Genomic DNA, 72,089 nt, shown 5'->3' with positions numbered 1-72,089 from the left:
CTTAGCTGACCGGTCATAATTCTCTCTACGTCCCACGGCCTGAGAAAGGCTCAGCAATACAGGTGGTGGTTCTGTAACTCCCTCGAGGCTTGCACTATCTTCTCACTGAGTATGAGGACAGTATCCCTCATCAGAACTGCTGGAACACCACCCCTGTTAACTTGCTGTTGCCAAAGATTGTTGAGTCTCTTATCCAAAGATGGTTGGACTCCAAGAAGATCTAGCCTCCAGCATCTCCTTCTACCAAGATGTTCATCCTCACGACCTCCTCTGCACCATGGGCCTGCATCCTTTGTGAGTTTCTTGAGGTCCTCCTGCAACTCCTGTGTCTTTGCCCTGTGGGTCCTCTTGAGTGTGTTCTTTGGCTCCAATGAGCTCCCCTGATAGCTGTGGCCTGCTCTGACTCGCCTGCACCTTCTTCACTTTCCTAGTCTGTTACTGCTGCAAAAGCTTGTTGGTGCTCCCGACGATCACCGACCTCCTTGTTCTCGACTACCAACGTGGGACAGCTCATCAAGGATCCTGGTCTTCCATAGTGTCGCCTGGTTCTCACAGCTGTGGCAACAAGGTCACCATCAACTCTCCTGTATCTTCATTCATCGATGGTTATTGGTCTCCCGTGCTTCCTGGTCACTCCTATGTGGCATAGACTCTGTCCCCTCTGCTCGCAGGTACTCCTCTTCTAGAATTCACCCTTTAATTCCACCGGACTCCTTCGCCTTCTTTGCCAGAGGCATAATAATTGAAGTCCTCCATTGTGGTCTATGGTGGTTTCCGATATCAGTACACAAGTATACACCCGGCTTCCCTGGTGTAGGTATTCTAGTTCCTGGGGTATCCACGGGTGGTGCGACTTTCCAACTTTCCATATTCCACAGGGTTTCTTCAGGTTCTTCTGGAAAGGCTCATTCTTCTTGAACAGTGCAACAGCGATCTCTCAATTGACTTGTATTGAGCAGAAGGTCGTGTTTCAACTCTGCACTAGGCCTCCGTGGGGTTCTGTAATACTTACTTTGGGTGGTTCCTTGGGTGCCCGGCTCTTCTAAGTCTTCTGGGTCCAGTCTCGCCTTCGGAACCATGTTCGCATTCCACTTTAGAAGTATATGGTTTGGTCTCCCTCTGGAGACCACTGTGCATTTCTGTTACTTACCTGTTCTATTATTGAGGTATTATGAGTATTGTGATTGTATCTCCGGGCAGGAGATATTTCAAGGTGTTTATAATCAATAGATATTTTTATAATATTAGGCTGAGCTGAGCACTTGCTTGGGAATGCACTATGCACTTTAATTTGCACCATCAATAAAAAGAAAAATTATCTCCACGAAGTGGTCCGTACCTGCTTTCTTTGGATCCTATCGGATTGTTCCAGGACTTGTGGCTGTTAGATATTTTTATAACTACACCACGTGGTTCTTTTTCACTTAACCTACTCTACAAAATTAGTACTGGTTACAAAAGCTGCTTTACACTCCTACTGGAATAAGCATGAAGGCTGCTCTCAAAAGATACCACTTAGAGAGCTTTCCATGGTTGTCTAAGACAACTAAAATCACCATAAGGGTTGTCTGCATTAAATCAGGGTGCTTCACTTGAATATGTGTGCACCATATACTAAACCAGCCTCCTACATAAGGGTGTGCAGAATCAACTGCGGTGAGAGATTTTCATGCAATGTAACTTGAATCAAAACTATATTCACTTTAGGGCTTATACAAGTTAAGATGCATATAGAGAGGCACCATCGGGATAGCCTCCTGGCTTGGCTTCTCTGCTGAGACACAGATAGTGAACCGATAATTTCCATCAAATAAAAGACGACATCAAGTAGTCACTGGTTAAAGGGTAACCCATGAAATGTAGGGGATACGAGACATTACAGCAAAAGGGGAGCCATAACATTTGGTATCCCTATAGTAACCGATGTTGAAAAGCAAAAGGAAGTGTGCTATTTGGCATAGAAATACTTTTCTCACCCATCCAACATAAGACCATGTCCGATTAAATCCTGGTACGTATTAACCCGAAAAACACAGGGGACATCAAATATTATAGAGGGCATAGCCCATTATATATGGTATCCACTAAAGGAAGCGGATGTAAAATGTTGTGGAATGATGTATAAAATGTGAAAAGCTACTGTAGTCTGCTATCAAATAAATGTCAACTTCAACTGTTTAATGGCATAATGGTAGCCCATGAAATGTGGTGGATACGCGATATTACAGCAATGCGTGAGCCATAATATTTAGTATCCCCATATTAACCGATGTTCGAAAGAAAAAGGAAGGGTGCTATTTGGCATAGAAATACGGTGCTCTCCCATCCAACATAAGACCATGTCAAATTGAATCCTGGTACGTTTTAATCAGAGAAACGCAGGGGATACCAAATAATATAGAGGGCATAGCCCATTATTTATGGTATCCCCTAAAGGAAGCGGATGTAAAATGTTGTGGAATGATGTATAAAATGTGAAAAGCTACTGTAGTCTGCTATCAAATAAATGTCAACTTCAACTGTTTAATGGCAGAATGGTATCCCATGAAATGTGGGGGATACGCGATACTACAGCAATGCGTGAGCCATAATATTTAGTTTCCCCAAATTAACCGATGTTCGAAAGAAAAAGGAAGGGTGCTATTTGGCATACAAATCCTGTGCTCTCCCATCCAACATAAGACCATGTCAAATTGAATCCTGGTACGTTTCAACCCGTGAAACACAGGGGATACCAAATATTATAGAGGGGCATGGCCCAATATATATGGTATCCCCTAAAGGAAGCGGATGTAAAATGTTGTGGAATGATGTATAAACTGTGAAAAGCTACTGTAGTCTGCTCTCAAATGAATCTCCACCTAAACTGGTCAATGGCTGAATGGTAGCCCATGAAATCTAGGGGATACGAGATATTACAGCAATGAGTGAATCATAATATTTAGTATCCCCATATTCACCGATGTTGGAAAGCAAACGGAAGGGTGGTATTTGGCATAGAAATACTGTGCTCACCCATCCAACAAAAGACCATGTCAAATTAAATCCTGGTACGTTTTAACCCGAGAAACACAGGGTATACCAAATATTATAGGTGGTATATCCCATTAGATATAGTATCCCCTGAAGGAACCGGTTGTAAAATCTTGTGGAATGATGTATAAAATGTGAAAAGCTACTATAGTCTGCTATCAAATAAATGTCAACTTCAACTGTTTAACGGCAGAATGGTAGCCCATGAAATGTGGGGGATACGCGATATTACAGCAATGCGTGAGCCATAATATTTAGTATCCCCCATATTAACCGATGTTGGAACGAAAAAGGAAGGGTGCTCTTTGGCATAGAAATACTGTGCTCTCCCATCCAACATAAGAACATGTCAAATTGAATCCTGGTACGTTTTAACCAGAGAAACACAGGGGATGCCAAATATTATAGAGGGCATAGCCCATTATATATGGTATCCCCTAAAGGAAGCGGATGTAAAATGTTGTGGAATGATGTATAAACTGTGAAAAGCTACTGTAGTCTGCTATCAAATGAATCTCCACCTAAACTGGTCAATGGCTGAATGGTAGCCCATGAAATCTAGGTGATACGAGATATTACAGCAATGCGTGAATCATAATATTTAGTATCCCCATATTAACCGATGTTCGAAAGAAAAAGGAAGGGTGCTATTTGGCATAGAAATGCTGTGCTCTCCCATCCAACATAAGACCATGTCAAATTGAATCCTGGTACGTTTCAACCCGTGAAACACAGGGAATACCAAATATTATAGAGGGCATAGCCCATTATATATGGTATCCCCTAAAGGAAGCGGATGTAAAATGTTGTGGAATGATGTATAAACTGTGAAAAGCTACTGTAGTCTGCTATCAAATGAATCTCCACCTAAACTGGTCAATGGCTGAATGGTAGCCCATGAAATCTAGGGGATATGAGATATTACAGCAATGCGTGAATCATAATATTTAGTATCCCCATATTCATCAATGTAGGAAAGCAAACGGAAGGGTGCTATTTGGCACAGAAATACTGTGCTCACCCATCCAACAAAAGACCATGTCAAATTAAATCCTTGTACGTTTTAACCCGAGAAACACAGGGTATACCAAATATTATAGGTGGTATATCCCATTAGATATAGTATCCGCTGAAGGAACCGGGTGTAAAATCTTGTGGAATGATGTATAAAATGTGAAAAGCTACTATAGTCTGCTATCAAATAAATGTCAACTTCAACTGTTTAACGGCAGAATGGTAGCCCATGAAATGTGGGGGATACGCGATATTACAGCAATGCGTGAGCCATAATATTGAGTATCCCCCATATTAACTGATGCTGGAAAGAAAAAGGAAGGCTGCTCTTTGGCATAGAAATACTCTGCTCTCCCATCCAACATAAGACCATGTCAAATAGAATCCTGGTACGTTTTAACCTAAGAAACACAGAGGATACCAAATATTATAGAGGGCATAGCCCATTATATATGGTATCCCCTAAAGGAAGCGGATGTAAAATGTTGTGGAATGATGTATAAACTGTGAAAAGCTACTGTAGTCTGCTATCAAACGAATCTCCACCTAAACTGGTCAATGGCTGAATGGTAGCCCATGAAATCTAGGTGATGCGCGATATTACAGCAATGCGTGAATAATAATATTTAGTATCCCCATATTCACCGATGTTGGAAAGCAAATGGAAGGGTGCTATTTGGCATAGAAATACTGTGCTCACCCATCCAACATAAGACCATGTCAAATTAAATCCTGGTACGTTTTAACCCGAGAAACACAGGGGATACCAAATATTATAGAGGGCATAGCCCATTATATATGGTATCCCCTAAAGGAAGCGGATGTAAAATGTTGTGGAATGATGTATAAAATGTGAAAAGATACTGTAGTCTGCTATCAAATAAATGCCAACTTCAACTGTTTAACGGCAGAATGGTAACCATGAAATTTGGGGAATATGCGATATTACAGCAATGCGTGAGCCATAATATTTAGTATCCCCATATTAACCGATGTTCGAAAGAAAAAGGAAGGGTGCTATTTGGCATAGAAATACTGTGCTCACCAATCCAACAAAAGACCATGTGAATTGAAATCCTGTTAAGTTCTAACCCGAGAAACACAGGGTTTACCAAATATTATAGGTGGTATATCCCATTAGATCTAGTATCCCCTGAAGGAACCGGTTGTAAAATCTTGTGGAATGATGCATAAAATGTGAAAAGCTACTGTAGTCTGCTATGAAATAAATGTCAACTTCAACTGTTTAATGGCAGAATGGTACGGTAGCCCATGAAATGTGGGGGATACGCGATATTACAGCAATGCGTGAGCCATAATATTTAGTATCCCCATATTAACCAATGTTGTAAAGCAAAAGGAAGGGTGCCATTTGGCATAGAAATACTGTGCTCACCCATCCAACAAAAGACCATGTCAAATTAAATCCTGTTAAGTTCTAACCCGAGAAACACAGGGGATACCAAATATTATAGAGGGCATAGCCCATTATATATGGTATCCCCTAAGGAAGCGGATGAAAATGTTGTGGAATGATGTATAAACTGTGAAAACCTACTGTAGTCTGCTATCAAAATAATCTCCACCTAAACTGGTCAATGGCTGAATGGTAGCCCATGAAATCTAGGGGATACGAGATATTACAGCAATGCGTGAATCATAATATTTAGTATCCCCATATTAACCGATGTTGGAAAGCAAACAGAAGGGTGCTATTTGGCATAGAAATACTGTGCTCACCCATCCAACAAAAGACCATGTCACATTAAATCCTGGTACGTTTTAACCCGAGAAACACAGGGGATACCAAATATTACAGAGGGCATAGCCCATTATATATGGTATCCCCTAAAGGAAGCGGATGTAAAATATTGTGGAATGATGTATAAAATGTGAAAAGCTACTGTAGTCTGCTATCAAATAAATGTCAACTTCAACTGTTTAATGGCAGAATGGTATCCCATGAAATGTGGGGGATATGCGATATCACAGCAATGCATGAGCCATAATATTTAGTATCCCCATATTAACCAATGTTGTAAAGCAAAGGGAAGGGTGCTATTTGTCATAGAAATACTGTGCTCACCCATCCAACAAAAGACCATGTCAAATTAAATCCTGTTAAGTTCTAACCCGAGAAACACAGGGGATACCAAACATTATAGGTGGTATATCCCATTATATATGGTATCCTCAAAAGAACCAGTTGTAAAATGTTGTGGACTGATGTATAAAATATGAAAATCTACTGTAGTCGGCTAGCAAATAAATGTCAACTTCGACTGTTTAACGGCAGAATGGTAGCCCATGAAATGTAAGGGATACGAGATATTACAGCAATGCGTGAGCCATAATATTTAGTATCCCCATATTAACCTATGTTCGAAAGAAAAAGGAAGCGTGCTATTTGGCATAGAAATACTGTGCTCACCCATCCAACAAAAGACCATGTGAATTTAAATCCTGTTAAGTTCTAACCTGAGAAACACAGGGTTTACCAAATATTATAGGTGGTATATCCCATTAGATATAGTATCCCCTGAAGGAACCGGTTGTAAAATCTTGTGGAATGATGCATAAAATGTGAAAAGCTACTGTAGTCTGCTATGAAATAAATGTCAACTTCAACTTTTTAATGGCAGAATGGTAGCCCATGAAATGTGGGGGATACACGATATTACAGCAATGCGTGAGCCATAATATTTAGTATCCCCATATTAACCAATGTTGTAAAGCAAAAGGAAGGGTGCCATTTGGCATAGTAATACTATGCTCACCCATCCAACAAAAGACCATGTCAAATTAAATCCTGTTAAGTTCTAACCCAAGAAACACAGGGGATACCAAATATTATAGAGGGCATAGCCCTTTATATATGGTATCCCCTAAGGAAGCGTATGTAAAATGTTGTGTAATGATGTATAAACTGTGAAAACCTACTGTAGTCTGCTATCAAAATAATCTCCACCTAAACTGGTCAATGGCTGAATGGTAGCCCATGAAATCTAGGGGATACGAGATATTACAGCAATGCGTGAATCATAATATTTAGTATCCCCATATTAACCGATGTTGGAAAGCAAACGGAAGGGTGCTATTTGGCATAGAAATACTGTGCTCACCCATCCAACAAAAGACCATGTCAAATTAAATCCTGGTACGTTTTAACCCGAGAAACACAGGGGATACCAAATATTACAGAGGGCATAGCCCATTATATATGGTATCCCCTAAAGGAAGCGGATGTAAAATATTGTGGAATGATGTATAAAATGTGAAAAGCTACTGTAGTCTGCTATCAAATAAATGTCAACTTCAACTGTTTAATGGCAGAATGGTATCCCATGAAATGTGGGGGATACGCGATATTACAGCAATGCATGAGCCATAATATTTAGTATCCCCATATTAACCAATGTTGTAAAGCAAACGGAAGGGTGCTATTTGTCATAGAAATACTGTGCTCACCCATCCAACAAAAGACCATGTCAAATTAAATCCTGTTAAGTTCTAACCCGAGAAACACAGGGGATACCAAACATTATAGGTGGTATATCCCATTATATATGGTGTCCTCAAAAGAACCAGTTGTAAAATGTTGTGGAATGATGTATAAAATATGAAAAGCTACTGTAGTCTGCTAGCAAATAAATGTCAACTTCGACTGTTTAATGGCAGAATGGTAGCCCATGAAATGTAAGGGATACGAGATATTACAGCAATGCGTGAGCCATAATGTTTTGTATCCCCATAGTAACCGATGATGGAAAGCAAAAGGAAGAGTGCTATTTGGCATAGAAATACTGTGCTCACCCATCCAACAAAAGACCATGTCAAATTAAATCCTGGTACGTTTTAACCCGAGAAACACAGGGTATACCAAATATTATAGGTGGGATATCCCATTAGATATAGTGTCCCCTGAAGGAACCGGTTGTAAAATCTTGTGGAATGATGTATAAAATGAGAAAAGCTACTATAGTCTGCTATCAAATAAATGTCAACTTCAACTGTTTAATGGCAGAATGGTAGCCCATGAAATGTGGGGGATACGCGATATTACAGCAATGCGTGAGCCATAATATTTAGTATCCCCCATATTAACCGATGTTGGAAAGAAAAAGGAAGGGTGCTCTTTGGCATAGAAATACTGTGCTCTCCCATCCAACATAAGACCATGTCAAATAGAATCCTGGTACGTTTTAACCTAAGAAACACAGAGGATACCAAATATTATAGAAGGCATAGCCCATTATATATGGTATCCCCTAAAGGAAGCGGATGTAAAATGTTGTGGAATGATGTATAAACTGTGAAAAGCTACTGTAGTCTGCTATCAAACGAATCTCCACCTAAACTGGTCAATGGCTGAATGGTAGCCCATGAAATCTAGGTGATGCGCGATATTAAAGCAATGCGTGAATAATAATATTTAGCATCCCCGTATTCACCGATGTTGGAAAGCAAATGGAAGGGTGCTATTTGGCATAGAAATACTGTGCTCACCCATCCAACATAAGACCATGTCAAATTAAATCCTGGTACGTTTTAACCCGAGAAACACAGGGGATACCAAATATTATAGAGGGCATAGCCCATTATATATGGTATCCCCTAAAGGAAGCGGATGTAAAATGTTGTGGAATGATGTATAAAATGTGAAAAGATACTGTAGTCTGCTATCAAATAAATGCCAACTTCAACTGTTTAACGGCAGAATGGTAACCATGAAATGTGGGGAATACGCGATATTACAGCAATGCGTGAGCCATAATATTTAGTATCCCCATATTAACCGATGTTCGAAAGAAAAAGGAAGTGTGCTATTTGGCATAGAAATACTGTGCTCACCCATCCAACAAAAGACCATGTGAATTTAAATCCTGTTAATTTCTAACCTGAGAAACACAGGGTTTACCAAATATTATAGGTGGTATATCCCATTAGATATAGTATCCCCTGAAGGAACCGGTTGTAAAATCTTGTGGAATGATGCATAAAATGTGAAAAGCTACTGTAGTCTGCTATGAAATAAATGTCAACTTCAACTGTTTAATGGCTGAATGGTAGCCCATGAAATGTAAGGGATACGAGATATTACAGCAATGCGTGAGCCATAATGTTTTATATCCCCCATAGTAACCGATGATGGAAAGCAAAAGGAAGAGTGCTATTTAGCATAGAAATACTTTGCTCACCCATCCAACATAAGACCATGTCAAATTGAATCCTGTTAAGTTTTAACCCGAGAAACACAGGGGATACCAAATATTATAGAGGGCATAGCGGTATCCCCTAAAGGAAGCGGATGTAAAATGTTGTGTTATGATGTATAAATTGTAGTCTGCTATCAAATGAATCTCCACCTAAACTGGTCAATGGCTGAATGGTAGCCCATCAAATCGAGGGGATACGAAATATTACAGCAATGCGTGAATCATAAAATTTGGTATCTCCATAGTAACCGATGTTGAAAAGCAAAAGGAAGGGTGGTATTTGCCATAGGAATACTGTGCTCACCCATCCAACAAAAGACCATGTCAAATTGAATCCTGGTAAGTTCTAACCCAAGAAACCCAGGGGATACCAAATATTATAGGTGGTATATCCCATTAAATATTGTATCCTCAAAAGAACCAGTTGTAACATGTTGTGGAATTATGTATAAAATATGAAAAGCTACTGTAGTCTGCTATCAAATAAATGTCAACTTTGACTATTTAATGGCAGAATGGTAGCCCATGAAATGTAAGGGATACGTGATATTACAGCAATGCGTGAGCCATAATGTTTTGTATCCCGCATAGTAACCGATGATGGAAAGCAAAAGAAGGGGTGCTATTTAGCATAGAAATACTTTGCTAACCCATCCAACATAAGACCATGTCAAATTGAATCCTGGTAAGTTTTAACCTAAGAAACACAGGGGATACCAAATATTATATATGGCATAGCCCAGTATATATGGCATCCTCTTAAGAAAGCAGATGTAAAATGTTGTGGAATGATGTATAAACTGTGAAAAGCTACTGGAGTCTGCTATCAAGTGAATCTCCACCTAAACTGGCCAATGGCTGAATGGTAGCCCAGGAAATCTAGGGGATACAAGATATTTCAGCAATGAGTGAGCCATAATATTTGGTATCCCCATAGTAACCGATGTTGAAAAGAAAAAGGAAGGGTGCTATTTGGCATGGAAATACTGTGCTCACCCATCCAACATACAACCATGTCAAATTTAATCGTGGTAAGTTCTAAGCCAGGAAACACAGGGGATACGAAATATTAAGGATGGCATCGCCCATTATATATGGTATCCCCTAAAGTAACCGGATGTGAAATGTTGTGGAATGCTGTGTAAAATGTTAAAAGCTACTGTAGTCTGCTATAACCCTGGGTGTTATTCTACGCTTCGCCCACGTAGTGTACGTAGCTCTGCCCGCTTTGCTGTTTTCGAAGTAGGCGAAGCAGGCAGCGCTACGCACATGCCAGGGCGAAGCATAGCTGCCTGCCACCCGCCACCCGCCTCCCGCCCGCCCGCCTTTTAAAATAATATCATGCATGATAAAATGATTAAATGTAAAGACTTACCTGCAGCGCAGCGTCTCCGGTGCTCCCTCTCCCTCGTTTCCAACTTCTTGTGACAAATGCGTATGCGCGGGCGTCCGCGCATGCACATTTGTCACAAGATGTTGGAAACGAGGAAGAGGGAGCCCCGGAGATGCCGCGCTGCAGGTAAGTCTTTACATTTAAATATTTTATCATGCATGATTTTATTTTAAAAGGAGGGCGGGCAGGAGGCGGGCGGGCGGCGCGTAGTGGGGCTACGCAGAGCGCGCGAGTGTGCGTAGATTCGGGCACACTACACGCTGCTCCACGTAGCCCCACTATGCCCACTACGGCCAGGCTTAGTCTGCTATCAAATAAATGACCACCTCAACTGGTCAATGGCTGACAGGTAGCCTTTGAAATGTAGGGGATACAAGATATTACAGCAATGCGTGAGCCATAATATTTGGTATCCCCATAGTAACCGATGTTGGAAAGCAAAAGAAAGGGTGCTATTTGCCATAGAAATACTGTGCTCACCCATCCAACATAAGACCATGTCAAATTAAATAATGTTAAGTTCTAACCCAAGAAACACAGGGGATACCAAATATTATAGGTGGTATATCCCATTATATATAGTATCCTCTGAAGGAACCAGTTGTAAAAACTTGTGGAATGATGTATAAAATGTGAAATGCTACTGTAGTCTGCTATCAAATAAATGACCACCTCAACTGGTCAATGGCTGACATGTAGCACATGAAATGTAGGGGATACAAGATATTACAGCAATGCGTGAGCCATAATATTTGGTATACCCATAGTAACCGATCCTACCATTGTATTTGGTAATCCCCTAAGGGAACCTTTTGTAAAATCTTGTGGAAGGTTGTAAACAATGAGAAAAGCTAATGCAGTGTGCTAACAAATAAACTGCAACTTCAACTGGTATATGTCTTAAGGGTAGCCTATGAAACGCAGGGGATACAATATATTACAGCAACAGGTGAGCCTTAATATTTGGTATTCTCTTGGTAAACAATGTTGGAAAACAATAGGAAGGGTGCTATTTGGCATAGAAATACTGTGCTCACCCATCCAACATAAAACAATATTGAATTTAACCATGGTAAGTTCTAACCCGAGATACACAGGGGATACCAAATATTATAGCCGGTGTAAGCCATCACATGTGGTATCCCCTAAGGAACCCTGATGTAAAATGTTGTAGTTATGTAAAAAAATCTGAAAAGATACTGTAGTAAAGTGTCAAGTAAATGGCTACTTTAACTGGTCAATGGCTGAAGGATAGCCCAAATGTAGTGGCACAAGGTATTACAGCAATGTGTGAGCCATAATATGTGGTATCCCCATAGTAACTGATGTTGGAAAGCAAAAGGAAAGTTGCGTTTTGGCATAGAAATACTGTGTTTATTCATCCAACATAAGACCATGTCAAATTGAATCCTGGTACGTTCTAACCAGAGAAACACAGGAGATATCAAATATTATAGCTGGCATAGCCCAATATATATTGTATCCCCTAAGGGAACCGGTTGTGAAATCTTGTTGAATGATGTATAAAGTGTGAAAAGCTAATGTAGTCTGCTATCAAATAAAATGCAACTGCAACTGGTCAATGGCTAAAAGATGACCCATGAAACATAGGGGATACGAGATATTACAACAATGCATGAACCATAATATTTTGTAAATTCCCATAGTAAGATATGTTAGAAATCTCAAGAAAGGGTGCCAGTTGGCAGAAAAATACACTGGTTACCAATCCAACATAAGACCATGTCCAATGTAATTCAGGTATGTTTTAACCCTAAAATCCTAGGTGATACTAAATATTATAGTCTGTATGAAATATATATTTGGTATCCCCAAAATTAACTTGTTATGAAAGCTTGTGAAATACATTCGAAAGTACTAAAAGATACTGTAATTTGGTGTCAAATAAATGACAATTTCAACGTGTCAATTGTTAAAAGAAAATCCATGAAAAGCAAGAGATATATCATATTATAGCAAAAAATGAGATGCATGTTATCCACATCGAAAGAGACTCTGGAATACACATGAAAATGCTGCGATATGGCAGAAAAACACTCAGTTCACCAAGGACATGTCAAATTGTGTCCTGGTAAGCTTTAACTCTAATAGCATATGGAATAGCAAGTATTTTTAGTCCGTGTTGGCCATTATATGTGTTATGTCCAAAGGAACCAGATTTTACAGCTTGTGGAATGCAATTAAAAGTGTTTAAAGGTACTGTAATCTGCTGTCAAATAAAAGGCAATTTTAACTTGTCAATGGTCAAAATGTCAGCTTTAAAAACTAGAGGATAGCAGATATTACATAACTGCATGTTCCATAATATATAGTTCACCATTTAAAGAGAGAGTGGAAAACATAAACAAGTGTGCGATGTGTCAGGAAAGCATTGTGTTTACCACACCATTATAAGACCATGTAAAATTGTATCCTGGTACGTTTTAACCCAAGGAACATTGGTTACGAAATATTATAACCATTATGGGTCATTACACTTGGTATCCCCTAATGGAACCAGAAGTGAAAGCTTGTGGAAAAGTGCTATAAGATACTGTAATCTCCTATTGAATAAAAAGCCATTTTAGCTGGTAAATAACTAAAAAGTAAGCCTTGTAATGTATGGGATACAAGATATAGCAATAAATGAGCCATAATATTTGGCGTCCCAGTAGAAGAAGAGGTTGGAAAACACAAAGAAGGGTCTGACTTGGGGGGAAAATACTGTAGTCAGCAGGCCGACATAAAACTGTTTCAAATCTTATCTTTTTTTTTTTTTTTTTTTTTTAAATTTTATTGAGCAGATTCAAGAAATACAAGAAAGCAATAATGATCGAGACTTTGGGGTGGCAGGACGAATAAATAATAAATACTAGGCAGCTAAATAACGCAGTCAACATAAATAGAAATCCAATTACATTTCTGAAAGCGAAAAAAGCGGAAAAAGAAAAGAAAGCCATTTTTAAGGATAAAATTAACATTGAAGCGAAGTTCTCCTGAAATACAATAGAACATTTAAAGTGAGCAAAACCTTCAAATATACGTATATACTTATGTTTTAACAGGAGAATCAAATTAGTCCCTCAGTGGTTCATACCAATTAGCTATTGGTAACCAAACTTGTTCCCCGTAAAGTCGAGATTTTTTCCCTCTGGCTCCATAGATAGCTATTTCCTGCTTATATATTGCCAATAGTCTATTTAGCCATCCCTGGAAAGTTGGTGCTTCGGAATCTTTCCATCTTGTTGATAAAATTATTCTATAGACCGCAGTGCCTATGTAAATAGCAGGAATTTCTAGGTTGGTGAGACCGAGAGAATCATCATATCCTAACAAAAACAAAGTGGTTGATGTTTTTATCTCGTGCCCAAAAATTTCGGCCCAATACTTAATGATGGCATTTTTAAGCTGTTCTAGTTTAGGGCAATCCGAAAACATATGTATAAGGTCAGCAGGACCTAGAGTACATCTGGGACACTTATCATGTTCTGTCTTACCCCAGGAGAACAGTTTGAAGGGGGTATAATATAAATTAAATGTAGTTTTATAAACTTGGGCCTTTTTATTAGAGGCGAGGAGGACTTTAGAAGACAGGTAAAGAATCATATCTATATCTACATTAACATTGTTCAATTTATTAGCCCAGCTGGTTTCTATATATTCAAGGTCGTCGGGGTGATTTCTTATGAAGATGTCATATAGATAACTTATTCTGGTACGGTGTTTGCCTAAAAGGTCTAGAAGTGGTATGGGTTTCAGTTCTATGTCGGATTTAATTTGTCTAAGACTTGTATAAATTTGAATAAATTTTAAATAGTCTGTGGGTTGAATATGATATTTCACATATAATTCATCAAATGTTGTTTTGCCCTCACTATCCAAGAAATCCCCAATAGTTATGATGCCCAGCTTCGCCCACCGCCTTGTTATATTATCATTGAGGAATTGCGGTATGACTGCACTATCCCATAACGGTGTGTATGTAGTGAATTTTGAAATTGAGAGCATTTTAGTGATTCTATTCCAAATTTTCCGGGCATCTATAAAGGTCTTAAATTTGATTTTTTTAAAATAAGAAGGTTCTACTTGTCTCAGTAGCAGACCTCTTGCTTTACTGCCCAGCATCAACTCTTAGATTGATGGTATATATTGATCATGATTGTTGTTGTTACTGTTAGTGCCTGGTATAAGCAGAACCATCATCTGTTGTAGGAAAGCGGCCCATAAATAATAAGTTAAATTTGGAATGGCTAAGCCACCTCTGGAAGATGATAATGTTAGTTTTGCTAGGGCTCGCCTTGTCTTCCCATAGCTCCAGATAAAAGATGATATCGCACGATCTAATGTTTTGATTGTGTCAATACTGGCAAGAAGGGGAATTGCTCTAAATAAATATAAAATCTTTGGGAATACCACCATTTTAACGTAGTTACCTCTACCAATTATAGAAAGATGAAGGTTATTTATTCTAAGTAAGTCTGTTTTTATTTTTTTAATTAGGGGGTCATAATTTATTGCATTAATGTCGCTGATTTTTGGCGAAATATTCACTCCAAGATATTTTGCTGTATTAACTCTATAGGTGCTAATAAAGGGAGTATTGGCAGTAGATAGCACCATTGTTTTATCTTGGTTCAATGAGTATCCAGAATATAGACCAAAAGTACGGGTGATTTCTTCAATATTAGTTATAGCCTCGGTGGGATTAGTTGTTAAAACCGCAACGTCATCGGCGTAGGCAAGAACTTTAGTGTCATATATGCCAGCATTGATGGGTCTGATCAATGGTGATGTTAATAATTTGAGAATTAAGGGATTGATATATAAGGCGAACAATAATGGAGAGCACGGGCAGCCTTGTCGTGTACCCCTTTGGATATTAATAATTGCAGACTCACATCCGCCCGTCATTACTTTTGCCTTGGGATCAGCATAAAGGGCTTTAATAGATTTTATAAAGACCGGGCCGAAGTTGTTAATGGCTAATATTTCCCAAAGAAACTGCCAAGAGACCCGGTCAAAGGCTTTCTCAGCATCAAGCAAGATCAACGACATCTGGTCCCCCCCTGCTCCCACGATGTCAAAAAGGGAGATCACTCTACGCGTATGATCTGTAGTGCTCTTACCGGGTATGAAACCATGCTGCCAGGGAGAGACCAGACGTTCGACGATCCTGCTCAAGCGATTAGCAAAGATTTTAGCGTATATTTTTGAATCTGAATTAATCAGGGATATTGGTCGATATGATGTTGTTAATTCTGGTGGCTTGTCTTTTTTAATAAAGATGACAATATTCGTTTGTTTCCAGGATTCAGGAGATTTACCAAGCCATTGTATCCCCAGAAAAAGATCATGCATAAATGGGATGATTAAGTTGCCCAATATTTTATAAAGGTCAGTAGGTATTTTGTCTGGCCCCGCCGCCTTTCCTGCTGCTAATTCGGCTAAGGCGAGTTCTACTTCAGTTCTGGATATGTCTTTATCAAGCTCGTCTTTGGTACCATCATCAATGCTGTTAGTCAGATTAGTCTCTTCCAACCAGTTCTCTAAGAAATCCTTGGTATCCACGGCTGAACCCTGATCTTCATTTTGATACAGTTTTTGATAATAATCATGAAAACATTTAGTGATGTCCTCTTGAGTGGTATATTCCACTCCCCCGTATTTGATACTCTGGATGGAATTACGAGACTGTGATTGCCGAGTTCTAAGGGCAAGGAATCTCCCTACATTCTCGCCGGTCTCATAGATCTTACTCCGATTCGCTTGGAGAATTTCGGCCGCCTTACGAGTTAGGTCGTTGTTAATCTCGGCTTTGAGCACTAGGATTTTACTTAGAGTGTCCTCGGCCGGAATCCCCAAGTGTAACTGACTAGCATGTAAGTACTCTAATTCTATGAGTCTATTAGTCAAATGAATTTGCAATTTTTCCTGCTCTTTTTTTCGACTGGCGACAAAGGTAGCGGTCTCTCCCCTTAATGCAGCCTTGAAGCAGTCCCAAACATTGAACCGAGATGCACTATATTGATTAATATCAAAGAATTCTTCAGTCCATTGCCTAATGTGAGCGATGTATGCTTGATTGACAAGACGTTTGCGGTCAAATGTCCATTGTGGAAAGGCCCTCTTAAAGTTGGGGACATCACATATTAAACAAAGTGCGTTGTGATCCGATATTGTCTTTGGGGATCTAACAATAGAGGCATTAGAAGCGATATCGGTGGTTGTGTATATATAATCTATACGTACATATTTCCTATGAGGATAGGAAAAATATGTATATCCGGGATCTCCGCCATTCTTTAATGAACATATGTCACGAAGATTATGACTATGAATCAAATTTTGTAATGCCCTGAACACTCTTGGTTTTCGACCCGAATAAGTATGTTGGTTTTGATTATATTGTAGTTGGTCGCTTGATAAATTAAGATCGCCACATAAGATTAGAGGGCCAGTCCATAATGCTAATTCTAAGTCTAGCTCAATAAATAATGTAGGGTCGTCAATGTTGGGGCCATGAATAGAACATATGACAATTCCTATATTAAGTTGGACAATGGCCCATCTACCATAAATGTCAGCCTTTTTACGTGTTGGAATGCCAAGTCCTGTTCTTGCAAAAATAGTGACCCCCCTAGTTTTAGAGGTTTGTGTGGTTGCAACCAATAGGTTAAAGCCCGGGATGTTCAAATTATCAATCTCACCAATCGGAATATGGGTTTCCTGTATACATATAATATCCCAGGAGTTTTGATTCACTAATTGATTAAATTGAGCCCTCTTTCCTTTGTCATTAAGTCCTGCCACGTTCCAACAACCTAGTTTTAGCTTCCCATTTTATTGTTTTATTTTTTAGACAGTGCACATGAAGCGTGAATAGTAGTTTAATGTTCATCAATATACTTATAGTATTCTCAGATCTGCTCATTTTACAACACGTTTTTTCCCCCCCCCCTTCCCCCCCACCCCTCCCAACAAAGCACCCACCCAGCACCCCACCCAGCACCCCAAAAGAAGGCAACAAGACTCCATAAGAGTCTATAGTGATGGTTTAGCAATATCTGACCGACACCGGAAAACCATCCGACCCAGAGTAAAAAAAAACAGAAAAGGAACAAACAAGCAGAAAAGGGAGAGAAAAAAAAAACAAAAAAAAAAACAAAGCAGAGCAAGGCCACACAAAAATCAGAAGGAGAGGAGTGACCAGAGATTGTTTGTCCTTCTCTCTACAGTGTGTAGAACGATTAGATAGTCATTAAACACCGTGAATCGCCATCGCTCTAAGTTTTGCATACTAATTGAGAAAGATAGTCTGATAATTCTGATGAGATAAGGCGTTTATAAAGTGGTTTAAGCATTTACTTTAAGCTGTCAAGGTACTCTTTAGCCTTAATCTCGGATGTGAAAAACTTAATTTGCCCACCATTGATCACTTTTAACTTAGCCGGGTTGTTAAGATATACCGTTACATTCTTCTCTTGGAAAGGCTTAATTAGCTGTCTTAATCTCCATCTGCGTTCAACTGTGTAATGACAGAAGTCAGGGCGCACGAAATAGGAGATGGTATCTTTGCTGCGAGGTTTATCCGGCTTAACTTTGTCGGAGATGGCTTGTCGAAGCATGAAGTTTCCGAAATAAACTAAAATCGCTCGTGGGTATTTCCCAGCTACAGCCGTAGATTTTGGGATTAAGGGAACTCTGTGCGCTCGCTGTACCTCGTAGTTCCAGTCCCAGGCAGTAAGTTCAGGTAGTGTATCGCGCAGCAGTTGTATGATGAAGGATCGACAATCTTCGCCCTCGATTTTCTCTGGAACACCAAGAACGCGAAGGTTATTCCTGCGAAGTCTATTTTCGTAGTCCTCCAATTTCCATCTAGTATCTTTAAGTTCTGCCTCATGTGCCTCAAGTCGATCATTTACTCTGGTAACGTCGGTTTCATTCTGAACGATCCGCTCCTCTATGTCGTGCAGCCTTTCTGTAAAAGCGCCCATCGTTTTTGATAATTTTCGGACAACCCCTTGGACCTTCTGCACAGCTACTCTTGCTTTGCGACTATCTCTTGAGGTCTCTTCACGATGGGAAGCAATGGCCTGTAACACTGTTTCCATGACTTGAGACAATGTTGCACCAGTTACACCAGAGACATCAGTTTGTGGACCAACTTGCTGACTGTTTACAGTTTGATTTAAATTTGATGCCTGTGGCGTAGCAATGATGTTCTGATTTTGACTAGAATTCAAGACAGTTGGAGTGTAATCCCAGGTTAGTTCGTTTGCTCCATGACAGCCAGCTTTCACCTTTTTAAATACAGTCCGTTTTTTATCACGCGGTTCCCTTGAAGGATTAAAGTCAGAATCTGTACTGGTGTACGAGTCAGAATCGTTCTCAACCTCATCAACCTCGTCCTCTGTGTCGCCGGATAAACTGAAGTCTTCAGATAATGAGTAGAAGTCGGTTATATCTTTATCTTTATCTTTATCCGCCTCAGTTATCTCAGTATGATCAGTATGATGGTCACTTGTCTCGCCATTGACTATTTTGGCTATTTTAGGTTCTCCGTTCTGATTTAACATTAGTTCAGCAGTCTCTTCCCTCTCAGTTGTTGGCCGGACCGTAGTATAGGGTGATTGCGTTACAGGATCTATTGGAACTCCCCTGACCGGCTCTAACGGCTCTAACGGACAATTGCTGCCACTGCCACTGCCAACATAAGGATAAGGACTATCCGGTCCTGTGACCGGAGCGAAGGTAGCTAGAGTCTGTGACTGAGTGGCTAATGTCCCCAGAGTCTCACAATTAAATGCAGAGATATCTTGACCATTGGCGATGTTAGTAATCATAGGAGCAGAAGCAGGAAGAATCGCTTGACTTACCAGGGTGTTCGCAGCATCCGACCCCTCAGAAGCTAGCAGTGCATCTTGTCCTCCATTGCCACCTTTATTATGCTCTGGTGTATCAAAGTCAGGAATCTCCCTCATCTGTTTAGGGCTGTCAGTATTCTCGATATTATCAGTATCAATATCAATATTGATTTCGACAGCTGTTAAGGCAGCCAGTCCGGCAGTTATAATATCGTTAGCATCTACCTCCTTCAGCTCCTTTGACTGGCCACGCCGGGTCTGCCTGTGTTAGAGTCTCTGGTTGGCAGCACGCATCATTGTCAGGACAGTAGGAGCACCTACAGAGGCGGAAGCAGACGAAGATGCAGTAGACTTTTTGTTAAGGACCTCAGAGCCATGGGACGAGACTCTTGCAATTGGACCCCCCGTATACTCCTCTCGGGACGTCCCGCGTCTGTTGCTCATTTCCTGCTCACGAAGAGCCAGACGGGTCGTTCTTGCTTTGGCGGCTGCAGAACTAAGAGCCGCGTTCTTAGGAGGCATGGTATCAGCGCCGTGCTTAACCCGCAGTTCGAGCTCAGAGCCGCTGCCGCTACCGCTACAGCTGCCGCAACTCTGATGTGAACGCTCAGGGAGAGGACGAGTGCCGAGGGGGAGGCGACTACCAACCAGCGAACGCAGGACGGCGTGTCCGATGATGGAAGCAAGAAGCGAGAGCGGCGTCCTCGAGATTGAGATCGCGAATTGCACAGGTAGAGTCAGGGGCTTGATAGGCATCTCTTCCTAGAGCCCTCTTTAGCTATTGCAATGCTTTTTCAATTGATCCGGGGAAGCATTGTATATCTCTCAGGAAGATAACGTAGAGAATATCCAGTTGCTTGTTTGTTACGAACCGGGCCGGTCAGGAGCTGCTACCGGCGTCTAGCTCGACGCCGCCATCTTGCCCTCAAATCTTATCAAGGTAAGTGTTAACTCTTGAAACGTAGGTGATACAAAATATTATAGCAGAATACAGGTACATATATCCTCCACATGAACTAAATGTGAGGGTGCATTAAAAATGTCAAATGTAGATAGACCTGCTGTAATCTCCTGCCAAATAAAATGAATTTTCAAATAGTCAATGGCTAAAAGGTAACCCTTGAATAGAAGGGAATGCGAGATACTATAGCAATGTAAAATCCGTAATATTTGGTATTCCGATAAAAGAGATTGGAAATTACTAGGAAGGGTGTGATGTGACAGAGAAATACTGCGCTCAATTAGCCAACAAGTGAAGATCATGTAATATTCTATGCCGGAAAATGTTAACACTTGGTACATAGGGCTATCATATTTAGCCAGTATGGCACATTATTTTTGGGTACACTGTTTACTTAGCTAATATGGCCATGTTGTGTTATCTACCAATTTGTAATTTTTGCAAAATGTCAAATACACAATGCTATAGTGCAAAGCAGGTGTGTGCTCTAACCAGTGGCAAACCAGACTTTGCTGCCATTAACTAACACAACACCATAAGCAAACCAAATAGACAGTGCATCCAACTCCAAAGTCCAACAAAAGAACTAGATAGACTAAGGTTTTTTTCGAATTGAATTTGTTTTTATTTGAAAATATTTCCCTCAATTTTGTATGCACTTCTATTGGCTCTTTAAGGAGTCATCTAGTACATTGGTGCATGTAACAATCCGGAGGTGTACTAGTGTACCTGACTGTAGCAATTCTCTGTTTGACTGAGGCTTGCGCTGCAAGTGGCGGGAAGTACTGATTCTCTTCAAATTGCTACTTGATAATCGTGTTACACTAGAAAAAAAATATTGTTTGCTTATGTTTGATATTTTGTAACAGGCAAGACCTGGTAGCTGAAAACAAATGTGTGCAAAATGCTTAACCCTCATTTGTAACAACAAGGCCTCATTTTCCTTTAATAAGTATTGAAAAATTAGGTGCTTTTGAAGGATTTATTCGCATACTTGCTGTTTTAGGTTTATAGTCCAAAAGTCAACATACAGAATTGTATGCATTTACTTTGTTGGTCTTGCCTACACAGAAAAGCGCTGTGAATTTGAATCTTTCGTTTTCTAAGAGTGGGCTTAGAGCTCGCTCATTGCTTACCATTTTTTGGCTTCATTATCATTCTCATTTGTTTGCTTTTTACTGGTAAAATGCCGTAGGCCTCCTTTTTTTGTCCCTCCACTTGAGCATAGGTACATTACTTGTATCCTTCCACTGCTAATGTTTAGTAAGCATTACTTTTTTTGCCTTTAAGCACTATTCCAGAGTGCATATTGTTCAGCTGGCTCCCTCATGTACTTCTCCCCCTCAGGGTTCCTCCCTCATCCATGTTGTGAAGCCACAGTCCCTCCTTCCATTTGTACTTCCTTTTGTTCTTGTCTGTGTTTTTGCTTGCAACACCCACCTTCCCTCCATCCATTGTTGCCCATGTTGTTGCTTCCTCCACCCATTCTCCTTTCTTCCTTCTAATGTTGCCAGTGTTTTTGCTCGCTTGCCCCCACACTCCCTCATTTCATTGTTGTACGCGTTAATGCTTGTTTCTACCTGTCCACCATGCTTCCATTGTTGCACTTGTTGCTTGCAACATCCAAACTCCATCCTCATTCTATTGTTGCCTATGATGTTGCTTGCTTCCATCCACACTCCCTACTTCCATTGTTGCACCACTTAAAGTTGATTTCCCCCACCAACTCTCATTTCTTCTGTTTTGTTCTGTGTAGTTGCTTTCAACGCCTAGCCACGTCTATTTGCTGCCTGCGTTGTTGCTTGCCTCCACCTATAGTAACTTCTTCAGTTGTTGCTTGTGTTGTTGCTTGAAACCCCACCCCCCTCACTCCTTCCATTTTTCTTGTGTTGTTGCTTTCCCCACTTACCCATCTCAGTTGTTGCCTGTATTGTTCTATACCTTACCCACCCTCCCTCCTGTTGTTGTCCATGTTGTTGCCAGTGTTTGCATGCACCAACCATGCTTTATCCATGTGCTTGAGGAGAGAACCTCCCTTCCATCATCCATTGTACATAGTGCCCACCTAATTCAGTCACTCACCCATGTTGCCTCCATAGCAGCTTATGTGCAGCTCGTGTGTGACATTTCCATGTTTTAAGTGTACTTATGAGTGACATTCAACAACCAAATATGAGATTTTGGGCAGTGAAGAGCTCTACAACAATCTTGAAACAGCTGCTAAGTACCTCAAATGGAAGGTCACTATCACAACCACTCTCCACTATAAAAACATGAGAAAATCCTGGACCGGCCACTCCTTACCAGGGGTGCCTTGACTCTTGCAGCACCATGGACAAATTATGGCATTACTGTCTCTGAAAAGGGTAGAATTGCCTGGCCATTATGTAACTTGGCTGCATAAACACATCTTTTATCACAACATCAAAATTGGATTTGAAATCTGCATTAATCATTGATTTAGAGAACCACAACATGACATACAAGCATGATCACTCCAAACATCACAGTGACAGGCAGGTCACTTTGTATTTCTCTTAATAGTTACCCTGCCTGCAACTTACCCACTTTCTCTGCTGGCCCTCTGTGGACTGATGCTCATGCTATACCTGTGTGTGGACTCATACTGGCTGTCTTTTGACATTCAAATAGTGCAGAGATGCTGCTCTCTTGTCTGCCGTCATGCTCTACTGCTCAGTGCTGCTGGTGCCAATTTGGAGTAAGAGTAGATGGAGACCTTGCGCTCTCTTTCATGGGCATACACGGGGACAAACTCCCTGCTCATTGAAAGTCTGCCACACCATGCAGCCGCAACAGATTTTTAAAACATGGCAGCGTGGCACGTCATTACCATGACCGGTCACAAACAGACAGCCATCCTGTGCCCTCCCTTGTTGTTTTTCTCCTGCGGGCAGGTGGGCCACGCATAGGCTCTATCCACTGGCAGCGATGCCTTCCTCGGGGCCGGCAGAGTGATTTTGAAAAAGCATTTTGGTGCCAATCTGTCAGAGTGCCAACACAGTAGCGCATAAGGTAGTCCAAGTACAGCACTGCCAAATTAGTCTGAGGGTCTGTAGCGCTGCATGGTCTGAGAGGTGCAGGCACCCCTACTCACTCTATACTAGTGGGGGAGCATATGCCATGCTGTAACACAAAAACATAGTTTTGCCCACCAGTTGCCGGGTCACTTGCCAATCATCATCCAATCACTGACTTGTTTGTGGACTTGAGTTAAATGGCACTAACGGTGATGTGCAGGTGGCGCAGGATTTTCGAAATACAAGGCAAGTCGCCGCCCCCTGGATGGATCATCACTCTCAGTTTCAGCCTGGGCATGGGGCGGTGCACTGCTGGGTGGTCTCAGGGTGATTATCACTAACCAGAAAGGATGTAATTGTCAGAGTCTGTTTGAGAGCCAGAGCCATGGCATGTCTCGTGGATAAGTTCCTGAGGCCAAGCTTTATGGTGCACTGTTGGCTGAGTGTGAAGCTGGCACTGCACCGTGTGATGACAAATTGTGTTCTTTATTGTGAGTGAAGAAACTCCACCTTGAGGGCAGCACTGTATAATGCGGGATCACTGGCTGCACAGTATGCACACTACTGCCAGCAGGCAGCCTGCTGCTCGCGCTTTTGCAATGGTCTGTTCCTATTTGCAGTTTCTTGTACCTCATAGTGCCATTGTGTTCAGAGGTGCTAAAAATGCATGACTACGCATTTTAGTGCGTGATGAAGACAACCACACTAAACTGCACACTAAACTGCATTGGTCTTACCACTGATGCTTAATACTAGGCAGAGCTGTGTCTCCAAATTTTTTGTATTCCCCACACCTTCCATTGTCCATATTACCCCCATACCCATCCCTTCACTCCCTCCTTGTGCCCCCTGCCTTTCCTTTTACCCTGCCAGCAATAAAAATAATAGTTAAGACCATATCATATCTCCTTTTAAGTCGAGCCTAGAGTCCACGAGCAAGCGCTGCTCTTCAAGGCACGAGGTATCTACAATATGAGCTTTAACCAAGCCCATCAATTGCCTTTCATTCTTTTTGTGCCTTTCAGTAATGCTGCCTTTTTATTGGTGCATTGCTTTTAATTGTCACTCCTATGCGTGCTTGGTTCACGCTTAGGTGATTTCACTCATTATTCCTTTGGATAGGCCAATACGTGTTCATGGTCCCTCCTGGTCGCCCATCGCAATGTGCGCTTCCTCTGTTCTTTCCCCGTTGATCAGTGCGGCACGCAACACTCTAAGCATTCTTCTGCACAGCACGTTGAGCTTTCACTTTAAGCATGGATGCATTTGCACTATAAACTGCATGCTTCAAACAGACGGACATCTTGACCGCTGCGTGTTTCTCTGTGTATTAGGCATGTTTCTGCTCAAGCGAGCAATATTGCAGGTTAGACTTACTTTCTTTTTTCACAGGCGGCGATTGAGTCACGTGGGGGGGGGGAAATTTGACAATATGGTTGTTAGACTTGGCATCCTTGACGTGGTATTCCCTCAGATTTTGCCGCTGATCAGTGTCAAAGTGCATGTGCTCCCTATATAAATTGTTATTGCAATTGGTTATCCCTGATTGGTATATTTGATTTCCTGGTAAGTTTCTAGTATAGTGCACTGTGTAAGCCCAGAGTCTGTAAATCAAAAGCTACTAGTGTGCCTGCAGCACTGATTGTGCCACCCACATGAGTAACCCTGTAAAAGTATCTCAGACCTCCAGTACAGTGCCTGTGCGCAGTTTGAACCTGCCATGTCGACCTGGCAAGTAAAACCACTTGCCAGGCCCTAACCCTCCCTTTTCTTACATGTAGAATCACCCCTCTGGTAGGCCCAGGGTACCCTGATGGGCAGGGTGCAGTGTATGTGAAAGGTAGGACATGTACCGCTGTGTTTTATATGTCCTGATAGTGAAATACTGCAAATTTAGTTTTTCACTATTGAAAGGCTTGCTGTCACATAGGCTAACATAGGAATTGCTTTATAACATCTCAAGCATTCCATTGGGACAAGATAGAGAAATTGAGTTTAGGTTCTTGAAACTCAGAATTTAATAACTCATCTTTTAGTAAATGTGGTTTTTAAATTATGTGTTTGAAAATGCCACTTTAAGAAAGTGGCGCAAACACAAAAAGATGGACGGAGAGCTGAAACTTTTTAGACACTCACAGCAGTCTTAGATCGGAGTTGAATCCATCATCGTTCTTTAGTTCACTTCGCCACCCCAGTTCAGACCCAGCCATATGCAAATCTGTCTTGACCCTGTATTTCATGGGATCAGTCCAGCCGAACTGCCAAGCCAGGTTTTCCCTGAATGGGAAACAAGCATTATTGGACCAGTTTTGGGGTAACACCCCTCATCGGCCAGACTAGTTTGATTCCAGTGGCAAAGTGGTCAAGGGACCCACGTCTGGGCCTACCCAGCCAAATTAGTGCGAACAAAACAAGCACAAAAAGATGATGTACAGAGCACTGAAACTTTTCAGAAACTCACCCCAATCTTAGATCTGGGTTGAATTTATCATCGTTCTTTAGCTCACTTCGCCACCCCAGTTCACACCCAGCCATATGCAAATCAGTCTTTACCCTATTCCTCATGGAAACAGTCGTGACTGAACTGCCAAACCAGGTCTTCCTTGGACCGGAAACAAGCATCCTGGGACTGGTTTCAGGGTAACACCCCTCATCAGCCAGGCTAACTTGAATCCGGGGGCAAGGTGAGCAAGCAACCAACGTCTAGGCATACCCTGCCAACTAAGGGCGAACAACAGAGCAAGCACAAAAAGATGATGGATGGAGCGCTGAAACTTTTTAGACACTCGCCCCCAGTCACAGAGCTGGGTTGAATCGATTATCATTCTTTAGCTCAAATCGCCACCCCAGTTTTTGCACTTTTGGAAAGTAGGCCTTTTCTTGTTTAACCATTCTGTGTGCCTCTACTGGTTTGTGTATTGACTGTCTGGTTTTGGAGTGACAGGGGATAGGGATCTGCATTCACTGTAGACAGCCACCAGGAGGGGTAGAAGTGTGTCCTGCCTTTTCCTGGGAGACTCATTGCTGGGCTGAATAAACCTTGGCTGCCTTTAGAGTGGTGGGAAGAGTTTCCCTTGCACCTAAATAGGCAGTGTCTCCTTTGCAAAATGCTGTCTCCACCTCCTGTGGTCCTGCTGCACCAGAGAGGACATAACTGGTTTAGTCTGGGCTCAGAGACCCTTGTCACAAAGACAAAATGGGGTATAAGTAGTGGACCTTGCACCCCAGAGAATTAGATCACTCTTGGACTCAAGAGGAATCTTTGCCACGAAGAAGATCTGGAGAGCTGTGAGGAGGAATACTGCCCCTTTGCTGTTTGCTTTGCTGGGTTGGCCTGCAGTTGCTGCTTCTGCTAAGGAAAAAAAAACTTGAACTTTGCTGAGAAACCTGCTTGAAGAAGAATCTCCAAGGGCTTGTGTGTGCTCGCCTCCCGTTCTCAAATCTCAGGAAAACAAAGATTTCCCCTGCAACCCAATGACCAGGACTTGGAATCCTGTGTAGACTCCTGCATTAGAAAGAGCACCAATTCCAGTTCTTGGGCCCTGAGAATTGTGTGGTTGGTCATGCAACACAAAGAAAACCAACTCCAGCACTGTCAGAGCTGCCGTGACTTGCAGTGAGGACCAGGGCACCGCCCATGAAGTGCGTGATGCACTGCCCTGCCTACACCCAGGTGGAGCCATTTGTTTTCTACAAGTTCTATTTTTGCGATAACTGTTTTATTTTAAAGTCATATTTTAATAGGTGTAGGTTGAATGTTTGTAGTTTTAGTCTTGTTTGGTTTAGATGAAGATACTTTATTTTTCTAAACAGGTGTGGTGTCCATTTCTGGTGTTTTCAATGTGTTACTGTGAGTTTGGGTACAAATACTTTAAACATTGCCTTTGGGTTAAGCCAGTCTGCTCGTGCCAAGCTACCAAGGGGGTGAGCAGGAGTTATCTATAGTGTGTATCCCCTTAGCCTTACTAGAAGCAAGGGTCCGCACTTGAACAAATGTGCATACCTCTGCCAAATATAGACCCCCAGGTTTAACAGTGCTCTTATATTGAGACCTGAGAGACAAGTTACCTGAAGCACAAAAGACAAATGGAAATGTTAATCAAGATATTTAGACTGAGGGCGCTCTGTGCCTCGCTTGCTTGAGAGTAGACTACTGCTGGAGAACTGGACCTGTACGTCGTGTCAGAGCTGTAACTATTAACACATATGGACCCCTTGTTTCGCCAAGATATAGAGTGGAGTTGTTGGAAAATTAGTGTTCTGTTATTAAATCACACCACACCATGTAAGATACATTGTGTAGTTCACCTTAAAGGGCTTTGCAGTCCTCTCTTCCCTACAAACATTCTACAAGGCAAACAGTGGCTCATCCTTTACAAGAGTTGTGTTGGACTGCCCATTAGCACAGCTTGCAACTCCTGAGCCGCAACTGTCCGGCAACGAGCCATAGGGAACCCATGAGAATGTAAGGGAGGAGGGAGCACCACCACACCGCCCAATATCACTCTCGCTCCGCGACCGCCCCCCCCATGAGCCACGCCAGAAAGCCGTGCCCGCACCAGGCTGCAGGCCCTGGCCCATGCTGACCCGCAACACCACACCTCACCAGGCCAAAAGGGCTCACCCAGCACGACCAGTGCAACTAGTTTCCGACAGCCATAGCCCGAAGAGGAAAGACCTAAGGGGGGGCGACCATGCCCTCACACTCACCGAAACAAAACCGACGCCGGACCAAGGATAAGACTACATCACCAGGATAAACCAAACGGCGTCAGGGTTGTGGGCAAAGAGGATGCCAGGTGGGCGGGAGAGGTATTTGTACCTCGCCCCCAGCCCACTCCTGCCCAGATGTGACGCTGGCGCGCAGATCCCTAGGGGTCCCCAACACTGGGCGGCTGCCTTGTGTGCCCTCATGTGGCACTAAGGCGGCTGCCCTCTTAGGAGGGTCCCCTTCGTGGACCCCAGGCAGCCTGCAATGTTCTAACTACGTATAGGACCTTTTTACAGGTGGTTTCAGAATCGCCCTTTCAATTCGAAGACATTCTGTGTGTGTTGAGAAAGGGCAGTACTTTATTTCAGCCTTGAGACATGATTCAAATACATGCAAGTACCATTGGTGCTCAAGAGGGCTAAGATTTCAGCTTCTTTCTCAAAATTAGTGTGCATAATGAGTCCATTGCCTGTGTCTTCAGAGTTCAAGCGCGAGACACGCCTCAGATGCAGCCCTCTCACTGCAAGTTTTGTTATGTTATGTTATATTTAATTTATACAGCGCACGGCTACTCGAAGGTGTCCCGACGCTAGCTTCAAAAAAGGAAAATAAGAGAAGTGCACACCAAACCAGACTTAAAAAAGCAGAGTTTTTAGTTTTTTCTTAAACTGAAGAGGGTCCTGAGTAGCCCGAAGTGCCAAAGGCAATAAATTCCAGGCAAGGCCAGCTTTGCGTACAAAGGAATTTCCCCCAAGTCTTTGACGATTAAACCTGGGGGTCTGAACCAGCAGCTGAGCAGATGAGCGCAGCTGTCTTCCTGGTGTGTAAAAGGCAAACCTCTTCCGCAGATAGATGGGTCCCAGGCCATAAAGGGCCAGATGAGCAAAGGATAACATTTTGTATTTTAGATGGGCTTCGACTGGGAGCCAGTGCAGGCAGCGCAGGTGAGTGCGAACACTAAGCCTTGATCGCAAGCCCAGAAGAAGCCTAACTGCCGAGTTTTGAACAACCTGTAGTTTCTTAACTAAAAAACCAGGGCTGCCCAACAGAAGGGCGTTCGCATAGTCCGAACGTGATAAAATGAGAGCACGGACCACAGTTTCCCTGGCACTACCTGGCAACAGAGGAAGAAACTTCCTCAGGGCTCTTAGAGTGCCAAAGCAGGTACCGGCCAACTTCTTCACCTGTGTCGAAAAATGTAGGTTTTCCTCGAACCAGACGCAGAGGTTTTTTACAGTGCTTTTACTTGTAGTTGGTCGAGGAAAATCCGATGGCCAAAGCCTATCTCTAAACTCCGATGAAGAAGAGCCATAAAAAAGTATTTCGGATTTACCTTCATTGCATTTCAGCTGAGCATTCGCCAGCCAATGAAATACTGAGGATAAGCAAAGCTGCGCAACTGTAGCTGAGTCATCATCCCTGGTCCAAGAAAATAGGAGCTGAGTGTCATCAGCATACGCCATCACTTTAGCCCCCAATGACTCCACAAGATAAACCAGCGGCGTCATATAGATGTTAAAAAGCAAGGGGCTAAGTGATGACCCCTGAGGCACACCCGTAGTCACCAGCAAAGGCACGGAGGTACATGGAGGAATCCAGACCTGCTGCGACCGACCCTCCAAGAACGACTTGACCCACTGCAAAGCTGAGCCAGAGATGCCTATTTCTGAGAGACGGTCAAGGAGCAAGGAATGGGGCACGGTGTCGAAAGCAGCCGAGAGATCTAACATCACCAAGGCTGCCTTCCCACCGGCATCCAAACACTTGCGGATCGCCTCCGTCACCTCAAGCAATTTTGCCTCCATGCTATATGATATTATGTAAACAATGGGGCGACCCTGTGTCCCTCAGAACCTGGGTATAAATGATACGAAATACAGAGGTTCTGTCGGGTATGTCCAAGCAATTGCTTTGTTTTGTGTTGTGATTGAATCAAAAAGAACCTAAATACATTAATCAAAAGAGGAAAACAAAACTAATCCTAAGAAAAGTTGTATTTAAGAGGACCACATGAAGAAATGACAGTGTACAAATCACAATAAAATCAGATTTGTAGGGTGGCAGAATGTTCTTTATATATAAATTGCATCATTTATATCAACACCCATATCATTCTTTTTTTGCAAAGTATGGCTACCAAAGTTATAAAGATTAAAGTGAATTGGTGAATCAGTGACAAAGTGACATAAGTGACACAATTAGTGCACAATATATACAAAGTGAATACAAAAGTTTTTATATACAGAATAAAAGACGGCCAGTATTTGAAAGAGCACAATGACCCAGTTTCCACGGAAAATTCAGATTCTATATGAAACCAAGTCTTGAACTGGTCCTAGGTACTGTCGACGTTTCAACCCTATATATGCGATCTTAAATCGTCATGCGGGTCTTCATCAGGACTTAAATTTGACAATGGCAACCTACAAAAGCAAGTAAAGTACGTGTCAAAAGCTGGTCCTAAATAGTCACATACATATGGTCCCAATACTACAAAAAATGTGGTAATTGAGATGGCCATGACTCACCTAGCCGTTGGTCTAGGATGGCCTAATATTCACACATAGTGGGTCCGATGCATTCATCCAGCGGAATTTCTAAAAATTAATTCAAACAAATGGTATTGGATGACGTGCAATCATCAACCCATCACCATTAATACGAAAAAAGCTCCACCAACAAATCTGGGAACTAAGAAACTAACAGAATCATTGTACAAGCGTGACATGTGAATTGTTTAGGAGTAAAACAAGCTCGAGCTCTCAACGTGGTAGAAATTCAGTTAATGGTAACGCAATTACCCGGGTGAAATCATACCCAAGAGCCAATTGAGAGACAACTCATCAGATTCAGAACCGGAAAAACACACATGTTTAAACTAACTAAAGCTCTTACCATAATAGGGAAAGCGGGTAATGCGTATAGATTCAGTTATTAGCAACATAATTATCGGGATGAGCTTGGCAATTAACGGGGGCTAATTAAAAAAGAGACCACTCATAAAATTGGTACATGCAGAAACAGATCTACAGTTTGTTCCGACTAAACAGCGCTCCCATCGTGATAAAGAAGGCGGTTGTTGTATATAAACTCTATTTGAACAGCGCAAACCACCCGGTTAAAGGTCATCCTTAACAGGGGGCTAGTGGTGACAGGCTCAGTCTTAGATTCAAAGCTGCGAAAAATAAACTCAAACATAGATGACACAACTTAAAGAATGGACGATTGTGGACCTGGTCAAGGCTCACCTTAAAATTGACTTGTAAGCTACAATACTTGATAGAATGAATGGTAGCCGTCAAATCCAATTTGAAACAGGAGTTGTTAGAAGAATCTAACTGCGTCTATAAGGTAAATAACAAACGCAAGCTTAGTTGTATAACCTTGGCAAAGCAAACCGAAAAGGGAGACGCTTCAACGTGTTATTCGCAGACTCACTTTCGGTGAGAACAACAAATTGCTTCCAAGCGGTCTTGATTCCCGCTTCTGTGCCACCTTTCGTTACTGTGGGGAACCCGCGTTAGAAACGCCAGCTGATATATGAAAGCGACCTGGTCCCTCCCTGTATAACGTAAAACGTAAAAAACGCCAAGTTGCTTGCCACGCAACTCAGACAGCATCAAGGGAAACAGGGGCAGCTGATAGAACGCGATAGCCATTCGACCGTACTACGTTCTATACTGACGTCAGACGTATAGTCTTCTGAGGAGTCCTCATGACTAACGAGGAATGTGTCATGATGTTTGCTAGGCAACGGAATTTGCCGCCGAGAGCAAAAATAAGGAATCAGAATTCCTCCATTTAAGTGCCCTCATACTGCTAATGCACCTAGTACTTTTCAACAGAAAACGAACGTGAACAAAGATTCAGCATTGTCACGCTGTTATATGTGCCAAAACAATTACAAAAAATTGAAATAAATTACAAAAAATCCTTTTCTTTGCAAGTGAGACATACTGAACATTTTCAATTAGAAGTTGAAAACAGTTTGTTTTGATAAAGTTTCAAGAAACACACAAGACTACGTAGCTGAAATAGAGCTCCAATTGGGGATCAGAGACAGTTATTGCCCCATACCAAGGGATCCTACGTCGGAGGTTAAATCGTTGATTGAGGAGATAACCATGGATGGAGTGGCAAAGGGTTTCCTAAGTCAACCTGAGTGCGATTTTTTAAACAAAAGGGAAGCCAGGATCCCGACCATCTATACCCTTCCCAAAATACATAAGCGCCTAGAGAAACCGCCAGGGAGACCAATTGTCTCCGGATGTGGATCTGTTTTGGAACCACTCAACCAGTTCATAGATCATTTTCTCCAACCTTGGATACCTGAGACTAAATCATATGTGCGGGACACAATGCACATTATTCAGCTGTTGGAGGGCCAACCGTTTGACACCCAAACCCAATTACTTGTCACACTGGATGTATCCTCGCTCTATACCCCCATTCCCCAGGCTAGGGCCCTCTAGGTGATTAGAGCTACCCTTGATAAGAGGTCGAGACCACATTGGATACCAACTGATTTCCTTATAGGCCTCTTAGAAATTGCAATGAAGCATAATTATTTTGTATTCATGAAGCAATTCTACTACCAATGTAAAGGCGTTGCGATGGGCGCTACCTATGCGCCGAGCCTGGCCAATATCTTTATGGATTCATACGAGGAGGAACATCTTTACAGCCAGCAAAACCCATTCATCAACCAAATTATGGTTTGGAAACGTTATATAGATGACGTTATAATGATTTGGACGGGCACTGGCGAGGAACTTGAGCAATTCTACGACTGGTTGAATACAAGATCAATTGATATCCAATTCACTATGACGAATAGCAACAAAACAATTGACTTTCTTGATCTTACATTTGAGGTTGATGATGGACGGTTAATTTGTGATCTGTATCGCAAACCTACAGAAAGGAACACCCTCCTCAAATATGATTCCCACCACCCACGCAGCCTTAGGGACAACCTCCCGTATGGTCAATACCTTAGATTAAGAAGGAATTGTACACGACGAGCTGATTTCTTTAAAGAAACTGAGATCCTCACTACTCGCCTCAAGGAGAGGGGTTACCCAACTGGCCTATTGAAACGCGCACGGAAACGCGCCTGGTACTGCCCGAGAGACCAACTCTTACAAGTGAAAGAGAGAACAACGAAAATGGAGAATATTGTATGTGTAACTACATTCAATACTAAAAGTAATGACATGAAGAAGATTATGAAAAAATACTGGAACCTGGTTGCAAGTGAGCTTCCAACTACTGAGGAACCATTATTTGCCTTTAAACGAGGCAGGAGTGTGAAAGATAATGTTGTCAAGGCATATCTGGAACCACCTAAACCTCTTGGACTAAGAGATCACCTGGGTTTGCCTCCCCTCCTGGGCCACTACAAATGCGGCCACTGTAAAGCCTGTCCTTTGACAGTGGAGGGCTCCTCTTTTTCATATCATAACAGAACATACAAATCATTGAGTTTCACAAATTGTAACAGTACCAATTTAATCTATGCAATAAGCTGTCCCTGTGGCCTTCTATACGTGGGTCAAACCACGCAAAAGATAAAAGTCAGGATATTCCAACACATGAGTCCTATCAGATGTAGTACACAAGGGGCCCCCATGGTGGATCACTTTCTTGCGCAGAAACATCAGCCTGAGGATATCAAATGGTGGGTGCTGGAAAAGGTGATTTGAGCTCCAAGAGGTGGTTCAATTACATTCAATCTGAAGAGAAAAGAATGTAGGTGGATACATTCCCTTGACACAGTTCAACAGGGTTTGAATGAGTTTGAGGAAACATCTAGACAGATGGGTCAATTATAATCCACTGGTTCTTTTCTCTTCAATATATTCTCAACTGCACAGATATCACTTAAAGGCTGCCGGCCATTGAACTCTTTTTTCTAGAGTAGGTTAGGTAGTGGATGTGAACGCTTGCCTAATCTAACTTAATCTACATTCCTAGATTTATATGTCATGTAGCACTTTATATGATTTGTTTTTTGAAACTTTATTGAAACACACGTTTTTCACATCCAATTGAAAAGGTTCAACGTGCTCCATCTCTTGAGAGATCATGTTGTAACATGATGGGTTACAAATCATAGCGCGACTATGACTACATTCTGTTCATGTTTGCTTAATGTGAAAATTATTATGCACAATAGTTGTATTAGGATTTCTACATGGAGGTACTCTGTATGACATCTCACCAATGCCTTTTGAAACTTTATTGAAACATACTGTTTTTTACATCTAAATGAAAATGTTCAGTGTGCCCCATTTGTGAGGAGATATTTCTAATTTTGTTTTTGTTCAGATAACAGTTTTACAAATCATAGCGTTACTATCTTTAACGTTTGGCTCGATGTGAAATAATTATTTTGTTTAATAATAGTATCAGAATATTTTATATGGATGTATTCGGATGTTTGTGTTACATAGAGCTGTGTGCGACATGTCACCAATGTTTCTGGAAACTTTATCAAAACAAACTGTTTTCAACTTCTAATTGAAAATGTTCAGTATGTCTCACTTGCAAAGAAAAGGATTTTTTGTAATTTATTTCAATTTTTTGTAATTGTTTTGGCACATATAACAGCGTGACAATGCTGAATCTTTGTTCACGTTCGTTTTCTGTTGAAAAGTACTAGGTGCATTAGCAGTATGAGGGCACTTAAATGGAGGAATTCTGATTCCTTATTTTTGCTCTCGGCGGCAAATTCCGTTGCCTAGCAAACATCATGACACATTCCTCGTTAGTCATGAGGACTCCTCAGAAGACTATACGTCTGACGTCAGTATAGAAAGTAGTACGGTCGAATGGCTATCGCGTTCTATCAGCTGCCCCTGTTTCCCTTGATGCTGTCTGAGTTGCGTGGCAACCAACTTGGCGTTTTTTACGTTTTACGTCATACAGGGAGGGACCAGGTCGCTTTCATATATCAGCTGGCGTTTCTAACGCGGGTTCCCCACAGTAACGAAAGGTGGCACAGAAGCGTGAATCAAGACCGCTTGGAAGCAATTTGTTGTTCTCACGAAAGTGAGTCTGCGAATAACACGTTGAAGCGTCTCCCTTTTCGGGTTGCTTTGCCAAGGTTATACAACTAAGCTTGCGTTTGTTATTTACCTTATAGACGCAGTTAGATTCTTCTAACAACTCCTGTTTCAAATTGGATTTGACGGCTACCATTCATTCTATCAAGTATTGTAGCTTACAAGTCAATTTTAAGGTGAGCCTTGACCAGGTCCTCAATCGTCCATTCTTTAAGTTGTGTCATCTATGTTTGAGTTTATTTTTCGCAACTGTGAATCTAAGACTGAGCCTGTCACCACTAGCCCCCTGTTAAGGATGACCTTTAACCGGGTGGTTTGCGCTGTTCAAATAGAGTTTATATACAACAACCGCCTTCTTTATCACGATGGGAGCGCTGTTTAGTCGGAACAAACTGTAGATCTGTTTCTGCATGTACCAATTTTATGAGTGGTCTCTTTTTTAATTAGCCCCCGTTAATTGCCAAGCTCATCCCGATACTTATGTTGCTAATAACTGAATCTATACGCATTACCCGCTTTCCCTATTATGGTAAGAGCTTTAGTTAGTTTAAACACGTGTGTTTTTCCGGTTCTGAATCCGATGAGTTGTCTCTCAATTGGCTCTTGGGTATGATTTCACCCGGGTCATTGCGTTACCATTAACTGAATTTCTACCACGTTGAGAGCTCGAGCTTGTTTTACTCCTAAACAATTCACATGTCACGCTTGTACAATGATTCTGTTAGTTTCTTAGTTCCCAGATTTGTTGGTGGAGCTTTTTTCGTATTAATGGTGATGGGTTGATGATTACACGTCATCCAATACCATTTGTTTGAATTAATTTTTAGAAACTCCGCTGGATGAATGCATCGGACCCACTATGTGTGATTATTAGGCCATCCTAGACCAATGGCTAGGTGAGTCATGGCCATCTCAATTACCACATTTTTTGTAGTATTGGGACCATATGTATGTGACTATTTAGGACCAGCTTTTGACACATACTTTACTTGCTTTTGTAGGTTGCCATTGTCAAATTTAAGTCCTGATGAAGACCCGCATGACGATTTAAGATCGCATATATAGGGTTGAAACGTCGACAGTACCTAGGACCAGTTCAAGACTCGGTTTCATATAGAATCTGAATTTTCCGTGGAAACTGGGTCATTGTGCTCTTTCAAATACTACCCATCTTTTATTCTGTATATAAAAACTTTTGTATTCACTTTGTTTATATTGTGCACTAATTGTGTCACTTATGTCACTTTGTCACTGATTCACCAATTCACTTTAATCTTTATAACTTTGGTAGCCATACTTTGCAAAAAAAGAATGATATGGGTGTTGATATAAATGATGCAATTTATATATAAAGAACATTCTGCCACCCTACAAATCTGATTTATTGTGATTTGTACACTGTCATTTCTTCATGTGGTCCTCTTAAATACAACTTTTCTTAGGATTAGTTTTGTTTTCCTCTTTTGATTAATGTATTTAGGTTCTTTTTGATTCAATCACAACACAAAACAAAGCAATTGCTTGGACATACCCGACAGAACCACTGTATTTCGTATCATCCATGCTATATGAGGCACGGAAGCCTGATTGAGCCGGGTGAAGCAAGCCTGATGCCTCGACAAAGTTAGTAAGTTGCGACGTAACCACCCTCTCACAGACTTTAGACAGACTTGGCAAAAGCGAGATAGGGCGGTAGTTCTCAGGTAGCAGAGTGTCAAGAGATGGCTTCTTTAGGAGGGGAAGAATCAGCGCCTGCTTCCATGAGAGAGGAACATGCACCTCATGAAGCGATTTGTTGATCATATAGTTCACTTCTAAGTTGATAGTATCTGCCACGTCAGACAGAAGTTTAGCCGCACAAGGGTCTTTAGGTGATCCCGACTTTAGTGCCTTGAGAATCTTAAGAGAGCTAGAAACGCAGAGAAAGAAGGGGCGGATTTTTCCCTCGAACACGCCAGCACGGCACCACTAAGCTTCCTAGGGGATGTCGAAAACGACTCTTGAATGGTGATTATTTTATCCCTAAAAAAATGAGACAGGGTATTGCACCCGGTCTCCGATACAGGCGACGATACCGCTTGGGCGCTAGGGTTCAAGAAATTCTGCACAATGGCAAAAATGTATTTTGGATTATTGTTAGCCCTCTCTTTGCGGGCGGAATAGTAATGGCCCTTGGCCTCTCCAATGGCCAAATAGTATAGTTTTTGTTTAGCTCTAAGGGCGCGTTTAGCAATGGCACAATAACCACTAGCTCGCCAAGCTCTCTCCAATAGTTTACACGCGTGTTTAAGAAACCTCAACTCTGGGGTAAACTATGGCTTGGAGGGAGACTCTCTCCTCATCCTTAGTTGACATGGTCCAGACAGAGTCTCAACCGAACTTGAAATCCAGTCAGCAAACTGGGACACATTTTCCTCAAGGTCACCCTGAAGGGCAGGCCAGGAGGCTTCCAAAGAGCTGCTAAGCCGTCCCGGGTGCATTTTCCTAGTGGCTTGAGGACGGTGGTAGTTGACTGGTCGTAAAGGATGTTTACAATCCCAAGAGAAAAATATGGGAAAATGATCTGACCAAACAACTGGCTTAGGCCTCATCACTAAAACAGGAAAATTGGAACAAATGATATCCAAAGTGTGCCCACCCAATTGTAACTCACTGGAGCAATCTACGAACATCCTTCTCTTTGCTCTCTCCAGTCACCATAAATCAGTTTCTTACATTTAATAGACGTTTTTTCTCTTACTGTGAAACATAGTGATAGAGAATTTTTTGTTGTTGTTATTAATATTTTTATTTGCATTTAAACAAGAAATACATAACTCGTGAGTATGAGATAACCAGGCATCAATACACATTGACAATCGCTGATAGATAGAACAGGTCGTAACCCCCCCTCCAAGCAGGGACAGGGCTTCCCAACATATAATTACATAGGCACATATACTGGAAGATCTCTCAATAACTGGCAACATATCTGTCTACAATGCAGGTAGTAGAACAGTCAAGGCGCAATTCCTGGTTCCCCACCCGACAATGATAGAGAAAATTAATTGTTTTTCCAGAATTCAGTATTTGTTTTTAAATCTGCTTTTGGGGATGGTACAAGTATTTATTATGCTAAAAGTAGAAAAAGACTGAACTGTCTGAACAGACACTCTTCCTAGTGCGATCTCACTCCTTGCCCAGGCCTGGAGGACAGGCCCTCTCCCCAGCTAGCATCTTCCTAGCTCAACTGTGCAAATACCATCATTGGCTCCCTCTCCCAGCAGATAATTCGCCCAAATGACTCCATTGTAAGGGGAAGGTGGTCAGCTCCGAGTGCCCTTTTTCGGAAGACTGCACGAACGCCCAACTTCAGGGTGTGCTTAACATGATTTTTTAAAAGGTAAAGATGAACTGGCGCTGAATGACGTAACTACTAACTGGCTCCGAGCCATTCAGGTCAATATTAGACAATCTGAGCTTTCTAACCAAGAGCACTCTGGATGCTGGGACTTGTAGTTTTGCCTTTGCCATAATCAACGCGGGCCAACAAATACTAGCATACTAGGTGCTTTAGGCCAAGATACTAAGTGGCTGAAGGCCAGCTGGCACCTGAGCGCTGGAAAAAGCATACTTCCTAACAAGTGCAGTGAAGGGCAAGGTCTCTTTAACATGTACTGGTATTTGGAGACCATTTATAATCAAATAACGCAAGCCAAGAGGGTCCACAAGGTGCAGCATGCCAACCACATACATGTGTATTTTAAAATCAACTATACTTTCTTTTTATGATATCAATTATGAGCGTCTGGCGAATTGCTACTTTGTGCAAATACATTGCTTTGTGGATAAAGAGTCCATATCCTGGCACCACATGCAATCTGTTTAAACAATAAACTTGTGAATAGAGCTGTGACATTACACAGCAAATAATTTGCATGGGAGGGGTTGTTTAGTGCAGAGATCACACGCCTGTTTTTGTCAGTTACATTAAGCAAAATTGAATATTTCTCTGGATGTTTTTCATATGCCAGCCCCGCGTGCGTCTTGTTAAACAGTGTCCAAGTCAAGACGCCTTGTGCATTGCTCAACTTGTGCATCCGAAAGCTTATGTTACTGTGGCTGGCGGAGCATTAGGAACTATTTCAATCACATCCACTGTCACTCCTCTGCAGCCACCGGGTTCCCATAGCTGTGTCTTTACTTAGAACAGTACAAAATAATTAAATGTAAATGAACTCAAGACGGTTTGTTTAATTATACTGTGCTGGCGCCATTTTTCACTGACCTTTGCATCACTTGGCAAGTGCAGACACAAGATTTTGCACAAACTGACCATGTAGTCAGTTTCAAACTGCGACGTCATCAATGTAATAATGTTACTGAGAACGAAATCGACCCGGGCACCAGTGTAACCCAGCAAGGGTACATCATAATCAATCAAGCATTACACATTTTAGTTCTCTCATTGAACTCCATCACCTTATAAATGTTGCACTGAATTGGGCCTTATCTATGACCAGAGGCCCTGGAATTATGAGATTTTGGGCCTGCGGCGATTTTGGCCTAAGTATAGTTTTGCCACATGTGCCACATAACTCATTATCTGCCGCATAATCTACAGATAGTAAAAAAAAAAAACGTTGTTTCTAGCTTAGACAGTTCAAAAGTTAGTAAAACAAGCATTTGCAATGCAATAGGTCTCGCAATTACGCAAGTTTGAGCTATTGGCCTTGTAAACGACAATGCCTTTTTTTGTTTTGCTTTTTAAAACAGAAATTAAAGGCATTGTCATTTACAATGCCAATAGGTTAAACTCGCTTACATACGAGACCTATTGCATTGCAAATGCTTGTTTCTTTTTGTGCTACTCACGTTTCCTTCCTGTCTTGTTTTTGAGCAGCATTAACTCCAATTTTAATGAAACGTCAGGTAATTTAATTAAGAGCCTGAGCTCCGTTCCAGCATGCCTTTAATTTTTTATTTATATCATGTTTACTCGCGTTTCCTTCCTGTCAGTTCTTCAGCAGCATTGACTCCAATATTAATGAAATATCGGGTAATTAAGAGCCTGAGCTCAGTTCATGCCAGCATTGACTCCAATATTAATGAAACATCGGGTGATTAAGAGCCTGAGCTCAGAGACATTTTAAGGCATGGGCAAAGTGGGCTCTGGCCCAGGGCCCCAGCCTTCCTAGGGGCCCCCTGAGAGAGCCTTGCCATGATGAACTTGAATAACTCTTAAACAGATCGTTGGTAAATAGCATTTTCCTTTATTTTATTTTTAACGAGGGGAATGTGTGAGAGTCTATTGCAGATATTTTTCAGACAAATGTTGTGTTTATGTTTCATGCAACATCCACAAAAAAAAAGTATCTTTTAGCTATAAACAGGTCCTCAGATGGAAGGGGGCACAGAGATCATTTGCTGTAATATTAGCGAGCTGACGCTGTTACAATATTGAAAACCACATAAATATCCCTGAATATTAGATGTAAACACATTTTGATTTTGGACCAGTGTGCTTGTACACTGTCAGTTACTTGTTCACAGAGGGTATGAAAGAGCTGTAACTGGATCATAAATTTAAATCTGTTCCAAACATGGGCCCCTGAAATACGTTTGGCCCAGGGCCCCCAAAATCCTTAAGGCGTCCCTGCCTGAGCTCCGTTCATGCATGCCTTTAGTTTTTCATTAATTTCAGGATTACTCGCGTTCCCTTCCTGTCTTTTGTGTAATTAATAGCCCGAGCTCCGTTAGGTTTTCCGTGAAACAGTGTATCCCTGCACTCAGCCCGAGTAGAAATCGACTGCTTCTGTCTGATCCTGCCCGGGGCTGAGTGTATTCTCCGAAGAGAGCCGAAGACCGGGGGATACCCGATCCGAAGGGGATACCACATATTACACAACACCGGCCTAACCTACATGCACAGTGAAGGTAGTGTAAACTACTCCCCCTCCAGCCTGTCACCGCTCTGGCCCCACCCCTAAGTTTCGGCACAAGCTAAGGTTTTAAACCCGTTTTATTATCGTTTTATTTTTCACATTTTTTAAAGTGTTGTCAGGGGGTGCAATGCTCCTCCGCCATTGCTGTGGAGTCGCGGCTGCTTAGAAGCAATGCAGTTGGATGCAGCATGTGTGTCAGTAGTTGGTGGGTGCCTAGTTGACAATGCATGTAAAAAGATCAATGTGTTGGCAAACTCATTTACTGGGGGCCTTTTTCGATGCTTTCACCATTGTTGGTTACACCAGGAGCAGAATGTTCACTTTTAAGGGGATGTGGCCACTTAGCTATCGGCTAAGTCATCAGATATGAGTGCACCTAATGCAGCTTCCCAGGTGTTTTGTGTGAATGTTTGTGAATAGGAAAAAAAGGCATGAAGTTATGCTCAGGTGATGTAGTAAATCTCACATTTCTTTAATATTTTCACAAGAATTAGTATAAATGTTGTATAGTTCATAACATTGAAATAATAATGTGATTTTCCACAACTATATGCTTATTCAAAGCATTGTTCCTGTTAAGAGCCATCTTGAGGTTTGTGGGTCACAGGTCAAAACATATTTTGGGGCCCTGTATTCAGATAATATTTGAGTATTCAGGTCATCTTTGAATTTATTATCCAAATAAAATCAAATTAAAAGAGTCTTTATTTGGCCACTAAAAGCCATAAAGGCAAACATTTTAAAAAAGAACATTTGATCAGGGATACAATAATTAAAAACAGAATCCCACATATACAATTAAAAATCCAAGTCAAACAGGTAAAAAGGCTAAAACCAACTGTACAGACTGATAAAAATAAACGATCATTTTTAAAACCCATTCTAAATGATGTGAGCACACATAAAATGCAGCAGATAAAGTGCAAGAGTGCTAAAGCATTGACTTGGTAGGCATACTATAGGTTTGATGTAGCGGAGACACCCTGGCTACTTCAAAAACAGCCTCTTCCTGTGTCTTTTGGCCCCTGTTAACCCGTTCCCTGCGTGCGTCGGCCAACGGCCATCACGAGTACTACCTGACTAGTGCTGTGCACGTCCGTTGGCCGACGCGGCCTTCCCACTCATTAAAAGTCCCACACTGCGGTGGAATTTGCACCGCGGTTAACTGGTTAAAAAGCTCGCAACCCCAAAACAGACCATGGGAGAAGATAGCATTTGAAGATGTAGTAATGCAGGACTTACGTGGGCAAATTGACAATTTCTGAACAGTGGAAGTATAAACCTTTTACGCAGGTTGTCATAAAAAGCACACAAAAAATGAAATGTAAAAATATCCTGCTCAGAAAAATTGTCACACGGACAGGGCTTTAATGTGCCAGGTTGCGTCAGCCTTTAGGAAAGGCTAGTAGCCAGGGTACAAGGTACAAACGTAATCTGGTTAACACTAAGCAGTGGTATGTGTTAGTGACAAGAAGCAGGTATGGCTGTACCTGTGGGCTCAGAAACAATGTAACAAACCTTCTCACAGTGGGCTTAGTTAGCTCCGTCCCTTCCCTAATCCCTTGCCGTTTGGCCAGCCAGAAACTGCTGTTTAATGTCTCTGATGGCTGCCAGGATTTAGATACAAATCGAGGGATCCTAGCCATTTCATTTTTTCCATGATATACTTTAGCCAGGGAATGCATATAATGAGTTGATTTAGGTGGGGGTGGGACAGGCCCAAATTCTCAGCCAGCGCAACAACGGGGCAACAGCAATCAGATCTGAAATGTACTCCACGCCCAGCTCCTCGTGTAGGATAAACGCTGGAGTGGATGACGGAACTGCAGGAGCTTGCACATAAATTTGTTTTTAGCCCCCTGAATGTCCCTCACGTCTTTCTAACCCCAGACGTCACACCCATACGTGGCCATCGGGGTAAATTTTTCTCTATAAATCTTGAGCAGGGCGAGGATTGGGTTTGACCCCAACCTTTTTGCAAAGTGCAAAGAAGTCTCAGCCGCTCTTGCAAAGACATTCTTTTTATGAATTCTTTGTGCGGACCAGGACTCTCGATCATTAAACAGCACTCCCAAGTATGGGAAGGTTGGTACTTTTGTTAATTCTGCCCCCTTACAGTAAAACTTGACCTTAGCGGCCTTCCGGGCCCCTATTGACATGGTATGAGATTTCAAAAAGTTAGTGGCTAAATCAAGTGAATCCATAAAATCTATAAAACCATTTAAAAGTTTTTGAAGATCCACTGCAGTTCTGGCAAACAGGACTGCGTCATCTGCATACAGGAGTGCAGGGATCATCTTGGATCCAGCTCGTGGGATGTCTTTGCAGCCGGATGCTAAAAAGTCCCCTAGGTTGTTGATATTCAACGTAAACAACAGGGAATTTATTATCCATTTTCAGCTAATTCAAGCCATAATGATGCCAAATAATATTGCATTTTAAGCATTGATAAACGCATCTATTTTTGTGCTTGGATCTAGATTTTTTGTCTTGCAACAGCATATTTCATAAGAAATTGAATCCTTTCCTGTATTGAAATACAAAGTAAAGGTACATTTATGAATGTTCAGTAGCCTAGAATTTCAACATTAAAATAGGACACATGTACATACTAATTAAAATTGTAGTTCAAGTTTCTGGCAATCCACAATCAGAAATGTATTTCCCATCACATCTGGCATTTTCTCAGCAAAAGAGAAAATCAAAGTACTGCCCCAAGGATTTTTACAATTCATCAGGAGGAGTCCGATAATTTTATCATTATTCTCTCCCCTGCCTTCCCAGTCCTCTACTCATTCTTTTTAGGCTAGAGAGTGACCTACGACTCTACAGTATAGCATGATAGGTGAATTAGAGGGGCAGGGAGGTAGCGATAAAGAAGGGGTAACGAAAAAGGTGAGGCAGGGCTTAACCTAAGGTAAAGAGAGAAAAGTAGGGAGCTCAAAAGAAAGATACAGTGAAGTAGAAAGAGGAAGATGTAGCTGAAGGAAGAGAAGTAAAGGGAAATATAATGTTTTACAGTGATATCAAGGGATAGACAGACCTAGTGGCTGGGGTAATATAATTCAAAGTGTTGGTAAGGGGTGAGGTAGAGAAAGAAAGAACTAAGGTAGAAAAATAGACTTTCTAGAGAGAGGTAGAGACAGAGAGAAGTATTGAAGAGGGTAAGTGAGGTTGTGAGAGATGTAGAGCAATGCAAGGCAGAGTGGTGGTGTTAAGAGTAGAAAGAGAGATCTAGCAAGACAAGGATAGAGAGATATACTAGAGAGAGAGAGGGTGGAAGGATGGACAGAGAAATGAAGTTTGTAGAGGATAGAGGTGAAGGAGGAAGATGGAAATGAGGTAGGCAGAGAGAAGTGAAGTTTAGATAGTGGAATAGAGAGGGAAATGAGGAGAGAGAGAGAGAGAGATAGTTTTTTTCAGATAGAGAGGCAGAGAAAGAGAGTATACATAGAGATGAGATAGAGAGGAAGTAATAACTGAGGGAACATGTGTGCAGGTGGTGAAATTAGTATTTTCAAAATAAAAGAATTAAGGTAAGAAGAGAATTAAGGTAGAAGAAACAGAGGTAGAAAGAGAGGGGGTAGAGAGGTGATGTGCCAAATGAGTAGTGAGGAAATCTGGGAGATTGAATAGAGAGAGAGAGAAAGAGGACGCAAGAGAGATATGAGGTATAGAGAGTTGAGGTAGTGAGAGAGTGTGAGGTAGACAGCAAAATGAGATAGAGAGGTATGAATGAGTCTTTAGTGGAGAATAGATAGAGAAGGGTGAGAGATCAGTGAAGTACAGAGGTATGGAAAGTGAGAGATTGTGAGGTAATGAGACAAGATTGACAGAGAGGTGAAGACCAAGGAGAAGGGTTAGAGTCAGGCACAATGGCAACAGAGCAGTGAGATACAGAGGAAGCAAAAGGAGAGAGCTAAAGGGAAACCGAGGTAGAGAGACTAAGTACAGCAGTAGAAATGTGGAAGCATGATCTGAGAGTAGAAGAGTGGTATCAAGCAGTGGAATGAGGTGAGGTTGTTAGAGAGAAGTAGAATACATTGGTTAAATTGAGTTATATTGAAAGAGAGCTAAGGTAGCCAGAGATGAGGTAGAGCAGTTAAAGATAGAAGTAGGGGTAGGTATATAAAGATTTAGAGAATGATAAGAAAGAGGTAAAGAGAGAATATTGAAATAGAAGAGGTGAGTAAAAGTAAGGGGAGAGTCATGGGATACAATAAAAGAGGAGGCAGAGGAAGTGAGTTAGAGTGCAGTAGAAAAAGGTAAGAAAGATAGTCAGAGAAAGGAGTACAGAAGTACAGGGAGGGTGGACATTTAGTGAAGTAGGCATAGATAATATTCAACAAGACAGAGAGAGAAAGCGTGAGAAAGATGAAGTAGAGAATGATGAGGTAGAAAGAGAGAGGAGAAGTAGAATGGCAGGCAATGTTGGCAGAGGGAGGTGAGAGTAATTTAGAGGGAGGAGTTAAGAGAATTTGAGAGGTATAGAGGTGTGAGCAAGGTAGAGAGAGATGATAAAGTGAGGGATAGGTGAGGAAGAGAAAATGAGATAGAAATGTAGCAAAGGTGAGGTAGGAGTAGGTAGAGAAAGACAGAGTCAAAGTTGGAGGCAGGCATACAGATAAGGGGGGTTGAGAGAGACAGAGATTGAGAGAGTGTGAAAGAGAGACAGAAGGTGAGAAAGTCTTCTGACTGTCCCAATCACATTCTCATGGGACCCTTGGCCCGTGTAAATTTGGGTTCATAAACAATTGCCCACATTGCTCAGGTCTTAAGATGTATCCGTTTCTGTGTAGTGATGATAGGTAGAATGTTGACTGTGTCTGGGTAGAATGCGAACTATGTAATGCGCAACGCCACAGGAGTCGTTGTTACATCCTGTATGGACAGGAGGTATCTGCAGTGTGCTGTACCAGGATCTTCTAATAAAGCCTATGTTAAAACCTTTACAAAGTGATTCATTACAGAATTTGGCGACGAGTGACTACGCGATCCTTGCACTAAGAACCCATGTGCAGTGATACTCTAATGACCGCCACTTCACCAATTCATAACATAAATCGTGACACTCCGTGGATTGATACGAGGTGGACTTAATTCAAACTCAGCTTATTACCAAATAAACTGAACTTGGAGTTTAAGGCATTTACACTTATTATCTGATTTTGGAGATCATTGGGGAAACAACCGTTATTGGCACGAGATGCTTTCCAAGCTTGTCGAGGAAGCGTCTCGAGAGAGGCTTGTGCGGCATGAAGTACTCATGCACGCATTCCCTGTGAAGACTTCTACCAGAGTGCATACAAACAGGTCTATTTCCTTTCGAAAGTAATATCCCACGACGTGAGGCAGCCATCTTTTGGGAACATCTGAATTCAATAATATTAACAAGCGCTTCAGGCCACTACTTCCATTTCTAGACCCATGGGATATTAAACCTTAGCAAAATGTGTGTGATGTGTGTTAACTGAATTTATGGCAGTCCTTCAGCGAAAGGCACGCTTTTGCTCTAATGTCAGCTTTTCTGAGAATTACAGCAACAGGCTTGCTATTATTTAAAGAAGACAATGACAGGCATGTTAATATTTAAGGGTGACAGACACGTTTTCATCAGGCACACTTAGGATTTGATAACAGCCTGTGTAAGATCTCAGGGACAAGCATGATTCTATTTTGATGAGAGGCTATCTGCAACTACATTCTCAGGTATTTCTTCAGTGATAGGCACACTTCTGTTCTGATTATAACCTGTTATAGCCTGTTATAGGAATTACAGTGACAGGCACACTACTGTTGAAGGAGAACATTTTGCATTAGGGTTTCTAAAGGGGGTTGTTTTTTCCCCAGTTTTTAATTTATACATTTTAATACATACTGTGTTCTAGTGAATATGCCTACAGGAAATATTTGGAATCTGTCACCTCTGCAACCATTTTTAGTGGCTAAGTGAGAACCAATATTGAAATGGAATGAATGGAAGGAATATTTTGAGAACTATGTATCCACTTTTGAGGATGACAAGGAATTATCATCGGAAAAAGTATAATATTACTACATTGTTTAAGGGCTGGTAGTTTAAAAATCTTTGAAAGAATACAGAAGAAAGTCAGGCCTCAAGGGCAAAGTGACGTTTATAAAGATGCACTAGAGGGTTTAGACCCATACTGCAACCCTGCAGTTTGTGTATCAGTTGATAGGTACAAGGATTTTCATATGAAACAAGAAACGGAGGACTATGTTGCAATAGTAAAGAATTAAGCGCTAACTTGCAAGTTTGCTAATTTGCATGATGAAATGAAACACAACCAAATCGTCATGCATGCTGGCAATTCGAATATCCACGAGAAATTGTGGACCGTTAGAGAGTCAACACTGCAAGAAGTGGTCAATGTAGTAAAAATAGCAGAGTTGATGGGCAGATGTGCGAAAGTGGTTATTGCAGGAAAAGAGGAGAAGTGTGAGGAAAAAGAGAAATGTGTGATTGCGGAAGTAAGTACTAAAAATATGCCTAACAAAATAATCCAGAATGATTCTTGAGAAACTGCGCATAAAGCTTCTTTTATTCAATTGTTGCTTGTACATACCAAGTATGTACAGCATAAAAACAGCCAATGGGCTTCATCCAAAACTTCTTCAGGGCAGAGAATCCAAACAGATATATACCTCGGTTCTTCGGTTCATTTATTCCTGAGACAAATCAAACAATTATGCTTTTTTTTAAACTTTTTCTTTAGAGAGTTCTACCGCCCTACATGCGGTCAACTGACACAGCTTATTTGCCGTAGTCATGTATTCTGGTGTTGGCATTGGGGTCAATTTACCCCACTTCTCTTAAATTTGGAGTGAATTTAAGTTCCTTTATTTCTTCTGGACCAAACATGCGAAAGCATGGAATGGTTCACAACCATAGACCTCACTGCAGCTTACCATCAGGTTCTGTTAGTATAGCAGGAGCTGTACAACTTTTATTACTAAATTTGGGTATTTTAGGTATGTGAGGGTACCATTCGGGTTGGCTATTGCTGCAGCCATATTTCAATGTATAATGTATGAATTGTTCAAGGAGTTTAAAAACATAATGTTCTTCCAGGACGTCATTTTAATTAGGGGAAAGCCCAAAAATAACCATTATAAGGCTGTCAGAAAAGTGATGGACATTTTAATATCTAAGGGATTAACCACAGAGTTAAAAAGTGCAAATTTGCTAGACGGAGTGTGACGTATTTGGGACATGAGGCGACTGTGGTAGGTATCAAACCTAAGAAGGAGTTGTTGAAGGAAGTGGAAGAGTCACATATATCAAGCAGTAAGGATGAATACAGTGAGTTCCTGGGTCTAGTAGAATTTTATTCTAAATTTATACAGAATTTCTCAAGTAAAACATACAATATTAGGCAACTCCTTAAAAATAGGAATACATTTGTGTGGACGACAGAATGTCAGCAGGAATTTATTTCTGTGAAACAAGAGATGTGTTTGACGATGCCATTGCAAGGTTTTGTGTTGCACTTTTTTTTATTAGGTGAGGACGAAACATACAGTATGTATGAACTTCATTCAACAGTTAGACGTAATAACTCCGTACAGTAATAAACAGGATGATTTGACATATAGCATTAAGAGGGAGAAGGGGGGGGGGGGTAGAAGGGAAGTCATAGGGGGGTAGTTTGGAGATAGTGTCAGAAAGCTGAAAGAGGTACCTTACAGAATCTCTAGGAAACACTAAAGATCAATGGTGATACTCCAGGAAGGGGAAAAGTGAAAGATACCCATGTCCCTGATGCTGGTCTGGCTTCCCTATGTCATGTATGGTAGGTTTTGTTAAGTCTTAGTCCTTCAGGTGGGGAGTAATGTTGGGATAGGCATCCTGGATGTAAAGCATTGCCTGTGTTGATAGGTGCTGGGGCAATTAAGCAGGGCACTTGGGGTCAGATAATGCCGGTGGCAGGTGGGGTATGGGCCAAAATTGTGGAGGGGAGCAAGAAGGAGAAATAGGGGAAGAGAGGTCTTCCATTCCAGCCGCCAGTGATATACCTGTGAGTTGGTGAGGGAATGAGTAGCATCACCATACAGGGGATAAAAGAGGAGGCTGACGGGTCTGGGGGCAGTACCTCGATGAAGGGGGAGGGGTCTTGTTCTTTAGTGGTTCCATCCAGGGGGATGGTGGGGGTGTTAAAGGGGTTTGTATGTGTAGGGGATGATAGTTGGGATAACTGAAAGAGAGGGGGTTGGTGCGGAGGAGGAGAAGGGCTTGAAAGGGGCTATATGGGATGAGATATAGGGTTTTTAAGGTACCTGTGAGAGGGGAAAGAAAAGGAGGGGTGGGAGCAAAGGGTAGGGAGGGGAAAATAAGGGGGAGGAGGTTTTGTGGAGTGGTGGAAAGTAAGGTGTGATAGGGGAGGGGAGAGAAAGGGAGGGAAAACAGACATTGATATTGCGCAGGGGGAAATGTTGGAGGGGGATAGAGATTAGTGGAGAGAGTGAAGTTAGAGAGAGTGGAGGTAAGGATGGAGGCTGGCAATCTATGTTACAGCAGCAGTCAGTTAGTTATGCGGTCCAGTGTAGTGCAGCTTGATTCAAGGGGGTAGGGAGCCTGGGGCAGGGTGTCCATCAGCATTACCATTGAGTAGGAAAGGTGCCCATGTCTGTAGGAATTGCTCAATCTGGTCCTGCAGGTTGAAAATGACACGTTTGTGTGAAGCTGTTTGAATCATTGCTACCAGTCATGCCTCCTGCGATGGGGGTATGGGCTACCTCCACTGGCAGAGAAAATATATCATGGCCGTGGCTAGGGCTGTGTGGAGGAGGCGACGCTGAGGGCGAGAGAGCTCTGGTGAGTTTCTTAAGTCATGAAGGACGATAGTTGTGGAGTAAAACGGTAGGTGTATGGGCATGGACATACTCAGGACCAAGCCAATGTGTGACCAGAAGGGTTGGACTGAAGGACATTCGCAGATGATATGTGATATATCGCAATGTGCGTTAGCGTAGTGCCAGCAGTTCATATGGGGATGAAGGCCTGTCCTGTTTAATTTCGTAGGTGTCCAGTGCTTGTCATGTAGTGTCTTAAAGAGGCAAAACTTCAAGCGGGTCTCTCTTGTGCCCTTATCCAGACCTTCTTGGATGTCTGCCCATTCATCGTCTTTACAGGTGGTCTGTAAGCAGGTGTGCCACCTAGCCCGGAGAGCGTGCGAAAGGGGTTGCGAAAAAAGGTGGGAGGAGAGTGTGCAATATAGTCCTGACATCACTCTTTTCTGACATTCCCGCACAGTCAGGTAAGATACTATAGACAAGGTCTGCATGGACTAGGGGCAAGAGCCCAAGCAACTCCGTAAAGTGTTGCAATTGCATGTAGCGCCAGGTTTGTCTCAGGTGTAGGCCGAATTCATCTTTCAGCTGGTCAAATGATTTGAGGTCTCCATTGATTATGATCTGGTCCATGGTGTGGATGCCCGCTTCCCTCCATTGAGTCCAGGACAGGGTCTCTCCGTCTATGCGGATGCCATTGTTGCCCCAGAGGGGAGCTTTTTCATGTAGTCGTGGGTCTATCCAGAGCAGGTGCCTTGTGCGTGGTGCCTATCAAAAGGGTGGGTGGGACCCGATTGACGGACATGGTCCCATATAAGATAGAGAGTCCTGTGCCAGCAGAAAGCAAATCCTGTTCAATACGGATCCATTGTAGTGGGTCCGGGACCCCTGGCAACATGTATGCTAGAGGAGAGAGTTGGAGAATAAGGGCGTAATGTTCCACTGATTGGGTGCCCAGGCCCATGCATTACCAGTGCGCCATCAGTTTGGCCACACCTAGTCTAGGTTGCGAGGGTCCCGAAATGAAAGATCGGGTTTGGGAGTCGTTGAGGCTTAGTGTGGAGAGGGGCACTTGGATGGGGAGCATCCCAAGCGCATATGTGAAGTGCGGCAATGTGACCATCCACATTGTCTGCACTCTTCCTCACATGAAAAACCCCAGATTGGACCACTTCTCAAAGTCCCGTTTAATTTGGGCTAGTAGTGGGTCCATGTTGTCCGAGACCACCCCTTCAGTACCCCTGTTCACCAGTATTCCTATGTATTTATGGCAGGTGGGTTACTAGCGGAATGGGTGTATGTGTATGGCCGCTTTGATGGTGCCGACCGAGATTGGGAGGGCTTCGCTCTTGTTCAAATTCACTTTGTACCCAGAGAGGACTGAAAAATCGTCGATGACACCCAACAAGGCTGGGAGTGACTGTGGAAGATTGGTCAGAGTAAGTAGAACGTTATCTGCATGGAGATATATCTTGGAGTTGCCTTTCAGGAGTGGGACGCTTACTATGCTGTCAGAGTTGCGGATGGTAGAGGCGAGGGGTTCCATAGCCATGAGGGGTAGAAGTGGCGAGAGGGGGCATCCCTAGCGTGTGCCCGTCCAGATCGGGAAAGGATAGGACAGGAATCCCTCACAGTTAACCTGAGCAGTGGGGCAGTCATACAGTAGCCTCACCCTGGCAATGAATTGGTGTCCCAGGCCAGAGCACATTATTGTGGCACATAGGTAGTCCATTCAATGTGGTTGAAAGCTTTTTCAGCGTCGAGGGAGAGGGCCAACACATCCATGGGCAGGTCCTCCAAAGGGTATATACGAGTGTGCAAAGAGGATTTCTGGAGGAGCATCCTGGTACGAAGCCTACCTACATGTGATGAATCAGGGAGAGGAGAACCTTACTCAGACGTGCCGCCAGGATTTTAATATCACAGTTAGTAGGAAGATAGGCCTGCAGCTGCCACATAGCAAAGTGTCTCTCCCAGGCTTGGACAAGACTGCAATCACCGCCTTATTGGATAGGGGACCCAGGGAGGATGTCTGTTGCTCTTCTCAGAAAGCGGCATACAGGGTGTCGACTGTCTCTACTCCTGGCCACTTGTAAAATTCATCAGGAAAGCCATCCTACCCTGGAGCTCTGTGATAGGGCAGCTTGAATATAGCTTGAACTGTCTCTCCTTTGCTTATTTCCCCCTCCAGGAGCTCTCTGCCTTTGTCCGAGAGCCTGTGGAGGTCTACCCCCCTCAGGAAGGTGGATATTCAATCTGTGCCAGCTAGATCCTCCAGAGTGTAAAGCGTCTTATAGAATGAGGCAAAGTCATTCACAATGTCCAGGGAGCAGGTAAGTATCTCACCACTTGCCACTTTTATGATGGGGATGGCCATGGCAGCCTCATGCTGCTGTAGCTGGGCTGTGAGCAAGCACCCGGCCTTCTCCCCTTGTTCGAAATGGCGCCCTTTCAGTCGTTGCAGGGCGTATTCGGCCTTAGAGGTGAAAAGACTGTTAAGGTCCATCCAGGCCTGTTCTAGGTGTTTGCGGTGATTCTGGTGGGGTTGGTAGTGTATAGGTAGGTATACGAGGAGATTTCCTTCTCCAGTTCCTTCTTGTGGGTGATCGCTTGTTTGTTGGCTACTGAGCAGTCTCTCATAAGTTGGCCCCTAAGGTTGGCTTTTGCAGCCGCTCATAGTATTCTGTGAAAGGCCACTGAGTTGGAATTGTCAGCGAAATATGTGGAGATGTGAGTCGTTAGCTGGGATTTGCCCTGAGGTGTGTGGTGCTGTTGTATTTCCATACGCCATGGCTTGCGTCCCTGGGGGGTCAACCCCAACTCTAAGGACAGTAGGACCAGAGAGTGATCAGATAATGCTGCCTCTAGTATTCAAGACTCCCAGATGAGTGTGACTGTTCTCCAACCTGGAGAGCATACCGTGGACAGGGGATGTGAAAGTATAATCAGTGTCTGCTGGGTGACTAAGGCCCCAGTGGTCTACTCGTCCATTGTCAGGTTCCAGTCCTCGTCAACAATATATTGTGAGACCCCTATCTCCATTAGCAATCTATTCAAATGAAGAACGTCCGTTTCGACCCAGTCGGTGTGGAGATAGATTCCGCAAATAAGGTGTTGTTTCCAAGGCATAGTTTGGCAAATGCGTATCTGTCATAGGGATCAGACCATTTCTTTGTGATGGTGATGGGCAAAGATTTACAAAGAAGATTCGCGACCCCACATTTGCGAGGGGGGCCATTGACTGGGTTGTTTGTGCTCTTATGCTGCTGTGTATCACTCTGCCTACCCAGTCTTGCGTAGTTTGTCAGACTCCAGGGCATCTAAGTGTGTCTCCTGAAGCTTGACCACATCTATTCTTTTGGATTGAAGGTAAAAGAGCACTTTTTTCCTTTTGATGAGGTATGTAAGATCGTTAACATTCTGGGAGAGTGCACGCAGTGGGTAAAAAGCACACATGCTTGGAACAAGTATAGGGGGCTGAGTCCCAGCCCTCGTGTGGTGTAACCCGGATAATTTTGAGCAAGCAATAAGGGAGGTGATAGGAGCTTACCCTCTAGGCTGTGGTAAAGTATGCTACAATAGTCAGGTAGATAGTGTCAATTAGTAGGGGTGTGGGTAGTGTGGCAAGAGTAGGGGTGGGCTTAGTTTTGGCTAAAGAAACGGGAAAGGAGTAGTGGTGGGTGTGTACAATAGATGTCGGAGTAGAGTAAAGAGTGTGGGGTGGGGGGGTGGGATCACACAGGGGGTAGAAAGGGGTATGGATGGATTCCCGGGCACGCAGGGGAAGGATGCTCGGGGGTAGCAGTCATCACTAACAAGAGAAAGAGTATCAATATCTAGGATGCAGAAGACAGGGAGGTAGATATATGTGCCGAGATTAAGGAAAGGGGGTGGTAAGGGGAGAAAAGGGACAGGAGGAAAAGAAAAGAAAAGAAATCAGGGGTAACTGCTGCAATACATGCAGCACTAAGAACACTGATTTGTGTGCTGCGCCTCGAGGGGGCCCCATCTGAATGACAGGACGGTTGTAAGAGCTGGTTCAATGAGATGGCAGGAGTGGTGGGCACATTGGGTCGGGCGGGTGGAGGGGTGGCTCAGAGGGTCTGTGTGGGCCCCGCAGGTGGGAGAGCAGAGCGGATGAGATCCCGATTGCGAGATTAGCAGTCAAACTTCTTGACTTTAAGTATAACATACAGTATTTAATAGGTGTGCGGAACAAAGTTGCGGATTTTTGCAGTAGGTTGCCGCCCTCTGTGACTGACATACCAGGAGATGATATTGAACATTATTGTGAAGCGGAGGTAGAATGAGTGGAGGTTATTTCACCAAAAGAATAGTGAGAAGCATATGAGGGAGATTCCATTTTGACCAAGGTGAGAGTCAGAATTTCTGAAAGGGGTCCTGTAAAAAATATTGTATCAAATAAACTAACAGTGTTTTGGGAACTTAGACAAGAATTTTCTGTTAAAAATAACATGGTACTAAGGAACGGCAGAATCATTCCACCTGAGAAGATGCGATCCAGATTGATGTGAATGTATGACGTTACAGCGCCTACATTTACAACGCATGCCTTTGCAACGCAGTTTTTACATCGCAACATCCTTTACAATGCACACATTTACATCGCATGCCACTACAACGAATATTTTAAAACTACACTTACAACGCTTTCCATTACATCGCATCATTCTTTTACAACGCATATCATTACAACGCATACCATTACATTGCATTTAAGGTAAGTGTTGGATAGTGTAGCGGTAAAAAATACTATTCTAACTTCAGGGGGTGCAACAGTAGGGTAAGTTTTGGATAGTGCAGGGGTAAAAATTACTATTCTAACTCCAGGGGTGCAACAGTAGGGTAAGTGTTGGTTAGTGTAGGGGTACTATGCGTTGTAATGGTATGTGTTGTAATGACATGCGATGTAATGCCTGCGTTGTAGTGACATGCAATGTAATGGCTGTGTTGTAGTGACATGTGTTGTAAAGGATGTTGCAATGTAATGACTGCGTTGTTAATGTAGTGCGATGTAATGACTGCATTGTAAAGGTTGTTTCCCGAGTGATGGATTGTGCCATGAAGGGCATATAGGTATCGCAAAGACAAATAATTGCATGAAAGAGTTGTATTGGTGGCCAGGGATGGGGTTGGCCATAAAAAGGAAAGTAAGGGATTGTGTGGCATGTATAAATTCTGACAAAAGTTAAGTCACACTCAGGCCACCAATGTCTCCGCCAGTGTTTCTGAAAAAATCAGGAGAAATTTAGGGAAAAAGTCATATTGGACATGACGGGGTCATTAACGGATAGGGCAGTGCAGAAAAATCTCATTGTAGTAATTGACCAATTCTCTAAATGGACAGAAGTAGAAGTGGTAGAGAATATTGATTCTAGGATGGTAATCAGAGTCTTAGACACAACATTTTTGAAGGAAGGTCTGCCCAAATCAGTCACAACTGACAATGGCATACAATTCATTGCAGAAGCATTTGAAAAATTCTTGAAATGTAATGGAATTTAACACTACTTCACTGTATTACCCTGCAGGGAATGGTGTAGTGCAGTGATTTAACATGGTGGTTAAGGGAGTGATTCAGTTGGCAAAGAACAATGGTATGGACTGGAAAAATGAACTGTTTTGTACCATTTGGGCTTTCAGAATAGCACGTTGTACCACCACAGGGCATACTCCTTTTGAATTGATGACTGCATTTTCTAAAGATAACATTGGTTGGATGCCAAAGACCAAAAGAGTGACATGGGATCTTGATGTGGTGAAAATGGCCCAGGGGCAACGCCGACCGATCGATGGCGGGCCCCCAAGAAAGTTGTGGGCCGGTACCGGGCGGCACCAATTGTGGGGCTATAATTTTACATTTTTTGCAGGCTAGACGCCGGTGATCGGCGATTGGCCAGTGTGCCAGTGGAGGTGATGGGGGTCAGCCCGGCGAGGATAAGAAGGGGAGTGCCTTCCCACCTGGATTACCTGTTTTCCCCGCCTGGCTGCCCCCAATGATGAGCTTGTTGCTGCTGTGCTCCAGTGACCACACCACCCTCGTTTTTGCCTGCTGCTGCCTGGGAGCACAGCTTAGAAGATGCCTTTTTCCCTGACTTGCCCTGCTGCCACTTGGACTCCCTGCTCCTGCAGTCCCCTTCCTGCGTCTGGGTGGGCGCTAGCGCGCAGTGGCTGGTGGAGCCACACCCATCACTTAACGGCTTCTTCATCTGCCGTCGTCCTCAGCCAGGGTTTGGGGCCGGGAGAGGTACGCCTGAGTGGGAGTTGAGTGAGGAGGGGGCCGCACAGTGTCTTGACTGCAGGGCAGGCGTGGTTGTGTAGGCAAGGGAGCTACAATCCGTGATCCTGTGGGCAGCGAAGAAGTAAGGCTGCCTCTTCGCATGCTCCCCAGCTCGGTGGGGGCTATTGGCAAGCATCGCGTTTTTTTCTTTGTTCAGGGTCTGTTTGTTTTTCTTTTGCCGACTAGGTGGGGCTGTGGCTGTGGCATTGTTGATTAGTTTGCATGAGTCAAGGCGGCCTAGTGGTTAGGGTCTCTGACTCTTACTTCACAGGTTACGTGCTCAAATCCTGGTGTTTCAATGGTTGTGGTTTCTGAGCGAAAACTACAGGAAATAGTAATTTGTCTGATAATTTCTTATTATTGTGATCCAGGTTTTTGAGTTGCTAGGTAGCTTTTTTAGTGGTGTGCCTTGCCTAGCACTGGCTCTCCCTTCCTTGTTAGCGTAAAACAACTGTAGTTACTGTTTTTTGGGGTGACAAGGTTGTGGATTAGAAAGGTTGTTTTTGAATAATTTTGCATACTATCTTTGGTTTATACTGTGGTATAGCCACATGTTCTGGGCCTAGAACCTTTTTGGTAATATTCCTCGTACTTTGCGCTAACAGCCTATTAGGTACAGGCTATGCCTGCCAAACAGATGAAGCACAGATAAGATATGGAGGTGGTTATGGGATGCTTGGATGCCATGGATCGGGTATTGGCCCTCTTGCAGCCCGCCTTATCCTCATTGGCCCAAAATGTTGACAACCGGCCCCAGCCACTGGACCCACAAGTACTGGGGGGCAGGGACCCAAGGGGACTGGGCACCCAAAGTGCAGTAGAGTCCCACCAAAGTCCTTTTCTCCCCCTGTGGCAAAATAACATAGGACGACCACCCCCTAGGCAGCAGGGAGGAAGCTCCCCTTAGTGGGGGCCCTGCCTGGTGACTCAACAGCCGCTGACCAGGTGCAGGCAGACACCCAATCGTCAGTCTCCCCAGGCCTGAGAGGGGAGGGATCAGGGGTTGACCAGCGGTCAGATTTGGACTTAGAAAGCAGCCCAACCAAAGTGTTTCCCTGGCTAACAAGGTTAAGTAACCCTAGTCAGGTGGAAGCTACGGCCCAGCCCACCGCAGGGAGCGCGGTGGGGGGAACGGTTACTGGGCTTCAGGGAGTGCAGATTTAAACTATGGAGGCCATGAAGGCTCCGGCGGAGGTGCCATGCATGGCCCCTGTGGGCACCATCGCCCCCTCTACCGCATCAGTGGATGCAGTTGTCACAGGTGTGCCAGCAATGAGGAACAAGAGGTGAGGAAGCACACCAACCCAATAGCGTAGATGACCACGTATTATCCCCCAGAGATCAGTTAGGCCTTCACCTGTCCAAAGAGGCAAGGGAAAAAAATTAGGAAAGGGGCATATGTGGATATCTTCAAACTCACTGTGGTAAAACCAGTTGAAGGGGAGGGCAAGGAGAACAAGGAGGGAACACAGAAGTGGAAGAAACTTAAGGCTGAGTAAACAATTGTGAATTGGATGAAGGGGTTTACCATTTATCAGTCTGTCCTGCTTGAAAAGGGTCCAGAATTAGGCCCCAGACCTCATATTATATGAACAAAATTGTGGGAGCCTGCGAAGAGTTTGGGGGGTCTAGTTAGAAGGATTAAGTCATTTAGGTCAAAGAAAACCACAAATCCTTCTATGTGTTGGGATCAGACTGATGTGAATGCTTGGTTGCGTTGCATGATGCTGAAGAAACCTGGGACCCCTAATCAGTCGCCCTTTCGGGCTTCAGGGGGGAGTGGGGATAAGAAGGGGACATGTTGGGCGAACAACAAAAAAAGCATGTACCAGACCCCAGGGATCTTGCAAATTCAAGCACAACTGTTCCTTTTGCGGTGTAGATAGGCACCCAGAGTTCAAATGTTTCAAAAAAGCAAGGGAAAAGTGAGGGCAGAAATTAGGGCGCCTCGGTCTTGGCAGTAGGCGGTCCGTCCCCTGTGTCTCTCTTGGACTTGAACCCTTGGTTTATTTGTACCCACGTTATGAAACTGCACAGCTGCTGTATGAGGCCTTCCACTATGGCTTTAGGATCCCAGCATGGGAGTACGAGGCCCCTGGTTCTGTAAAAACCAGAAATATTTGGATGTGCCACAGGGAGTGGCTGAGCAAAAGATTCTGAAGGAATTAGGTTTGAATAGAATAGCAGGTCCATTTGACAGTCCACCGCTAGATGATTTTGTCTGCTCCCCTTTGGGACTGGTGCCCAAGAAGGAACCAGGGGAATTCAGATTGATACATAACCTTTTGGCTCCGCATGGAGCCTCGGTGAATGATTCCATTGACCCAGCGCTCTGGTCTGTGAAATATGCATCCCTCGACGGCGCCCTGGCTCTCTTAAGACAGCTGGGTCCAGGGGCTCTCATGGCGAAGGCTGACATTGAGTCAGTATTTTCGCTTTTGCAGGTGCATCCAAATGACTATCACCTTTTGGGTTTCCAATACCAGAAGAAATTCTGTGCATATTTTGAGCAGTTCAATACCTTTTTGGAATGGACTTTTACATGGGTCTCAGGGTCGACTGCGGTGATCTACTATTTAGATGATTTTTTGTTTTTGGCTCAGGAAAAGACAATGGGCCCGACCACTTCGCTAGTTTTCCTGGGGATTGAAATTAACTTGGTTAAAAGGGAATGTAGTCTCCCCCTTGAGAAAGTGCAAGCTTTCCAGCCTTCCCTGGAGGCATGCCTGCATTCTAAAAAGATCACTCTTCATCAGTTACAAGTACTGGTGGGGCAGCTCAACTTTGCATCGCGAAAAATTCCATTGGGGCGTCCTTTCTCCCGCTCCATCACTGAGGCAATGTCTGGGTTGAAAGAGAAGCATCATAGAACATGCCTGTCCTCGGATGTAAAACAGGAACTAAAGATTTGGCTGTCTTGTCTCAAAGGCTTTAAAGGGGCCATGGTGTGGCCAGCACCTGTCGGTTCCAGTCAAGAATTGGGTTTGTTTACAGATTCAGCAGTCAGCTTAGGTTTTGGGGCCGTTTTAGGTGCCCAGTGGTGTGCGTAGGCCTGGCCGCAACATTTGCATGCTGATGGTTTTACTAAGAACAATAACTTTTGGGAATTGTTCCCTATAGTGGTAGCAATCCATTTATGGGTTGAGCAGTTTCGCAATTGGTCTGTGGTTTTTTGGTCAGACAACAGGGCGGTGGCTGACAGTATTAATTTGAAGCATACCAAATACAAGAGAGTATTGAACTTGCTGAAGGAACTGGCTTTGATGTGTTTACGTAATAACATTATATTGAAGGCAAAACATGTACCCGGTATTTTCAACAATGCAGCAGATGCCTTGTCCCGTTTTTAAGTTGCAGGAGTTTTGGTGCTTCCACCCTGGTGCGAAGTTGGGGCCTACATGTTTCCTAGATCAGCTGTGGGGCCTCGGAGCATAGCCTTCACAGATCTAGTTGTGGCCAGCCTCGCTCCAAAAACGAGGGGGGCATACAAGAGGGCCTTTCAGAGTTACTTAGCATACACCTGTACCAACCCTTGAGTCCAACCATTTTCCTATGAAAGTAGGATTGGTTTTCTTGAGCAATTGCTTGGCATGGCCAGGGTCGATCAGTAGCTAGTGCCCGACGCCACATTGCGGCTATGGCCTTTTTTGCAAAGTTAGGAGGGCACTCAGATCCTTCCTCATCAGACACGGACTAAAAGAATGGGAAAGATTAGATGGGACGCTACTGGACCAGAGGCGCCCTATTGATGTGGACAAGCTAGAGAGAATCCTTGGGACCATGGTCCGGATATGCGATTCTGAATTTGAGGCAAACCTGTTTGCAGATGCTTTCCCGCTCACCTTTTATGGGGCTCTACGGGTCTCTGAACTAGTGACTCATTCCAAACAGGACATCCAGAGGGGAGTCCTGCTTAACCAAATGCATTGGAGAGAGGATGACCTAGTAATCACCATATCTCATTCAAAAATGGATCAGTTGGGCAGAGGTGAGCAGCTACTGTTGGGAAGGGCACACAGCTTTCAGGGTTGCCCAATGGCTGTGCTGCGCAAATACCTACAGATTCGGCCTCCCGGGACAGCCACCTCCCTCTTTTGTGAAGTACATGCCATTCCTTTGTGCGTCGGGCAAAGCTGTTCTTTGAGCAGTACCGCAGACGGGCAAGAGCAGTCGGGCTTCAGTTTCTATTGTTCGGCAAAGACGGACTGATTTTGGATGGTTTCCGTCAACTACTGGAACAGGCCGTGCAGCATCAGCTACCACCACCTGCACTCATCATCCTTCACCATGGAGGTAATTACTTTGATGGCCTTATTTGAGAACTTAATGATTGAAATTTCTTGGCTAGCAAAAAGGTTCCCAGTGTATGGAAATCGGGGCGGTCCGTTAAGGGTCTTCATGAGTCAGCCAGATGCCTTAATAGCCGAATGATGCTGCTTCTTAGTACCTCCCGGTTAAAAACGATTTCCCATGGGTGTATCAGGGGATACACATTGTTCCACCAGGATGGAGTACATCTTTCGGTTAGCTGCCACATTCTTTTTGTAGAGAATCTTGTAGCATTTGCAATTTAAATTTTGTCGCAACATTGATACACTGGCCTTGGGGGGGGTGGTCTGGCACGTCGGGGAACCACCTAGGCCTGTGGCGGGGAAGGAGTCATGTCTTCGTGACAAAAAAGGTGGACAATCTTGGCATCATTAATTGAATTGCAGGCAAATTCTGAATCAGGAAGCCTTTGGCTTAAGAACTGGGACCGGGGGTTGCTGTGGGGTAGAGTAGTGGTTTGGGCTCCGGCTACAGCGACTGTCCCCATTCTCTCACGGTACTCCATTACATGGCCCCGGAGGATATCAGGGATGGCGTCTGTGTCAGGGGTCCAAGATATGGCCCGGTTGCCCAGGCTCATCCCCATTGGGTGCCAGGGGGGATCCCTCCTTGGGTAGGCTCTGGCACGGTTATATTGGGAGGTCAGTTTTTATTCTGGATCATGCTCCCTCTATCTTGAGGGGGCAGGTGAGTTTGCCTTGTGATATGCAACTTGCGGTATGGGGGACCACAGTCCCGAATCATTTTGAATAGTCAATGCTATGGTGCCTGTGGGGTGGCCAGTCGTGCCTCCTTTGAGGAACTCTTGATAGGAATTGACATGTATTAGTTCTCCCAAGATAAATGTCTTGCTGTACATATTGTAAATATCAATTGAAATGTTTGGACAATCAAATAATTCTGTTGATAAAATATCATGTTGTGTTTATGGTGAATGTAATAAATACGGCCAGAGAATTGTATATTTTCTAATGCATTCATGATGTCTGCATGTCTTTATCTCTTTCCAAGGAATTCTCAGTTGGGAGGGAGGATTAATTGGGGTAGGTCTCGGGCTGGTCCCGCACCTGTGGCCAAGGGGCAACGACGACCAATCGATGGCGGTCCCCCAAGGCAGGTGCTGGCCGGTTCGGGCCAGTACTGGGCGGCGCCAACAGTGGCACCTCAATTTTCAATTTTTCGTGGGCTGAAGACTAGCGATCGGCAATTGGCCGGTGGGCTGGTGGGAGCGAGGGGGTGAGCCAGGCGAGGATAAGAAGGGGAGTGCCTCTCCACCTGGATTACCTGTTTTCCTCAACTGGCTGCCCCCGAAAAAGACCTCATTGCTGCCACGCTCCCGAGACCGGCGCCCCCCTGTTTTTGCCTGCAGCTGTGTGGGATCGCAGCTTGGAAGATGCCTTTTTCCCACCCTCCCATCCCCTTGGACAACATCTTTTCTCATTGGGACAGGGAAGTTCTCAGGTCGCGGGCTGGGAAGGAGTCATGTCTTGGTCACTAAACCCCCTTGGCATCAGTAATTGAAGGGCAGGTGAATTCTGAATTAGGAAGCCTTTGGCTTAAGAACCGGGGCCAGGGTTTGCCCTGGGGGTATAGGGTAGCGGTTGGGACTCCCACCACAGCGACAGTCCCTAGCCTCTCACGGTACTCCATTACATGGCCCCAGAGAACGTTGGGGGAGGGCGTCTGCGCAAGGGGTCCAAAGTATGGCCTGGTTGCCCAGGCCCGTCCCCATTGAGTGCCAGGGGGGATTTCTTCTTGGGTTGGCTCTGGCACGGTTATTTTGGGGGCTCAGTTTTTATGCTGGCCCACGCTCCATCTATCTTGAGGGGACAGGTGAGTTTGCCTTGTGATATGCAACTTCCCTGTATGGGGGACCACAGTCCCAAATCATTTTGAATAGTCAATGCCATGGTACCTGGGGGTGGCCATTCATGACTCCTTTGAGGAACTCTTGACAGGAATTGACATTTATTAGTTCTCCCAAGATAAATGTCTTGCTGTATGTATTGTAAATATCAATTGAAAAGTTTGAATAATCGAATCATTCGGTTGATAAAATGTCATGGCGTTTTTATGGTGAATATAATAAATACAGCTGGAGAATTGCTCATTCTCTAACGCATTCATGATATCTGCATGTCTCTATCTCCTTCCAAGGAATTTGAAGTTGGGAGGGAGGGTTAATTGGGGTAGGTCTGTGGCCTGCCCTGCACCTGACAGAGTGAGCAAAGCAAGTATACAAAGCATATAATGACAACAAGCATTGTTGCAAGCAAGCCAATTTGCAAGTTGGAGATATGGTCAAGGTAAAAAGAACAGGCATTTTAAGAAGTGGACCGAAGAAATACTCTAGACCACATAAGGTGGAGAAAATATTTTGGAATGCCGCTCTATTTGAGGAATGAAAACGTAAGACACATGAGTTCTTAATCTTTACATAATGAGGGAAAATACCACGACAGAAAGAAAAGATTTGATTGGTTAATGGAAGAGGAGGAAAGTTGTGGTCTCAGAGGAGAAATTCATGCATTTCATACACATAATGGTGATAGCGTAGCTTTTCCTGTTGTGAGCAATAATTAAGCCGAAGGCAGAACTCAGAAGTTTGGAAGAGTTCTGAAGAAACCAATAAGTTGAAGAAATACATATGTAAATAGTAAAATACATATTCTAAATAATTTACATGTACCAATAGAATATAAGCTGGAAAACTGTTAGTTATATATAGTATTTTTTTTTGTAAAAAGGGAAGATGTGTAGTGATGACAGGAATAATATTGACTAAGTCAGGGTAGAATGTGAACTATGTAATGCGCAACGCCGCAGGAGACGTTGTTACATCCTGTATGGACAGGAGGTATCTGCGGTGTGCTGTACCAGGATCTTCTAATAAAGCCTATGTTGAAACCTGTTGAAAGCAATTCATTTCAAGTGAGAGATAGGTGAAAGAGAAAATGAGATAGAAATGTAGCAAAGGTGGGGTAAGAGCTGGTAGAGAAAGACAGAGTCAAAGTTAGAGGCAGGCAGACAGATTGGGAGGTTGAGAGAGACAGAGATTGAGAGAGTGAGAAAGAGAGACGAGAACGTTTTCTGACTGTCCCAATCACATTCCCATGGGGCCCTTGGAAATTAGGGATCCGAAACAATTGCCCACTTTGCTCAGGTCTTAAATTGTATCTGTTTCTGTCTGCTCTCCAATTCAAAGGGTATTGAACTTTCTCCTTTCTGACAATTCATAGAAAGTTTAAGAATCATCAACCAGCAAGTGTTCTTTTCTGTGTCTCTTTTTTGTATCAAAGTCTTTACTATGGGAGCCTTAAAATGTAGTTGGCAGAACAATACCCCCTTGCTGACCTTTTATATTGTGAAATCGTCCACACTGAGCCAGCCCACGAGTGCCACATCTCCGTTCCCATCCTACTTTAATAAGTACTACAGCTGCTGCTTCAGGACCCATTTGTCGTCGGACTGGATGTTCTGTTCTTACTTTTACAGGCAGATGTGTTTCTCTCCCTCTCTGGCTGCCCTATTATGTTTGAGAGAAAATTATTCTGACTGCATAGAGCCATCAATCAGTCAGGATTACCCCAGCATGCAGCTGCAGCCATGGCAACGCTCATACACCCTGCTGTGCCACACTTGCCTTCTTCACCAGATGACGTTTTGAAATCTCAAGACCTGAGCTGCGTAAATTTGACTCTGTTAATCCCTTAGTTTCAAATATGTAAACTATGAAACTGCAGAGTTTATTAGTGCCTTGAAGATTAAGCCTGACTGCCCACGCTCAGGGCCGGACTGGGAATCAAAAGAAGCTATGCACAAATGTTCAAAAGATCCCTCATCACGTCTTCTCCATTCTGTCTCTTTCCTTCCCTCCATTATCTGTCTTGCTCCTCCTCTCGTATCTCTCTCTCTCTCTGATCTCTCCCTTGCCTCTGTTGTTCACTCCCCTCTCTTTCTCGCTCTGTTTGCCTATGTCTCCCACAGACCTGCCAACTTGTGAAAAGTTTACACACGGTGAGGAGGGGGTGGGGCCAAGGAGAGGTGGGGCGCTGAAGCCAGCACACATCCGAGGCACTTTAAAGCACCGTTTCGTCCACTCTGACACTTAAAAAAAAGGTTCTGAGACTACCGCAGATGTCCTAGGGAGGTTTCACACCCTGTAATGGCCACAGGCAGCTCTGCGGCTCCTAATTATTAGCTGGAAACATCTCTCTGTAGGGGTTTCCACTTTCCAGTTAATTATGCGCACACCATGTGATATCGGCTCCTCACTGGATGACACGGTGGAGGAAGCTGACATTGTGTGACATAGTGTGACATCATGTGAGTTGGGAGGTCTGCTCCCACTGTGACTGCTGCTGTAAAGTGACAGCAGTGTGAGCAGCGGTCATGAAACTTAAAATAAAAAAAAGTCCTTCCTAGGCTTCAACACATCCGGTAAATATCTGATGAGATAAACAGCCTGTCCTGCACTGCCTGCACTTGTACCCTGCTTGCCTTTCAGAGTCCTTTTGAATCAGTCATGTTTGGTGTGAATTTCAGTTTACATAGTGATATTTTATCAATGTTTAGGAAGCGCTAACATAGACTTTAACAGGTCATCGGTGGAACTATTTTGAACTATCTTCTGAGATGTTTGATTTCGTCGGGAAGAGGGGGACAGTTTTACCAGAGCCTGCTGTATTGTGTCAACACGTTGTTCATGGTGTTGTTTAGTAAATATAGACCGACGTGAGTAGAATTCTCATGCAATGCTTTTCCCTCTAATAGTTCAATTTTGCCAGTATTCCGACGAGTGGATTGATAAAAACATATCTCAGAATCTGGGGTCATGCTGGGAGCCAAAAGCATCATTCGTAAATAGTGCATACCAGCATCCTACTGTAGCAAGCAAATGAGGGCAGCAAGGTGTCATTAATACCTTGTATTTATGCAGAATTTTATTGTACATTTCTGTCATTTCTAAGCGCAGAAAATAACTGATGTTGCTATAACCCAGTTGATGGTATTCAATATATAAATATTGGGTTGTATTACAATAAGTGCCCAGGAGGCGCAATTGTCGTTTACGCCTGCTTTGCACTCCCCTGGGGTACTTTTGGTTATCACAGAAGGGGGTGCAGATGCTTGTGCGCCCCTTTCAGTAGTTCCAAGAGCGCAGGCGCACTTAAGGTACCAGCGCTATCATCAGGGGGCGTTCCCTCATTTGCATAGGGTTGTGCCCTATGCAGATGAGGGAATTTCTTTGCCTCTGTGCCCACTCCTTATTACAGACGTGGGTGCAGAGGCAAAGAAGCTTTCAGTGGATACACTCACATTGCACCACTTTCTAGGTGGCGTGCTGTGAGTGCGCCCCCTAAGAGCAGTTCTCTGAAGGGGAGAAAGGGGGTCCTATGGATCAAAGACATCCCTTGCAGGCGGGTGCAGTCACTGACTGCATGCACCCACCTGCAAGGGGGATCTCTAAACCCATTTAAAAGTGCTGGGGAGTTGCTGCCTGGACTGCGAAAACAAGGAGCGGCCGCTCCATGTTTTCACATAAATGCACTGCCCTGGGGGCAGCCCGAGTTCGCTGGTGCCCTGGGGGCAGCGCATTCACCATAATGGGGCACATTGTCATTTTGTGCACTCAGCGTACCTTTTAAAAGGTGTATTGGGCGCAAAAAATGACAATGTGTAATACAGCCCCTGAAGGATAAAACGCTGCGTCTGCTTTAACCCTTTCAGTGTTCATGACGGAATGGTTCCGTCATGAGCACAAGTGCTGCTGTGCTCATGACAGAACCATTCCGTCATGAACACATGCTCCGAGCATCCCTATGCTGCAGGCAGCAGAGGGATTTCCCATTTTCTTTTGACTGGGGAGGTGGGGAAGAGCTCCCCCAACCTCCTCAGGCCTATTTTTAGTTTTCGTTGCAATGACGATAGCGCGCATGGCGCTATCGTCATTGAAACAAAAATTAAACTGAAACTTACTTCCAGTTTCAGTGTTTTAGTGCTTGTGGGGGTATCTCAGCCCCCCGAGTACCGAAACACTTTGGAGAGGTATTGTTGGAAAGGGGAGAATCTCCCCTTTCCAATGGTACCCTTCCCTAGTGCATCCATGCTTGTGGATCACCCCAGGAGGGCGATCCCCAAGCAGGGATTCACCCACTAGCACCAGGGAGGGGGGAGCGGCCCCTTGGGCAAGGGCATTTGCTCACCCCATGTTCTTTAGGCCAAATTCAGTCTTTCTGCCCCCCTGGGGGGCAGATGGGGCGGTAGCCCCCAATCTGCCCCCCAAGGGGGGGGGCAGGATGTCCACTAGAAGCCAGGGATTTTATTTTACTGCAAAATAGGGGTGGGGGCTGCCCAATATGGGCACGCCATAGCCCCCACCTCCCATGCCTCCCTCCTTTTATTGATGTTGGGGTGGGGGCTGCCCAAAAAAGGGCATAGCAATGCCCCAACCCCCCCAGAGAAATGTCAATCTTTCTGCTCCCCCAGGGGGCAGACTGGGGCAGTAGCCCCCAATCTGCCCCCTGGGGGAGGGGCAGAAAGCCCACCAGAAACCAGGGATTATTTTTTTTTATTGACGTTGGTGTGGGGGCTGACCAAAAAGGGAATGGCAATGCCCCTCCCTCCAGGGAAATGTGAGTAGCTCCCAATTTGCCCCCCCCCGAGGGCAAAAAGCCAACTAGACGCCAGGGATTTTTGGGGGCAAATCTGAATTAGGGTGGGGGCTGCCCAAAACGGGCATGCCAATGCCCCTCCCCTCCCCTGTAAAAATTACAGTCTTTCTGACCCCCCAGAGGGCAGATGGGGGCATTAGCCCCCAATCTGCCCTCCTGGGGGGCAAAAAGCCCACTAGACGCCAGGGATTTTTTTGGGCAAATTTTAATTAGGGTGGGGGCATTGGCATGCCCGTTGTGGGCAGCCCCCACCCTAATTAAAATTTGCCCAAAATAATCCCTGGCATCTAGTGGGATTTCTGCCTCCTCCGGTGATATCACTGATGACATCTAAAAAAAAAAAAAAAAAATTTGCTGTATTTTGGCTAATTTCTGAGTCCCCTCCAGGGTAATCCACAAACCCTGGGTACCTTTAGAATCCTTATGATGTTGGAAGAAAAGAACGCAAATTTGGCGAGGATACCTTATGTGGTCAAAAAGTTACAGGGGCCTAAGCGCAAAGTACCCCAAATAACCCAAAAAGGGCTTAGCACAGGGGTGGGAAAGGCCTAGCAGCGAAGGGGTTAACACGATTTGCACATGTGTTTTGCATTGCAGAAAATAAGAGGCACACAAGTAAACTATTCAACACCATTATTTAAGAAAGTCCTAACACTTACATGTTCCTACTCATATGGGAGCTAGTCCCCCACACGTTTTACTTCATCCTCCTTCAAACCCGATGTCCTTGTCCTCACCCACTTTCCTTGTTGTGTGTGTCTGTCCCGGAAGCCATTTGTTTTATCCCTCTGGACCACTAACATGGTCAGTTCTCCATTCTAGTGTTGCATGATGGTGACATGAGAATGTAAACTTCATATCAACAAATGTGCCAGCAGTGTGCCTTAAACTCAAGGAGTCATGCTGATGAATAAAGTAGCCTATTCCCAGTTCCTATTTTGAGCCGTGGTCGCTGGTGGGGCTCACCGGCACTCCTTTTTAGAGACCAGCATATATTTTTCTTCAGCAGACTTTGATCCAGGGCAAGAGGGTGAAAAAACACTTGAGCTGTGGATTCTAGTGCTCCATAACCATTACTAATCATGTACTAAGTAATGTACTAAAATGTTAACCTTGGTGCTAATGCTCATACCCATATAAAAATGCCCCATTTACCTTTTTCTTTGATAATCATTCGTTTATGGTGTATTCACATTAATCAAATGCTTTCCTGACATAAGCCTAACTGTATGTAGGCCTCAGTTGTCCAAAGTTTTACTGTAAGCCTAATGTTGATTTCAGTGTACTTTGGCGTTTTCTCCTTTCTGACAATCTACATTGTTAGGAGAATAGCTCTTTGTTTTTCTTCACAAATTTCAGCTTAGAAATTAATTGGATACTCATCATTGTTTACAAATTGTGTTGGGATGGGAAAGATCCTTCTGTACCAGGCGAACCAGGCTGTCCATACTTTCATGGCCGTGCAGCTGTGCGCTTCTTTGTCTGATGGTGGGAATTAAGGAAATCTACCTGCTTCATAAAGACGGCAGGACCTGATTGGCCCCATTTGATGGGGTCTGGGTAAGAAGAAACTCTGGAAATTTCTAACGTATTTTTAATTGTGTGTCTTAAACATACATTAGCAGATCCCAAGCTGACTTCGCTGAGGAAAGACTTTTTTCTTACTCTGAAGGTTTCCTTATTCTTGGTTCTTCAGCTTGTCTCTTGAACTTCTCTCCCTATTTCCTCTAATCCTAAATTTGATTCATTTGAAACTGGCACCTTCTACTTAGAATTTCCCTTTACCATTGCTTGATGCTTTATTTAGATTAGGAAAGTTCCTTTATGGAACCAATACTGCCTCTAGTCTGACTTTTATATATTGTAATGATTTGCATTGTCATCTATATAATATATAACCTTAGATTGAATAATCACTTTGATGTACATACTTATTTGATAAACTGATTTATTAAACAATTAAAGTCTGTAAATTTGACTCATCTACTATTCAACACCATACTCTCTGTCTTTCATTCTTTATTTTATTTATTTTTAGAATTTTATGTAGTGAAAACTTGACCTGAAGGCATCACAGCGCTTCACAGTGTTTGCACAGTAGTAGTTATGTGGTTTACAAATTACGATTGGGTAGAAATGAAGGCTAAATAGCAATATGAAAATGAAATATATGAAGACATTAGGATCAGTAGCTGATACATTTTTGAGGTAGAACCTGCTTATAAATAAAGAGAATGTTTTAACAGCACATAGTAGCAGTACATATTGGTGCAGGCATAAAGAACACACCAGCAGTGCGTACGTGAAATATGTGAAGGCATTTTCTGGGTAGAGACAGCTTGTAGAAATATAAAAATTGTTTTGACCGTGCATATTAGCAGTACATATTGGGGTAAGCCTAAAGACATAGCAGTACATAAGGGAAGTATATGAAGGCATTAGGATCTGTAGTTAACTATGTTTTTGAGGTAGAAATTGCATCTATGTATAAATACTGGTTTCAACTGTGCATCAATACAAAATTTAGGGATACATGGGGAATAAGTAACATACATGGAATCAAATAATAACAGTGGGCTGCGGCGTTCAGTAGATTGGATGAGCAAAATGGTTCAGGGGTATCAGGGGATGGGCCTCTTGGTGGCTGAGGGAGTGGAGTCATAAGAGCTTTCTATGAGACGTTGGTGATGAGGCTTAGTCTTGACTTTTTGTGGGTGGCAGCGCGGGTCAATCGGAAGCTTTACGAGGATGGAATACAATATTTGATGAGGAGGAGTTTCAATTTTGTCTTGAATTGAGGGAAAGTTTGAATGTCGCACAAGTCTTGCTGTGGCACATTTCAGAATCTGTGGGCATTCCCAAAGAAGAAGCAGGTATGAGATTTCTCTTACTTGAATTCAGGCGGAATTAAAAGAAGGCTGTTTGAGCTTCACAGAGGTCTCTTTTGTCCAACTTTTATTAATTTATGTGAGAGGGACATTGGTTTATTCGTGTGGAGAGCTTTGTGAGTTATGCATGCAGTTTTGAATATGGCTTTTGCCTCTTTTAGAAGCCAGTTTCCCACTAGTAGCCAGGCCGCAGTGCGTAATGTTGTTTTCAAAGGGGCTAGGTATGTTTTTGAGGCGTTTGTTGCATTACCATAGGCCAGCTTGGGGAGGACAAGGCTTTGCACCACGTTTTTAGGTCGTCACTGGGGATGAAGGGTTTGACTTTTTTTTAAGTGTTTCAGTGAGTAAAAGGCACTTTTTGCAGAGGCGTTAATATGCTCCTTCATACTTAGGTTACTGTCAAGTGTGATTCCCAGGGATTTAACTGAATTGGAGATGGACAGTTTGAAGTTTAGTGCAGTGGTATTGTTGAGCCAGCTAATTTGGGAAAGGAGTTTTCTTTGGGTTGGATGAGGAGGAGTTCTGTCTTGTTGGGTTTGAGCTTGAGGTGGTTGTTGGTCAGCCAGGATTGAACTGTGTGTTGAGTGCTATCTAGGTGCTGGATGTCTCTGACTGACAAGATTTTCATGTAGAGTTGGGTGTCATCGCATAGAGGTGATAGGCAGTTCTAGCTTGTTTCAGGATCACTGTGACAGGTTCCATGTAGAGGTTAAATAAGGCAGAGGACAGCGTTGACCCTTGCGGGACACCATGTGGGACTGGTGTTGCATTTGAAATTTCATTGTTGAATTTGATTAGCTGTGTGTGTCTGTTTAGGAAAGAGGCGAATAACTGAAGGACAGTTTCTATGATGCCTGCTCTCTTCGAGAGGGTGCTTAGGAGGATGTCATGTTTGACGGTGTAGAAGGCGGCTGATTAATCTAAGAGGACTAGGAGGCATGCCTGTCCTTCGTCCGGAGATCTGTGAAGATCATCTATGACTTTCAAAATAGCAGTCTCTGTACTGCAGCACTTCCTGAAACCCGACTGGAAGGTGTTATGTAAGTTGTATTTTTCGATGTGGGTGTTGAGTTGTGCAAGCATGAATATTTCAATGGTTTTGGCGAGGAGAAGGAAGTTAGTTATGAGTCTTTAGTTATTTAGGTTATTTGGGTTGGTGCCCAGTTTTTTGATGAGAGGGGTTACTTATCTCAACTTGAGGGGTGCCGGCATGGAGTTGCTCGATAGGGAGGCGTTTATGGTTTTGGTCTTTATGGAGAGATGATATCACTGAGCTCTTTTACAAGTGTTGCCGGGAGAGGGTCTGAGATGTGCAATGTCGGCTTCATGTTTGCAAGTATTTTGCGGACTTTTTCTTCACAGACGTGGTTGAATTGAGACCAGGTTGCATTGTTTTTCAATTGTAGGTAGTTGAGGTTAGAGAGCTGTTTTGATGATGGGGGAGCTGCGTTGATGAGAGGGTGGGAAGTCTGCATTAGATGGAGGGGTTTCGGGAGGGCCCTTTCCGCAGGGGGCATCCTTAACGCAGGGTAGTGGCGTGGGAAGCTCAAGAGAGAGTTCAATACTAAATACTTTTTCAGAGAAAAAGTTTGCTCATTCTTCACAGCACTTGGTTGAGTTGTTAATTGCATTTTGAGGAAAAGAGGATGTTTGCTTCTTGATGATGTTGAATAGTTCTTTGGGTCTGTAAATGGATAGGGCCAGTTGTTCATAGAAAAAGGAGGATTTTTCTTTGAAGATATGTTTTTTGTATTTTTGATGTTTGGTCCGGAGGATCCAAAGATTAGATTCAGATGGTTGTTGTCTCCGGATTCTTTCAGCTAAACGGAGTTGACGCCTTTCAAAGTTAAGGTCATTATGGAACC

This window comes from Triturus cristatus, chromosome 11 (assembly GCF_964204655.1).
Source record: "Triturus cristatus chromosome 11, aTriCri1.1, whole genome shotgun sequence".
Classification (NCBI taxonomy): domain Eukaryota; kingdom Metazoa; phylum Chordata; class Amphibia; order Caudata; family Salamandridae; genus Triturus; species Triturus cristatus.
Note: the sequence above shows the minus strand (reverse complement) of the source record.